The sequence below is a fragment of the Leucopleurus acutus genome, assembly GCF_964270905.1.
Source record: "Leucopleurus acutus genome assembly, chromosome: 2".
NCBI classification, from domain to species: domain Eukaryota; kingdom Metazoa; phylum Chordata; class Mammalia; order Artiodactyla; family Delphinidae; genus Leucopleurus; species Leucopleurus acutus.
In genome coordinates, this window is record NC_139143.1 from 78,254,413 (window position 1) to 78,326,501 (window position 72,089).

Consider the following 72,089-nt stretch of genomic DNA (forward strand, 5'->3'; position numbering starts at 1 on the left):
AGTTCAGTGGGGAAAGGAGGATTTGAACCCAGGCACTCTGGTTCAAAATCCACTTTCATTTGTGTTGCCTCTTGTATAACCACTTGTGTCTCTCTATACTTCTCATAACTCTAAACAGGTTTGCTATGGCTGTGAAATTTGTGTGTGCATGTGTGGTGAGTGTTTCCTGAAGAAGGTAGTTCTGTGTTGCAGCCTGGGACGTGAGGGGACCGGAATGCACAAGGCCTGGGGTGATGTAACCATGGGCCAGTGGAAAAGAATTCACCTTGGGATTAGAAGCCACTGTGTTCTCACTTATGGAGTTTTGGGAAATGTTACTCACCTCATTTGGTTATTAAAATTACATGTACTATGTATTTGAAAGGGCTTTATAAAGTATAAAAGGCTCCATCAGGGTGGGTACCTAAGAATATAAAACATTGGCACAGTGACCTTTAAGGAAAGCCAGATCTCAGAGGTAACACAGCTACAGGACTTAGTGGTTTGCCTAAGATTTGGAGAGAATTCTCACTTTTCTCTATCCTGCAGTTCAAGGGTTCATCCTCTTGGAGGGTGAAAGAGAGGTCTGAGGGCTTTCTTGCAGTTTCGGATTTTCTATGTCTTAGAGTTTCTTCAATCCCAGAACAACCTAACGTCTTGGAAATCACCCAGATCACAAGCAGGAAAGGGATTAAAGGATGAAGGGAAGTGGTGGTGGTGGTGGGGTGTGTGTGTGTGTGTGTGTGTGTGTGTGTGTATGACTAAAGGCCAATGCAGTCCCCTTGTAGCCCCTCCAGGAGACAAAATCTTCAAGCAGCCCATTTATATATACCTCTGCTCTCATGACTGGTAACACCTACAAAGAGTTACATGCATTCTTGGCTGGTTCCAGCTCCGACGCTTCAGTGAGTAGCACTCTGTCACCATGGTCTGTCTGCCTGAGAGTACCACTTGCAGTTCTGGTTGTGATCATACTTCAAGGAGGCACTAGTAGGCCATAGAAGTCAGAAAAAGTTTAGAGAGGTTGCCTTAGGAAGCCATAGTTTTAAAATGTCTCTTAGAACTGGAAAAGGAGACTGTGGGTAAGTAGCATCAAAAGCCATTAAAATTTTTTGAAATAAAAATAAATGGCAGTTTATTTATTAGATTCTAGATTATTATTTCCCTGATATACATGGCACAACTGACACTGATTAAGCTCATACCATGAATTAGCCATTGCAATAGGTCATACTGACATATTATCCTATTTCTCTTCACAGCATCCCTGCAAGGGGGACATTATATCTTTGGCAGATAGGACTCAGAGAGGCTAAGTAACATGCCCAAGGTCATTGGCTAGTGAATGAGAGAAACCAAGAAATGAAGATGTGAAAAAATTTTAAAGTTCCTGCCCTTTCCACTACACCAAGTTGCCTCTCTTAAATCTCAAATGAGAAGGTGTGGGTGGGCACTAAAGTTAAAAACTAGTTAAAGGAGGACCTTTTCAGCAAGTAGTAACACTGTGGATGGATATCATCACAGTTGTACATTAGTTTCAAAAGAAAGCTTATGTTGTATCAGGAACCAGCCCTCTTTCCTTTGGTAGAAGAGCCTTCTTAGAGCCCAGACCTACTCTACCAAGACACTTTACAATCTGGTTTATTGTAACGGGGGAGATTTTATAAAAGTGGGCTGGTGTGATATGATGGCTCAATTTTCTTGAGATTTAATAAATGAGATGCTAGTCCAATTCCATATGCTCTGCAAATTCTTCTCAATTTAGTCCCCTCCTATCATCATAATAGCTTTGACTTGAAAATGAACACCTATGGTCATCATTATAAAGTACAAATTGAAGCTGTAATGTTTTCCTTTTCAGTGTTCCTACCTCCTTCATAGGGAATGCTTGGTAGTATACAATGTACGATGTGCCAATTAAGTTATTTAAATTTTAAATGCTTCTAGCCATTATAGATTTCCAGGCATCCATTATGATATTTTAAGTGTAGCTCTTTCCACTTCAAAGCAAGCGTGGTACCTTAAAGATCTCAAGTTACATACACTTTCGATATTAGACAGAGTAAACTAGGTACCTTTCAACATAGGCTGTAAAGGAGGAAGACAAAGAAAGGTGCAGAATATAGTAGAGAGTATTCTAGAGAACTTAGCTGGGAAAATAGAGATCACCAAGGAAGCTGTCATGTAAACAAAGAAGCCCTGTAGGCTGCGATGGCAAACTCTGGGCGTGGGTGCTTCGTCCCTCTCTCTTCCCAAGCTCTTGGCACAGACGGAGTTCACTGCTCAGCTGCATTCTTAGAATCTAAGTGTCTCAAAACAGAGCTCACGCAACCGCCACCAACTGATCGGAGTTGACATTCTCCACCCAACCTCTTTGTTTTTTCCTGCCTTGAGGGAAGGATTGAATTATTTTATAAATCCCTTAGGATACAGAGGAAAAGAGAGAGGGCAGATTCAGAGTTTTCTGCTCTCTGATATAGATTGACTAAATGATGGTTTATTATAAAACATGTATAACAAAATACTACTCTTTCCATTTTTTTATTAGCTCATAGCCAGCAAGGAAATTGATCTGAAAGGATTTTCCCAGAAGTGTCAGGAGTGCTTGCCTCTATGGGGTTATGAGTATTGTTTTTCTTGTCTACTTTTGTTTGGCTATATTTTCTGATTTTCAGTAATGATTTAAATTGTTCTGTCACAGCAACAAAAAGAAAAAAAACCCGAGCTTAATGAAAGAAATAGTAAAATATATATTTTTTGATAGTCAGGTTGTTTTACCTTTTTTGCTAGCACAAGCAGGCTAGAACGAGAATAACACTGAAAATACATTAGACACACAAAATGAAAAGGTAGAACAAAATCCTCAATTTTGGAAAAGTTATTTTAAAAATGTAAACCATCATAAATAATTGTAAAAGAGCTTCATGGTATGCCAAGTTACCCATACTAAAAAAAGAAAAAAAAAAACCTCACTGAGAATATTTGATGTCTTAAAATTGTTAAGTACTGCATAGATATACAAAATAATATTTATAAGCACATGTTTAAGATGCAGACATATAAAAGCACAACAAATACCTGTGTACCCACCACCCAATTAATTTATGAAATAGAATATGATCATTAGCTCCAAAGCCCCATGTGCCTCTCCAGTCCCATTCACTTCCCACTCCCCTAAAGTAACTACTTTTCTGAATTTGGAGGTTTTATCCCTTTGCTTTTCTTTTAAGTTTTGTATCAGTAAACAATATATTGTTTAATTTGTACATTTTATACCTTAAATACATGAAATCATATTATGTATATTCTGCAACTTGCTAAGATTCATTCACGTTGTTGTTTTAACTGTAGTTCACTTTTGCAGTCGTGTAATTTTCCACTACATGAATATACCACAATTTATTTGTCCATTTTATTGTTGGTCACTTTATTATTTTTTAAAATAAATTTATTTATTTATTTTTGGCTGCATTGGGTCTTCATTGCTGCACGCGGACTTACTCTCGTTGCAGTGAGCTGGGGCTACTCTTCATTGTGGTACACGGACTTCTCATTGCAGTGGCTTCTCTTGTTGCAGAACACGGGCTCTAGGCACATGGGCTTCAGTAGTTGTGGCACATGGGCTCAGTAGTTGTGGCTCGCGGGCTCTAGAGCACAGGCTCAGTAGCTGTGGCGCATGGGCTTAGTTGCTCCACGGCATGTGGGATCTTCCTGGACCAGGGCTCGAACCTGTGTCCCCTGAATTGGCAGGCGGATTCTTAGCCACTGAGCCACCAGGGAAGCCCCTGGTTGGTCACTTTTTATTTCTTTATTTCTTTTTGCTTTAACAAACAGGGCTGCTAAGAAGTTTTTCTAGCATGGGGACTGCTGTATCATAGGATATGTGTATCTTCAAAATTACTTGATAATGCCACATTATGATCCAAACAATTTATACTTCCTTATACTTCTGCAGTGGATAAGACTACTTTCCGGGGGACTTTCCTGGCGGCCCAGTGGTTAAGACTCATGCTTCCAATGAAGGGGGCATGGGTTTGATCCCTGGTCGGGGGCTAAGAGCCCACATGCTGCGCAGCATGGCAAAAAAATTAAAAAAAAATTAAAAATTAATAAAAGACTAATTTCCATTTATCCATGTCCTCACCAATGTTTGGTTTGTCAAATTTTAATACTTGCTTTTCTGGTGGTGGTTAAGTGGCATCTCACTGTGGTTTAAATTTTCATTTCCCTGGTTACCATTGATGAGTTTAAGCGCCTTTTCACATATTAGTTTGCCAGTTGTGTTTCTTCACATGTAAAGTGCTGCTCTAATCTTCTGCTCATGTATCTATTGGGTTGTTTGTCTTTTTCTTATAGATTTATGGGACCTCTCTGTATATTCTGGATACTAAACCTCTGTCAGTTGTATGGACCTTCACATATCTTCTCCCAATTTTTAGATTGTTTTTCCACTTTCTCTGATGTTTTCGTCAACAGAAGGTCCCAATTTTAATATAATTTATCTGATCAACTTTTCCTTCATGATTTTCATTCTGTACCCTTTACAACTCCTCTGTCATGAATTTATTGTTATATGTGCTCTTCTAAAAGTGTTATGGTATTTTCTTTCTCAGTTAAGTTTTCGATCCACTTGAAGCTGATTTATGTGTAATGTTTTTTCATTTCATATGGAACTATGAGAATGACTATTAATATAGTTCTTTCCTGTCAATTATACATTTGATGTTTTCTTTCTATATTCCAAAACTTAAATTTATGAAAGTTGACTTTGCAAATTTAGTGTGCATATTTTTCTGGTCCTTTTAGGCTATTTGAGATATCTATTGTGTTTACCAATACATATAAGCTTTCCCTTGAATCTTTGTGTTTTCAGCAAATCTGGTGCCTGCTTCTGAGTGAATGATGAAAAAGCTCCATCGGAACAGAATCCTGTGGCAATGCCTCTCCAGATTGTTCTTCCAAGCTGAATTCTATTCACAGATCAAAACTCTAGGGCTTCCCTGGTGGCGCAGTGGTTGAGAGTCCGCCTGCCGATGCAGGGGACACGGGTTCGTGCCCCGGTCCGGGAGGATCCCACATGCCGCGGAGCGCCTGGGCCCGTGAGCCATGGCCGCTGGGCCTGCGCGTCCGGAGCTTGCGCTCCGCAACGGGAGAGGCCACAACAGTGAGGGGCCCGCGTACCGCAAAAAAAAAAAAAAAAACTCTAGAGATGTACCTTTTAGAGCAGCTACAAATCCACTAATCAATATCATCAACTTATTTTTTCTAGGTAATCTGTAGCAAATATTAAATGCATTCCCCAACTCCCCCCCACCGCCACTGCATAATCTAATGTGTCTGGCTACATCCCTCCACTGATCCTCAGGAAATTCAGATGCCTTTTAATATTGTATAGCCAGGGAGGTAAATCGAAATAATATGCTAGACCTTGTAGAATTATATATGCCATCACTAATACTCCCTTCCATTTGTAAATGTCATGGAGCTGTGTGTGTCTGTGTGTGTGTGTGTGTGTGTGTGTGTGTGTGTGTGTGAGTGTGTGTTAATGTCTTTCCAGTAATTTATTTATGCAGAAGCAGATTGGTATTTGGTTAAAATTTTAGGCTCTAGAGAATAATTACCTGGGATCACATTCTTACCCTCTACTTATACCTTTGTAACGTCAGGCAAGGAACCTATCCTCTTCACACTCTAGTGTCTCACTCTGAGCATAGACACTGTGATTGATCCTATCCTTAGGTTGTGGTTGGGCCTGGAGAATACAGGGACATGAGGATACACTCTCCCCCTCTCAGCTGCCTGCGTGGGGCAGTGTCCCCACCCCTCCTCCAGCTTCACTATGTTTTACCCCTCCCCCAGAAGATTAGAGCTTCACACTGCTTCAGTCTGATAACGTAAGGTGGGCAGAGAATGGGAGCCAGTCTCTAATCTGTATAATTGTGGGGCATGTTTGGTGGGGTTTAACTTATGCTCTGCCTAATTAGGGCTAAAAGTGTTATATGCCATCACAAACTCCAGCTGAACACATATGCATGAAATTTGGGACTTATCGTATATATTATGTGGTAACTTACTGTTTTCAGATAACGCAACATGGTGAACCATTTCCTGAGTCATATTCTTCAATACCATTCTTACTTTTGTTCAGAAAATATTTTCGTATTACTGTTAAAATTGCATTAGGATGAATAGCCATTTCTTTAAATCTGAGATCACATTTTTATTTCTTAAGGTAAATACCAGGAGGTGGATTGCTAGATGATAATTATTTGCTCTCTTTTGTGAAGAATCTTTAATTCACTATAAGATCCAGACTGACCTAAGGATTTCACTTTTTAGTCATTTCCTTCCTTAATTTGAATGAAAGAAATAGAGCTATTTTTAGGGTATGTGTCTGTGGACAAATCACCCTCATTGCTTCCTGTTACATTGCATAACTTCAGGAATGCCATTCGTTTTTTATTCTATGTGTCCTTGAAGCCCCTCCATGACAGAACACTTCTAGAGGTGACACCAGTTTAAATGGTCACCTCTTAAAGAGGACCTTTTTTAACGGAGAGGGACAAAGCCAGTTTTGCTTTGGCAATTACTGGCATTTGATGAACATACAAACACACACACCCCGATATACACACGCTTGCTTATCATTTATTGGTGCCTCTCTTATACTTCAGCCTCCTAAGTTATTTTCCAAATAAAGGGGCATCCGGAGAGGAAAACCTTAAACTGGCTGCTTTGGTTCTTGCCATCCAGATTGCTCCCAAAACAGAGATAATGAGGATATATGTAATGACTGTGTTTTGTTTTTTTTTTTCCATCTAAGATTGTGTCTTTATTGTTGTTCTTTCTTTTTTTTTAACATCTTTATTGGAGTATAATTGCTTTACAATGGTGTGTTAGTTTCTGCTGTATAATAAAGTGAATCAGCTATACATATACATATATCCCCATATCTTCTCCCTCTTGCATCTCCCTCCCACCCTCCCTATCCCACCCCTCTAAGTGGTCACAAAGCACTGAGCTGATCTCCCTGTGCTATGCCGCTGCTTCCCACTAGCTATCTATTTTACATTTGGTAGTGTATATATGTCCTTGCCACTCTCTCAGTTCGTCCCAGCTTATCCGTCCCCCTCTCCATGTCCCCTCAAGTCCATTCTCTACATCTGCATCTTTATTCCTGTCCTGCCCCTAGATTCTTCAGAACCCTTTTTTTTTTAGATTCCTATATATGTGTTAGCATACGGTATTTGTTTTTCTCTTTCTGACTTACTTCAGTCTGTATGATAGACTCTAGGTCCATCCACCTCACTACAAATAACTCAATTTTGTTTCTTTTTATGGCTGAGTAATATTCCATTGTATATACGTGCCACATCTTCTTTATCCATTCATCTGTCGATGGACACTTAGGTTGCTTCCATGACCTGGCTATTGTAAACAGAGCTGCAATGAACATTGTGGTACATGACTGTTTTTGAATTAGGTTTTCTCAGGGTATATGCCCAGTAGTGGGATTGCTGGGTCATATGGTAGTTCTAGTTTTAGCTTTTTAAGGAACCTCCGTACTGTTCTCCATAGTGGCTGTATCAATTTACATTCCCACCAACAGTGCAAGAGGGTTCCCTTTTCTCCACACCCTCTCCAGTATTTATTGTTTGTAGATTTTTTGATGATGGCCATTCTGACTGGTGGGAGGTGATACCTCACTGTAGTTTTGATTTGCATTTCTCTAATGATTAGTGATGTAACGATTGTGTTTTATAAGTATATAATTTTATTCATGGTGTCTACCCTCAGGCATGTAGGACGGTCTTGTAACTTGTGAATCTTTAAGGCTCACAGGAGTTCTTCCTCTTCTTCCTTGATGGGAATAATGAAAAGGGACCCAGCCTATAATATAAAAAAGGGAAGACAGAACCTGCCAAGTCATACCATGACAAAAGGGTCACTGTGGACGGATTCTGCCCTGGTTTTTTCAGGGGTCATAACAACACGTGATATTAATTTGATTGAAGAAAAACTTTTCTGTCCTCTACACTTGTGAGATCAAGAATGTCTGAATATAGAAACTTTAACCTCTATCCCATCATTCTTTTCTCTAGCTCTGCTATTTAAGTTACTTTATCTTGTATTAATTATTTTGTACTGTCTTCCTAAGTTCAACATTTCCTTAGGACCATGCAAACTAAGTTTTATAAGTTTAACATTGGGATTGAGTTTTCTCATGTAACAGTCATTCATCTTTCCTGATGACAGTCTATACCTTTATTCCCATGTCTCCATTCAAAGAAGAAACTAAAAGGGAAAGAAGGTCAATAGGAAGTTACTGAATAAGAGGGATTCCAGAAGGGATTTGAGCTTGAGTCTTTGAGAATGAGACACTTCATGCTAGTGTGGATAATTAGAGTGAGTTTCTTCCTAGCGAAAAATTTTAGCATCAACTTAAAAGAGAACTTTACCCCCAAGAGGAATCAACAATTACTGTCCCAAGGTTTCCTAGAGTTGAACCATGCCTTGCATATGTTTGATGCTGATACTGATGGAAAAGACCCGTATCCCTAATCACCATATCAAAACAGTAGATGGGGCTTCCCTGGTGGCGCAGTGGTTGAGAGTCCGCCTGCCGATGCAGGGGACACGGGTTCGTGCCCCTGTCCGGGAGGATCCCACATGCCGCGGAGCGGCTGGGCCCGTGAGCCATGGCCGCTGAGCCTGCGCGTCCGGAGCCTGTGCTCCGCAACGGGAGAGTCCACAACAGTGAGAGGCCCGCGTACCGCAAAAAAAAAAAAAAAAAAAAAAAACAGTAGATGAACAGCTCAAGGTCAAAACGAAAACAAACAAATAACCTTCAAACACAACCTTGTAGGAAAGATTGTAACAGTTGTCACTATGAAGTTTTAAGGTAAAGTTTTGGACTTGGTCTCAAGTGACCATAGAAAACATTTAATTACATCCTTTTATTTAGAGATTAAAAAACTGAAGGACAAGGAATTTAAGTGGCATGATGGCGATTACAAAGTTATGAAATGTGAAGTGGTCACATACTCTAGCAGCATATGAGGACTGATTGATTGATCCCCAATTCATATATGACTTTTACCTTCTGGTATGTTTCTGAACTTTATATCCATGTGCTTTTCTGATATATATCTTTACCCTGCACTCCTGCACCTTATTTAAAGTGACAGTATTTGTGAGTATGATTCAAGTTAAGAGTTGAGTATTATCTTAGGTTGGTTGTCTGAGAAACAGACTCCAAGATTTGCCTGTGGGAGGCTTATTAGAGGATGCTCTTGGAAACACTTGAAAGGAGAGAGGGAAGCAGCTTGGGCAGAGGAAGAAGTTGAACCACGGTGCAATTGCAATGGGGATGCAGCCAATCCCCCTGTTACTTTAGAGTTGGGATGGCTTCTAGTGGTCTCTCACTGAGGCAGGAGGGCTGGAACTTTGAACCTGTCCATACGAGAGTGTAACCTTGGGCAAGGCAGCTTCCTTCAGCCTTGAGCAATCCCAGGAGACAAACTCAGCTGTCAGCAGCCAATACTCCTGGAGGAATAAATGCTTTCCTTGTGGGGTTTGGGGATCTGGGTGGTGTTTTCCAGCCCCCAGTTCTGTTATTGTGATATTGTGATTCTGGCACCCAGGAAAATGCCCCTGAGTAGTCTTTTTTGGTCCAGGCTGGCACATAATTTAAAGAACTAAGCAGAGGGCCTTGTGTTTTGTTTTGCATTCAGCTACGCTGAGAGTAAAAGAATAGAACTAGGAAAAGAACTTCTTAAGGAAGAGCCAGATAGCAAGACTCAGTAAGGATGCCTGCATGTAGTGCAGCTGTACAAACAACCCCAAATTGCTACATCTTTAAGCAATACATATGCTATATATTTACCTCTGTTGAGCCACGTGGTTTTTATCCTGCTGGTCACTGAGCTGTACTTCTTCATATTGCCACGAGGGGGCAGTGTTTTATAATCTTTAAGAGCTTTGGCTCTGGCTTCACAAGGCTGAAGTTCAAACCCTATTACTGCTACTCATTAGTTGTATGATTTGGGGCCGGTCACAAAACACCTCTAAGCCTCTATTTTCTCATCTATAAAGTGGGGGTAATAGTCATGCTTACTTTGCACAGTTAGGATTATTAATTTAAACAATACTTGTATGTACCCAGGTCGGTGAGTGGCTCAGAGATAGCCCATCACCCAGGCCAGGAGTTTCTATGAAAACCTTGTCCTTCTCATATGTATGACAATCCTTAGCCAGGATACTGTGTTATGTTTCAAGAAAAGGCAAAGGAAGGAAGACGTAGTGAGTTGGATGATGGACTAAGATCAAGTGTGAGAATGGAGATAAGCTTAAAAATAGCTACTTTTAACCAACAATACGTGGGGAAAAAAGCTGCGGCTGATATTTGGACACTATAGTTTCATTGAGGTTGGGGCTTGGTGGAGGGACATCGTTGCCTTTTTGGAAGCATATGTTTGGGGATATAATTGGGAAAACCAGTGTGAAACTTTAGGTCATTTCCTCGACATCATGAAACAATAAACATCAGGCCCAACTGACTCATGAGGCTCCTAGTACCTGGTGTATCTTCATCCCATGATTCTAAGGCATGTACAATGGCCACATGGCCAGGAAGATGTAGGATCCAGGTGTCAGAGACACAACTTTTATGTCCCACATATACACACATCATTCCATTTTCCAGAGCCAATTCAATCACCCCAGAACCTCAGCTATGCCTGATAATGTCAAAGTAACCCTATGCTTTTTCTATCCCACCTCCCCTTCTTCCTGCCTACTTGATGTCCCAATTAGGGTCACTCTCCTGGCTTATCACCAGTTGCATTAATTTTTTCTATCATTTTGTAATTTTCCATCATCCACTGTGGTAAATGAGAAGTAGGAAAGGGACAAGAGTAAATTGGAACATTTCCGATTATGCAGGAAACCTCAGGGATCAAAGGACCACTTAGCACTGAAGAAATGTACCCAACTGTACTGCATGTCACTATTAAATTCAAAAACAGACTCTTGAGAATGAAGAGAAAGCCTGCAGTTGCTTTTCATAACACACAAATGGTTTGACAGGTTATTACCATTAAAAATTCATTAATAAATGATTAATATAAATGTTGGAATATAAATACCAAAATCACCATCCTGATCCCCCTGTTTTTGTCTTCAGGTGCCCTTCTGCAGTTCAGCACGAGGACGGTTCCTTCAGGCAGGCTTCCCATAGATATTGAAAGGTTAACTTACTATCAGGTATGGTGATCATTTTTATTTTTTTATCACAACCTCACCTGACTACCATCACCCCTGAATCAGCCTTGTCCCTAATATTGTCAGTATTTATGAAATTGACTAGATGTAGGGGTCAAGGAAGAGGGAAGAATTGGAGATGACTATGAGGTTTGGAGCCTAGGTCACTGGGAGGATTGTGGTTCCATTAACAGTAAAAGCAGAATCAGAAAGAGATGGTACTTAGGGGCCCAAGATAATCACTGATTTAGGATATGTGGAGTGTGAGTTTTTCATTATACATTTGGATAGAAATGACTTTTAGGGTGGCAGGTTTGTGGGGGATCTGGGTCCTTTGGGTTTGGAATTATTTTTTGCACAAGTGCCTGAGAATCCCATACTTAATGAATGTGCATTGAAGTCTTACTCGATTCCAGTCCCAGTGTTGATTTTTTTTTCTTTTGTTTTTAAACAAGACAGATTCAGTTTCTACCCCTACAGAGTTTATATCTCAGGGAAGAAGGCAGATATTAGGCCTTAAACAATATGATGAGAGTGATAATGTGGATGATATTAATAATAAGGCACAGTGTTTGCCAAGTGCTTTCTGTCTTTCAATTACTATGCTTAGTGCCTTAAGTATTTGAACTTTTTAAATTTTCACAGTACCGGCATGGATTAGACACTGTCGGTCTCCAGTGGGGTAAGAGACGTTCCCAAGCTCACACAGGCGGTGGAATGGGAATTCTAACTTCGTGCAGAGCCAGAGCCCGGGCACTTCTTCGCACAATGTCAATATATGGGAAGTCCTGGGTTTTATGGGGATGGACAGTTGGAGTACTTAACCCAAATTTAGGCTGGGAGGACTTGAAAATAATTTTGGAGAAAGTGAAATATAAAGAGAGATCTGGAGGTGAATAGGAATTAACCAAATGAAGGACGAGGGTGAAATGAAGGGCAGGTATGGTCAGGGTAGCCTGAGCTTAGTCTATCGGGACAGAGGGATGTGGGGAAAGGCCTGGCCACAGAGCATTATGGATAAGATGACCAGGAAGAGAACAGAAAGATGACCACACACCACGAACAAAGGGCCCGTGTTCACAAGGTAGGAAGAGAAGGAGGCCCTGAGAATATGATTTAGAAGCTGGAAGAGCCTCAGAATCGACTCTCAGGCTTTTATTATTGCCTCGCTTGTGTTACATTTTTGCCTACTGTCTGTTTCAGGTCATTGTGACTCAACGTAAACAGGCAAAACCAGACTAAAATTATGGAATGAGGGGTAAATGGAGGAAATGACTAATTACCTAATGACTGTTTCTAGAAGGGTTTGCTGGGTCTGAACCCCACCCTTCTTGAAACACTCTCTGTCTTGCCTTCCAGAACCGCGCCAGCTGTTGCTTCTTTTCCATCCTGCTCTGGCCTTTCTTTGTAAGTCTCCCTTGCTGACTCTTCCTCTTCCGCCCAGCCACTTCCTGTCTGAGCTCTCTGTGGCTCCAAGGCCCACACTGTCTTCACTCAGCATGACGATCTCATCCTGTTCTACAGCATCGATTGCCGTCTGTATTCTGATGCTGTCCATTTTATTATCTGGAGTTCTGACCTTTCATCTAAGCTCCAGGGTCATATATGCGATTAAATCTCCATTTACATCTCACAGGAACCTCAAACTCAACACTTCTAGCACTCAAGCCACGTCTCTTCACCTGTCCTGATGTACCCCACCTCCAGTGCTCTTATTCTCTGTAATGACTCCCCCGTCATTCACCCCATCATTCACCTATGCTCTTGAGCCAGAAATCCATGAGTGATGAATGACTCCTGTCTTTTGAATGGGTTTACAGCAGACATGTCATATTCATGGCTGCCCAACATCTTTTAAATAATTCGCATGTAACAATTCCCACCTCCCAACTCAGAATTCAGACTCTCAAGTTCTCTTGCAGCCCAGTTGGATACATGTGGCACAGGTTTGCCCTGTCACCTGCTTCCAAGGGAGGCTTGATTTGGAAGTCCTCAGCAGGAGAACCAGGATGCACATGGGGCTTCCCTCTTGCTGATACAGCTGTTTTCTAAGATGTGTGGGTTTTAGGCAAATGCAGCAACCTAAAAGTCAACTTCCTGATATGGAAGTGGCATTCGTACTGCAGATTTCGTGAATAAGGTGAAGTCAGGTCTTGACGTCTTGTGTGCAGTGGCAGAAGCACTGAGCTTGCTCATTCAGAGCAGTTTTGCTTCCTGGCTTGGAGTGTGTGGATATGGGCGGGGTAAGGAGGTGTGCAAAGCATGCGGCATTTTTTGTTTGCGTGAGTTTAGACTTGATTTTGCTCCTTCAGCCTTCCCAATGATCTGAGAGGTTACTATCCTTTACTAAAGCCCCTCCAATTCATTAAATCATCACATTGTACAACAAATTGAAAAAAAAAGTACAACTAGCCACAGTTGATTGTGTAATTTGCAGTAAGAATCTTGAACAGTCTGAGGTTGTTGCTTCCTCTCTGGTAGAACATTTATCTGTGTGTTGAGCTGTGTGAGAGCTGAGGGGAAGGATGTGGTGAGAAAGACCTAGAAACGGTGGTTGTGGGTGTGTGCAGAGCCTGCCCCTCTAGGGTTTCTTTATTTGATCTGTCTGTACTCCTAAAAAAACGCTTGCTGTATATTGGTGTGTCAAGTCTATAAATTATGTGCAGATATTCCATAAGGCAGGGCAGAGTGATAGAAAGGAAATGGGCATTTAACAGAAAATAACTGAGTTTAAATTCTGTCTCCACCACTGACTAGCTGGGTACCCTTGAACAAGAGCCTTAACGCCTTTCAGTTTCAGTTCCCTCATCGACTAATGTATTTACACATAGTGTGTTGTGAGGTTACATGAGATAACCTATGGAAGGCCCTACCACTTAAAGGCTAGTGATAAAGGTTAGCTCTCTGTGCCAGAGGCTATCAGGGACCCCAGGGAATAGATGACTTGTTGACTCTACATGGACAGTCCTGGAAATGGACTATTCCATTCTGCTGACCTGGGATTCTATTTTTTGTATTCCCACTTATTGAAATCTGATTCTTTCTGATAGGACCAGCCCAAATGCCCTTTTTCCCTAATGGAAACTTCCCAAATTCTCTTAGCTGGAAGTAGTTAATTCTACTTATAAAATACTATTATATCTTAATGTAGGTTGTGTTTGAAATTTTGTGTAAAATTAATAGATCCTTAGGATAAGCGAGTGGAAAGATTCTGATACTTTAATCAGCATCTAGTAGAGCCCCTTATGTTTTAATTTAATCTTTTAACTTTTTTTATTATTTATTAATTGAAGTATAGTTGATTTACAATGTTGTGTTAGTTTCAGGTGTACAGCACAGTGATTCAGAATATATATATATATATATATATGTACATGTATATATACACACACATACACACACACACACACACACATATATATATATATATATATATATATATATATATATATATTCTTTTTCAGATCCTTTTCCCTTATAGGTTATCACAAACTATTGAGCAGAATTCCCTGTGCTGTACAGTAGATCCTTTCTGGTTATCTATTTTATACATAGCAGTGTGTGTATGTTAATCCCAAACTCCTAAATTATCCCTCCCCGGGGATAATTGGTAACCACAAGTTTGTTTTATATGAAACACTTTTTCTTGTACATTGTGAGAGCCCCACATCTCACAAATACATGTGATTCCTTCCTTCCATTTCCCCAATACAGTCATTTCAAACTTTTTCAAAAAATTTTTGGCCAAATCAATGTTTGGTATTTTTGGCCAAATCAATGTTTGGTATTTTATATTACTATGACTATGTAAATAAAACTCACAGGTAAGCTATATACTGTATTGTGTTCCTTCCTTATGCGTCTTTAATGTTTTTCTGAAGTCAATGACATTTCTTTAATAGTTTGTTCAACTTTTTATGCCCTGGTCCCTAGGACTTTCTAAACTGCCAAAATTGTAAAATTCCCCTCAAAGCAAACTCACTTTATAAGGGCCACTCACCACCTGCAGCACAGGCAGACCCCCTCCTTCCCGCACCCCCTGCCACTCTTTCTTTGGTCAGGAGTCCTCCTTGAGTTCCGTGTCCAACCCTTCCATCTGGACAAGCTGCTCTGCTCTCCAGCTCTGCACGAGTCAAGGTTCAGGGACTTCTCTTCATCGTTGTCCTGGGGATTCCCTGAACAATTTTGTTCCTTCCTTATGCTTATGCTTATGCTTATCCTTATGCTTATGCTTATGCTTATGTGTAATTAATTGTCAGCTGGGTATAGAATACCAGGCTAAAAATTGTTTGCCTTCAAGTGGTAAAGTGATTGCGCCCCCCTCCCACCCGCCGTGTCTTCTAGCTTCTGGTGCTGCTGTCAAGAAGGCCATGCCATTATATACAATGGAATATTACTCAACCATAAACAGAAACAAAATTGAGTTATTTTTAGTGGGGTGGATGGACCTAGAGTCTGTCATACAGAGTGAAGTAAGTCAGAAAGAGAAAAGCAATACCATATGCTAACACATATATATGGAATCTAAAAAAAAAAAATGGTCATGAAGAACCTAGGAGCAAGACGGGAAGAAAGATTCAGACCTACTAGAGAATGGACTTGAGGATACAGGTAGGGGGAAGGGTAAGCTGGGACAAAGTGAGAGAGTGGCATGGACATATATACACTACCAAATGTCAAATAGATAGCTAGTGGGAAGCAGCGGCATAGCACAGGGAGATCAGCTCAGTGCTTTGTGTCCACCTAGACGGGTGGGATAGGGAGGGTGGGAGGGAGACACAAAAGGGAGGAGATATGGGGATATATGTATATGTATAGCTGATTCACTTTGTTATAAAGTGGAAGCTAACACACCATTGTAAAGCAATTATACTCCAAAAAAGATGTTAAAAAAAAAAAAAGGCCATACCATTCTTATTCCTAATCCTTGGATGTGATCTGGTTTTTTTTTTTCTTCTGGAAGCTTTAAGACTTGCTCTCTCCTTGGTGTTTTGTGATTTTAAAATAATGCGCTTTTATATATGTTGTCCCCCCACCCCGCACCACCATTCAGCAAGCTAGATGTTAGTTCTTTGATAACTTCCTTTTCTTTATTGTCTTGGTTCATTCTTGCTTGGGCATCTATTATATATAACCACCTTGAGCTGGTTAATATTCACCAAAGCATAAACCTCTACACTTCTTCTTTTCTCTCCCTTTTCTCCATCTCATTGTCTTCTAGGTATACACTGAAAAGGAATTCCTCAAATTTATCCTCCACCACTCTATTAAGTTTAAATTTTTTCTGCTATCACATTTAAAAGACACATCTCTAAAAACTCTTCTGTTAATTTCTTTATTTTTTCACATTTGTTAGCATGATCTTTTTATTTCATTGATGCAATGCCTTCTATCTCTGATGACTCCCTCTCTCCCTCTCTCTCTCTCTCTCTCTCTCTCTCTCTCTCTCTCTCTCTATATATATATATATATATATATATATATATATGTAGTTTTCTTCTCCCTCATCCTTTGTCTCTGTTTCTTTTAAGTTCCTTTCTCTGCATGTTTTGTTCTTTTTCACATTAGGGGTTTTTCTGAACGTGATTCATGTCTGTTTACTCATATTTAAGAGTAAAAAGAGCACACATACACAAACTTTAAAAGTTACCTTTTTTTGTAAAAATGCTTAAGATTTACTCCTTAGCAAATTTCAAGTATACAATACAGTATTATTAGCTATAGTCACCATGCTGTACATTAGATCCTTAAATCTTACTTATTGTTAAATATTTGTTGAATTAAAAAAAGTAGATAGAAGAATTTTCTTCCAAGCATGCAAAAACAAGAGAATGATTGGCTGTCTGTGCATGTGTGTGTACATGCATGTATGAGAGTGCATACATGTATGTGTATGTATACGTGTGTGTGTGTGTGTGTGTGTGTGTGTGTGTGTGTGTGTTTGGGTAATAAAAGCCAAACCTAAAGTTTGAGAAGAATATTATTCAGCTGAATTGCCAAAACCAGAGATTGATGTTAATCTGCACTCACGAGTCCCTTGGTTATTCTAATTTCCTCTAATGCTGAATCCCACTGAATTTCCAAGCCAGTCGTGACCATGGCATGAAGTAACTAGCTCACTCCTCAGAGGAGTCTAGAATTTGTCTTGCTGCCATAGAACCAGCAACACACATACTAACTGTGCTGACATTTCCTACTCCCTTCATATCTCGCCTCTCTAGCTGAACTGTCTTGGTTTGCACAACTGAGTGTCTGCCTCTATTTCCATGCCATACATTTCATCCTCCTGAGAGTGAAATTCTGTAAACCTTAACTAGGTCGGCAAAGTTAAGTTTTTTTAGCATTCCTTTGCTTCGTCTATTAAAATACCAACTGCACAATATGAATTATGGAGCATTGCTCTGAACTGTGTTCATTGATAACAGTAATCTGTGTGTTGTATACTGGAGTCTCTACTGAGAACATTACTCCACATGAATTGATTATAAGAAAAGGGGCAGGAAAATGTTCTGAATTATGGCCATTCCTTCCATGTGTCCACTGCCCTCTGATCTCTGGAGTGGAATCTCCTGACCTCCCTAAAGTTCCTCTTTACGCATTACCTTAACACCAGCTCCATGCATCCACATAACAGCAACCTAAAACCTGTGACAGGAAACAGTGAACACCCACAGGTGTTTCTGGACCTCACTCCAGATCCTCTTTGCTTTTTCCTGACTTACTCCTACTTTGGTGAAGTTATTCAGATGGTTTCATATCCAGACTTCAACTATCCCTTCCATCACTCTAGTTTGTATGAAAGTAATTGGCTTTCTTCTCTTTAGAAGACCTCGGATTATCTACGAACATTAGCTGTTTTAGGACCCATTTGCAGTCATGATCTCACTCTACTTGCAGATCAGCTGGTGAGTAACCACTATAAGGTCTGCTGGCTGGTGGCATTTATTTGACATCTCAGGGCGTACGGTACTCCGGAAGGCATCCACTGTCCTTCACAGAAGTAACACTGTAGACCGGAAGGTTTATCAGGCCCCTCTTATTCCAGAGGTTCAGTGTTCTTCCAGAATTTGCAAGGTTTCGAAGCTGTCATGATATAAGCCCACTAGCCACTTGTGTTTACCTTTGACTAATGCAGAAGGCATGATGAGTAAGCATGAGGTTAATCAGTGAAGTTAAGTAGCTAATCATAGTCAAGAGGGCCACTAATATCACATTCCTTTCTACATAATCTGAGGAAGGATTCACATATTTGTAATGACCTTCTACTTCTGTCAAGCTCCAGGTGTGTCAGTCATTAACTGGGTGAATGTTTTAGGTGCTATTTAAACCAACAGCTATTTTATAGAAAACTCACCCCCTTCCAGGAGTTTCAGTCAAAAAGAGTAGAGATAGAGGGTTCTTCCAAGATCTCTTCTTGCCACTGCTACTCTGAGAACAGGAAGTAAGGGATAAGTGGCCAGATGGCTTACCTTACTTCTTGTATATTTGAGAGTCATTCAAGGGAATATAGTTTTCTAATGACCCTCATGTAAGTCTGCTGGATAACAGAGTTCTAATGTTGGAACTCTTTTCATCTACTGACATTTATAATAAAAAAATTTTAAGTGTAACTTTGCCATAATTTTTCATTTTGATTAAGATATTTACAGGAAATAAACCATTTATTTTCTCTGACTAATGAAACTGAAAGCTAAGAACGTTGGTGGGAGGAGTCTCAATACTGTTTCCTAACTTCTCTCTCTCCCCGGGAAAGCACCGTATGAGGAAGCCAGCACTAAAACAAGTTTTTGTATAGCCAGTGCCCTTTTTCCTTGTTGTCTTTCAAAATACTTCTTTTTCCTCTGCCCTTCAGGAGATTATAAAATTCTGAAGTTCAGTCTCTGAGAGCTTTACTGATTTATCGTCCTACTTAAGTAAAATAAGCAGTGATTCTTGCATCTCTAAAGAAAACCTCAACATCTAGACTACTGTGGAGGACATTTTCACTGAGGTAAGACTGGTAGGGATTTCTTTAGAGAGCTGTGGGTACCTGGTTGGTAGCCTCAAGGTGAGAAGGGGAGCTTTAGTCATGAAGAATTTGGGGGGAAATGTTTTATATCAACTATACTCAGAAAAGTGAAAACAGCAGTAGCTTGATTCTAATCCTTTACTGCCTAGGCAAATAATAGACATTTTATTCCACTACAACTGAAGCCTGAACAAAGGGAGATGCATTTTGACTATAGAAGATATTATAATGTATTCCCCAGGCAACTATCGGCATGAGCTATATTTAGAGCAAAGGTTTGGTTTCCTTCCCTGGAAGATGCACAGGAAACTTGGTGGCTGTGGTGGGGGCCTCGGTGAAAGTCAAGATAGGGGCATGATAAAAGTATCATAAAATAGTATTGAGTAAAAAAATACATCTGGATATAAAAGTGTATTGTATGGCATTGTCCTAATTTTAGAAAACACACACACACAGAGAAGAGCAGACAAGTTTCAATTCCGCAAGTACAGTTATATAAAACATGGCTTCTTTACCTCTCTTAAGACAGTTTACTTTTTCTTTTAGACTCCATTTTACACCAGCTGCCAGTGTTGTTATTTCAGTTTCTTTTAGGATTCCTTTCTGCCTTCCTGAAAATTAATACTTTTTTTTTTCTGGTGGCAAGGCATAGGAGAGAGGCAGAGAGAGGCAATTACAAATAGATTTCTATTGTCTACTTTTAGAATTGTTTAAAGACTTTCTGTATGGCCTGATACAGTAATATTTTATATGTGCTTGACTAGAATATAAGATTTTTAATATTTATTTCAGAATCTTATGTATGTTAGATAAATGCTGTTAATTACACTTATTATATTTACTTTTAATAGGCAAATACACAATTAAAACTGTTGTATTTCCCTAGGAGGTGGACGTTTTATCATTGTGTTGTGCTCTGATGATACTTTTTATCTTCAGATCTATTTAAAACCACAGTAATATAGATAAACTGGTTTTCTTCTACTTACTCTTTGCATGATAAATATTTTACTTTTCCACCTTTAAGTGGTCTTTTGTTAACAATACATTGGCAGATTTCTTAAATCCAAGTTGACCAATTTGTCACTTAAGCTTAACCGGTTAGAACCTTTATGCTGATAATTAACATATATTGTCTTGTATCTGCTTTCTTCATTTCAATTTATGATACTTCTATATTCTCCTGTTTTGATTTGTTTTTTACTTATACCCCCATCTGACTTACCATTTAAGACAAATACATTAGTGAACTGTCATATTCTTTGTCCTCCCTGTCTCCCTCCACCATGTTGATATACTTCCTGCTTCTCTTCTCTTCAGTCAGGGCTTTATTTATTTTTAAGGCATAGACACACCTAATCAAGTTAAGTTTTCACCCTTACTTACCTTTCAGCTTACAGTTTTTCTTGACTTTATATATTAATTTTTACTGACTATTATTTCCAATAGATGTTTGCATGTGGGTCTTTGTCTGCCAAAACTACCAATGCCTCGAATACAATAGTGTTTGAGGCCCTCATATTTAAGTATCATTTAGACTAGATTAAAAATTCTACTCTAAAAATTATTTTCCCCTCAAGATAGATGGGGAGTACCTCTTCTCTTACCCCTGGGACCAGATATGTTGTGAAATTCACAATCTAGAAACTTCAGACAGGCTATTTAATGAATCTAAATTATTATCTGGGGAAAGGGAGCTAAGGTCTGCATTTTATATTTTTTTCTTCCAGTTTTATTGAGACATAATTGACATATGGCGCTGTATGAATTTAAGGTGTGCAGCATACTGATTTGATTTATATACATTATGAAACGATAAGCATAATAAGTTTCGGCAACATCCATCATCTCATATAGATACAAAATTAAAGAAGTACAAAAAATTTTCTTTTTCTTATGAAGAGAACTCTTAGGATATACTCTCATAATAACTTTCATATATAACATACAGCAGTGGTAATTATATTTATCATGTTGTACATTACATCCTTAGTACCTATTTATGTTATAAAAGAAAGTTCTCACCTTTTTCCTGACTTCATCCAATTCCCTTTCTCCTCACAGGTTACCACAAATCTAATTTCTTTTCTATGAGTTTGTTGTTTGTTTGTTTGTTTTTGCAGTATAACTGACCTACAACATTATGGTAGTTGCTGTTATGCAACATAGTGATTATTTCTTTCTTTTTTTTTTTTTTTACATCTTTATTGGAGTATAATTGCTTTACAATGGTGTGTTAGTTTCTGCTGTATAACAAAGTGAATCAGCTATACATATACATATATCCCCATATCTCCTCCCTCTTGCATCTCCCTCCCTCCCACCCTCCCTATCCCACCCCTCTAGGTGGTCACAAAGCACTGAGCTGATCTCCTTGTGCTGTGCGGCTGCTTCCCACTAGCTATCTATTTTACATTTGGTAGTGTATATATGTCCTTGCCACTCACTCAGTTCTTCCCAGTTTACCCTTCCCCCTCCCCGTGTCCTCAAGTCCATTCTCTACTTCTGCATCTTTATTCGTGTCCTGCCCCTAGGTTCATCAGAACCATTTTTTTTTTAGATTCCATATATATGTGTTAGCATACAGTATTTATTTTTCTCTTTCTGACTGACTTCACTCTGTATGACAGTCTCTAGGTCCATCCACATCACAACAAATAACTCAATTTCATTTCTTTTTATGGCTGAGTAATACTCCATTGTATATATGTGCCACATCTTCTTTATCCATTCATCTCTCGATGGACACTTAGGTTGCTTCCATGTCCTGGCTATTGTAAATAGAACTGCAATGAACATTGTGGTACATGACTCTTTCTGAATTATGTTTTTCTCAGGGTATATGCCCAGTAGTGGGATTGCTGGGTCATATGGTAGTTCTATTTTTAGTTTTTTAAGGAACTCCACACTGGGCTCCATAGTGGCTGTATCAACTTACATTCCCACCAACAGTGCAAGAGGGTTCCCTTTTCTCCACAACCTCTCCAGCATTTATTATTTGTAGATTTTTTAACAACTTTATTGGAGAATAATTGCTTTACAATGGTGTGTTCATTTCTGCTTTATAACAAAGTGAATCAGTTATGCATATACATATGTTCCCATATCTCTTCCCTCTTGCGTCTCCCTCCCTCCCACCCTCCCTATCCCACCCCTCTATGTGGTCACAAACCAGTGAGCTGATCTGCCTGTGCTATGAGGCTGCTTCCCACTAGCTATCTATTTTACATTTGGTAGTGTATATATGTCCATGCCACTCTCTCACTTTGTCACAGCTTACCCTTCCCCCTCCCCATATCCTCAAGTCCATTCTCTAGTAGGACTGTGTCTTTATTCCCGTTTTACCCCTAGGTTCTTCATGACCTTTCTTTTTTTATTATTTGTAGATTTTTGATGATGGCCATTCATTTCTCTAATGATTAATGATGTTGAGCATTCTTTCATGTGTTTGTTGGCAATCTGTATATCTTCTTTGGAGAAAAGTCTATTTAGGTCTTCTGCCCATTTTTGGATTAGGTTGTTTGTTTTTTTGATATTGAGCTGCATGAGCTGCTTGTAACTTTTGGAGATTAATCCTTTGTCAGTTGCTTCATCTGCAAATATCTTCTCCCATTCTGAGTGTTGTCTTTTCTTCTTGTTTATGGTTTCCTTTGCTGTGCAAAATTTTAAGTTTCATTAGGTCCCATTTGTTTATTTTTGTTTTTATATCCATTTCTCTGGGAGGTGGGTCAAAAGGATCTTGCTGTGATCTATGTCATAGAGTGTTCTGCCTATGTTTTCCTCTAAGAGTTTTATAGTGTCTGGCCTTACATTTAGGTCTTTAATCCATTTTGAGTTTATTTTTGTGTATGGTGTTAGGTAGTGTTCTAATTTCATTCTTTTACATGTAGCTGTCCAGTTTTCCCACCACTACTTATTGAGGAAACTCTCTTTTCTCCATTGTATATTCTTGCACCTTTATCAAAAATAAGGTGACCATATGTGTATGGGTTTATCTCTGGGCTTTCTATCTAGTTCCATTTACCTATATTTCTGTTTTAATTCCAGTACCATAATGTCTTTTTTTTTTTTTTTTTTGCGGTACGCGGGCCTCTCACTGTTGTGGCCTCTCCCGTTGTGGAGCACAGGCTCTGGACGCACAGGCTCAGCGGCCATGGCTCACGGGCCCAGCCGCTCCGCGACATGTGGGATCTTCCCGTACTGGGGCACGAACCCGTGTCCCCTGCATCGGCAGACGGACTGTCAACCACTGCACCACCAGGGAAGCCCCATAGTGTCTTGATTACTGTAGCTTTGTAGTATAGTCTGAAATCAGGGATCATGGTACCTCCAGCTTTGTTCTTCTTTCTCAAAATTGTTTTGGCTGTTTGAAGTCTTTTGTGTTTCCATACAAATTTTAGATTTTTTGTTCTAGTTCTGTGAAAACTGCCATTGATAGTTTGATAGGAATTGCATTGTATCTGTAGAGTGCTTTGGGTAGTTTAGTCATTTTAATTATATTAATTCGTTCAATCCATGAACATTATATCTTTCCATTTTTTTGTGTTGTCTTCAATTTCTTTCATCTGTGTCTTATAGTTTTCCAAATACAGTTCTTCTACCTCCTTAGTAGATTTATTCTTAAGCATTTTGTTCTTTTTGATGTGTTTATAAATGGGATTGTTTTCTTAATTTCTGTTTTTGATAGTTCATTGTTAGTGTATAGAAATGCAACAGATTTCTATATATTAACTTCATATCCTGCAACTTAAGTGAATTCATTGGTGAGTTTTAGTAGGTTTTTTGTGGTGTCTTTAGGATTTTCTATGTATAATATAATTTCATCTGCAAACAGTAACAGTTTTAATTTTTCCTTTACAATTTGGATTCCTTTTATTTTTCTTTGTTTCTAATTTGGTTGCTATGACTAGGACTTCTAATACTATGTTAAATAAAAGTGGTGGGAGTGGGCATCCTTGTCTTGTTCATGTATATATGATTATTTTAACTTGCTGACCTCTTAAGTTTAAACACATTTTAACAACACTGCATTTCCTCCCCCCTTTCCACATTTATAATATTGACATCATATTCACATCTTTTTGTTTCCCTTAACTTATTGCTGATGTAGATGATTTTACAACTTTTGTCTTTTAACCTTCCTACTAGCTTTATACATGGCTAATATATTACCTTTACTGTATATTTGCATTTACGAATGAGATTTTTTTCCTTTTATGTTTCATGTTTCTTTTCTTTTTACTTGGAAAAGTCCCTTTAACATTTCTTTTAAAGCCAGTTTGCTGGTGCTGAACTCTTTTAGCTTTGCTTGCCTGTAAAACTTTTAATCTCTCCATAAAATCTGAATGAAAGACTTGCTGGCAAGAGTATTCTTGGTTGTAGATTATTCTTTTTCATCACTTTAAACATATCGTGCCACTCCCTTCTGGTCTGCAGAGTTTCTGCCGAAAAGTCAGCTGATAGCCTTATGGGAATTCCCTTGTATGAAACCTGTTGCTTTTCCCTTGCTGATTTTAATGTTTTCTCCTTATCTTTAATTTTTGCCATCTTAATTACAGTATGTCTTGGTGTGGTCCTCTTTGGGTTGATCCTGTTTGGGACTCTCTAGGCTTCCTGTCTGTTTCCTTACACAGGTTAAGGAAGTTTTCAGCTATTAATGTCTTCAAATATGTTCTCTGCCCCTTTTTCTCTCTCTTCTCCTTCTGGGACCCTCCTATGATATGATGAATGATAACATGTTTGATGTTGTCCCAGAGTTCTCTTAAACTGTCCTCATTTCTTTCTTTCTTTTTTTTAATTTTTGTTCAGCTTCAGTGATTTCCATTATTCTGTCTTCCAGCTCACTGATCTGTTCTACTGTATCATTAGCTCTACTGTTGTTTCTTTCTGGTTTATTTTTCATTTCAGTTACTTTATTCTTCATCTCTGTTTGATTCTTCTTTATATTTTCTAATTTTTTGTTAAAAACATCTAACTTTCCACTCTGTTCATCCAATCTTCTCCCAAGTTCTTTGAGCATCTTTATGGTCACCTCTGTGAACTACTTATTGGGTAGGTTGCCTATGTCCACTTCACTTAGTTGTTCTTCTGAGGTTTTATCTTGTTCCTTCATTTGGAACATATTCCTCTATAGCTTCATTTTACCTAATTTCTTCTTTTATTTCTGTGTATTTGGTACGTTGGTTATGTTTCCTGACCTTGGAGAAGTAGTCTTCTGTAAAAGATGTCCTATTTGTCCCAGCAGTGCACTCCCTTCTGGTCACCAGAGCTATATGCTCTAGGGCTGCAGTCCCCAACTTTTTGGCACCAGAGACCAGTTTCATGGAAGACAATTATTCCACAGACTGAGGTGGGGGGAATGGTTTTGGGATGATTCAAGCGCATTACATTTATTATGCTCTTTATTTCTATTATTATTACAATGTGATATATAATGAAATAATTATACAACTCACCGTAATGCAGAATCAATGGGAGCCCTGAGCGGTTTTCCTGCGACTGGATGGTCCCATCTGGGGATGATGGGAGACAGTGACAGCTGAAGTGTGTTGCTCATGTCCAGTCTACTCTGTAATCTTGTTTTGGTTGCTGACACTGCAGAAAACCCTGCTTCACAAAGATAGGATGTTGGAAATGGAAGCAGGCTTTTCAGTGCTTTTGTGGCAATTTAAGGATATTCCACCTTGACTTTAATCCAGACTGCATGAAGATTTGAAGTTGTCTCAAACATACTTTTAAGGCCACTGTCATTTGCAGTCTCAAGCAGTCGATCGTCTTCTAGCATGAACAAAATCGATTCACCTGGCTTACTCACAAATGAGTTGTAGATCCATTCCTTCCCAGTTTGGGGGTCTTTTGTGGTTGGGAAGTAATGCCCAAACTCTCTAGAAAGCTGAGATAGGTGATCATGCACCAGCTGGGAGAAAGAAGGCCCTGGCTCAGTCTCTCAAAATCTCTGCTAATGTTTGACACATATCAAATATCCCAAAGTTCACTCATCACCCCCCTAATTCCAGTTTGGCTTTGAATGAAGTCACTTTATCTGCTGACTTGAACAACAGTTGTAGCTCTCCCCTGAAGTGACAGATCGAGTTTGTTGAGCAGGTTGAAAACATCACACAAGTAAGCAAGTTTGAGACCCATTTTGTGTCACTGAAATTTGCCGCCAATGGTGACTGTTTTTCTAAAAGAAATCTCTGAGGCAGCTCTCATAACTCAAAAACTCTCACCAGTGATCTACTTTTAGAAAGCCATCTCACTTCTGTGTATAAGAGAAGATGTGTGTACTCTGTGTCCATCTCCTCACAGAGCTACGTGAACAAATGTGAGTTAAGGGCATGTACTTTAATGTGGCTGATAATTTTAATCACATCCTGCAAAACGTTGTTACGTTCAGGTGACATTTTTCGGCTAACCAGCATTTCTCTATGGATGACACAGTGCGTAGACTCACATTCAGAAGCGACCCAGTTGACCTGAGTAGTGAAACCAGAAAGCTGTCCAGTCATGGCAGCCACTGTCTGTGCATATACCGACACAAAATGACCAGTTCAGTTTTCCTGATATGTAATCATTCAAAGACTTGAATAGTTCTGCAGCTGTGGTGTTGGTTGGCAACAAAAGTGCACATAACATATCCTCATGCAAATCCTCCTGAAAAATATATCACACAGAAACAAGCATTGTTGCTTTGTTGTCAACATCGGTAGACTCATCAACCTGGATTGTATACCACGGTGACTCGTTAATCCTCTCTAACAATTGTGACTCAATATCCTCTGCTATTTCATCAATTCATCTAGTTATGGTGCTGCCGAAAAAGGAACACGTGCCACCTTTGAACTGCAGCCTCTCCTAAAATTTCACAACAAATGTCCTTAGCAGCAGGCAGGATCAACTGTTCACCAATAGTAAAGGGCTTCTTAGCTTTAGCAATGCAATTAGCCATTCAGAATGATGCTCTCAGTGCAGACACATGTGATGAAGTGGTGGCCTTCGATAATTGCTTCTGTTCTTTGTGTTCACGTTTTTTTGTTTTGAAAAAATCCAAAGGCTTGTCTTTTCATGCAGGGTGCTTTGTCTCCATGTGGTGAAACAGTTTTGAAGGTTTCGTGGCTTCGTTGGATAGCTGGTCACCGCATATTATGCAAAGTGGGCTTGGAGAATGTGAATCACCTGTTGCAATGAACCCGTAATTTAAGTAGGACTCTTGGTATTTTCTTTTAAATGCAGCTTTCATTTTGTTGGCAGTCTTAAGAGTCTTCTGCTGTCTCATCATTGGGTCTTTCCCCATTTTCAAAGAAGCTCTCCAGTGACTTTTGTTTTTTACTCATTTTGGCTAGGGTTAGCTTGCGGGCTTGCCAAAACTGTGACTGAGACAAGTGCGCAATGCGGGAAAGAGGCATGGACAGAAGTAGTAAATAAAATAATGGGCCAGCCATGTGCAGACTAAAATAAGTGTCGGATTCTGGCTTAAGCTCTGCCACCAGATGCAGCTGTACAATTGAAGTACATCAACTCACTTGCCACTATAAAGCCTACCACCAGATGCAGCTTGTCACTTGCCACTCACTGATAGGGTTTTGATATAAGTCTGCAAGCAATTGATTTATTATGGTCTCTGTGCAGTCAAACCTCTCTGCTAATGATAATCTATATTTGCAGCTACTCCCCAGTGCTAGCAACACTGCCTCAGCTCCACCTCAGATCATCAGGCATTAGATTCTCATAAGGAGTGCACAACCTAAATCCTTCACATGCGCAGTCACAGTAGGGTTCGCGCTCCTATGAGACTCTAATGCGGTCGCTGATCTGACAGGAGGTGGAGCTCAGGCAATAATGCAAGCAATGGGGAGCAGTTATAAATACAGATGAAGCTTTGCTTGCTTGCCCGCTGCTCATCTCCTGCTGTGAAGCCCTGTTCCTAATAGGCCATGGACTGGTACCGGTCTGTAGCCCAGGGTTCGGGGGCCCCTGCTCTAGGGGTTCACCCTATGAGAGCTATGCAAGTCTTCTTTTGTGGTCGGCTGACTATCGTGTATAGTCTGGTAGGTGTGGCTGACCCCAGTTGGTTGCCAGGCCCTGCCTTGTGCTAAGGACAATGGTTGGTGAGTCTGGGTCACAAGGTGACCGGCTGTGCAACCTTGGGGGTCCCAGGGACAGTGCTGGCCCATTGGTGGGCAGGCCAGCAGGCTACAGGTTCTGGCGTGTCCCAAAACTGGTGCTGGCCACTAGTGAGTGGGGTTTGGTCATGGGGCAGCTGGCTGAGGGGTCCAGTGTGTCTCAGAACTGGTGTTGGCCTGTTGGTGGTTGGGTCTGGGGCCCAGTGGCCCCAGAGCTGGAGTCAGCCTGCTAAAGGACAGGACCAGGGACCAGGGCTTACTGGGACTAGTGCCAGCTCACTGGTGGGTCGGCCACTGGCTACAGGACCCTAGAGGTCCTGAAGCTGGTATAAGCCTGTTGGTCACTGGGGCCAAAGCCTAGGGCCACTGGCTAAGGGGTCCAAGGTGTCCCAGAATTGGTTTCGACCTACTGGCAGGCAGGTCAATGGCCCAGGAGATTCTTGGGCTGTTTCAGGCCTGCTGGTAGATTGGCTGGTTTCTGATAAGGCAGGCTGCAGCACTGTGGTGGTCCTGGGCCAGTGTGGGCTCATCACTCTATGGGCCTGATCTCACTGAGGATGCTCCTGATCTCTCAAGAAGGAATAATTCACAACCCTGGGAATTTGAACATTCCAATTATAGAAAAGGTACACAAACACATGTTTCCTAACTAAAAGAATTCATGACTTGAAACAGAAAACTGGAATGCACACCATACATTGAGTGCCATCAAGGAGGTGCACAGGGCGGTGCTAAAGAGGCCCAGAGAGTGACACTCCCTCCCAAGTCAGGCCCCTGGTAGCTTTCAGAAGACAAAGCCTCAGTTGAGTCTTGAATGCTCTAAGGAGGTATTCAGAGGAAGAGAGATGGGAATGGCCTTCTAGGCCTTGGGAAGGGAATTAACAAAGTCATGAAATGTGAAAAGGTAAGGTGTGGTGTATATTTCTAGAGCAAAAATTACAATAAATAAATAATAAAAATTACAGAGGTAAAGAAAGGCAGATTATTCAAGGCATTTTAAGCCAGGCTATGGAGCAAGAACTTTTTCAAAGAGAAAATGGGAAACTGTTGAAGGATGTCAAGTGAGCTAGAACTGTGGCTTTATAGAGAGATATCTGGCTCTATGAAAAGAACTGATTAGAGAAATTAAGCCTGGAAGGAGAAAAATCAAGCAGCCATCGAAATAATTCCAGCCAATAAATGCTGTGATCCTGTCTAAGAGAGAAGGGAGAAGTCCAACAAAGGGACACTGATATGGGCACATAGGACACAGAGAACATGGTCCACGCCCCAGGGAGAGATGATGCTAATAAGAACTGACTAGGGAAGTGCCAAGTGGATGGACTAGGGTTGGTACCCAGCGTGGAGCTGTAGTGCTATGGCAGAAGGATATTTGTATAAGGTGAGAGGTTGCAGCCCGTTTTGTTCATAGGCCACTTCAGACATGGTGGAAAGAGTCATGAACCAACAAGGCAGACATTCAAGAAGTAGGCTGCAGCTCCAATAAAGGATGGGAGGAGGAATCAGGGACTTTGACACTGCATAGTCCATACTTGACACACTGCAACCATTGCTTATTTCTGGACCTCCTTCCACCATACCCACCCTTAAACCAACTCAAGATCATCATTAAAATGGGAGAATTTCTTAGAAGTTTCTCATACAGCAGTTTTCAACCCATTTTCTGCAGTAACACATCTGGTAATAGTCTCTTTTTGTCACACACACCCATGGATAATACTTTGACATATGCCGTTAACTCACATAGATATAACCAGTCTTTTAAATTGTCTGTATAAAGGTGTAACACTGTATGTTATTTTTCTCTTGCAGGCACATCCCTAACTTGAGAGATGGGGAGTGAATTCAAAAGAATTGTTCTGCTGAAAGGATTTCAGCACATCAGTGATTATCAGTTTAGCATGATTAAGAGTTTACTGGCCAAGGATTTAAAACTGACTAGTAAAATGCAAGATGACTATGACAGAATTAAGATTGCTGACTTGATGGAAGTAAAGTACCCTGGGGCTGCCTGTGTTGAAAAATTAATAGACTTGATCAAAGATATAGAAGAAATTAAAGACCTTGCTAAAACTCTTCGAAAGGAGAGGTTAAAAGGTACTTGGAAGAACCTCTTTCACACTCTCTCTGTACTGACCTCAACCTTAAATAGAACCCTGATTGGTCAAAGTTTAGACCTCTGTTTCCCAACTTAGGACTCAGTAGCCATGACAATGGTAGTACTTCAGATGCCAACAAATTGACAACTTAGAGGATGCCTTTCCTACAAAGAGATCTGATATGTTTTAGAGGGTGTATTTTGGGGGTGTGGGCAAAGAAAATATTAGAAGGAGCTGATGAGAAAGGCTGAGGCTTCCATACATTAGAAAGGTTAGACAATGATGAAACAAAATTAGAAAATGTAGGTTCTTGAAATATTTAAATCAGTTAATATGCATGCTCTATTATCATATTTACTCTATCATTTTTATACTTTCTAGAAAAACTCTGAGGCAGTACTTAAATAAAAACCTACCTCTGAGAGATGTGAAGAACTTGCCTCTTATAAAACCACTGGATTAGGAAAACATATTTTAAAAAGTCAAAGTCTAGTATCACCACTTTGTCCCATCACAAATTAGATTATATTCATTTTCTCTGGTTTCAGTAATTCAAATAGATCTGTAGAAATTGACCCACCACTAGCATCATGAAAACTTTAGATTCTTAAAAGGAAGATATAGAATAAGTGGATTGTAAAAGTGTTCAACTGAGCTAGATAGGAGTCCAGAGGACAGGAAGAATATGCTTGTGGTACAGGGGACAAGAAAGGAAACCACTGAGGAAGTCTGAGCCAGTACCTATACCTATGCTGCTACTGCTGGCCACCTATGGCCAAGCTAGGCTAATGCAGTAGAGGCAGATACAAGCTTACCCAGATCCACAAGCAGGAAGTGACAGGAAATAGTATTGAAGGTGCTTCAGGTATCTTAGACCATCTCCTCTGGATTTATCATGTTCTTTTTTACCACATCAGTTATTAGGAGAAGCAGAGCAAAAGAAGCAACTCCAGTGAAAAAAAGCAAGCTGAATAAACCCAGTCCTGACCAATCTACATCCACCACTGATAAAGCTTTGGGACCTGAATCAATCAAGGATACACCTGTGAAGGTAGGATGGCTAAGGTCCCACAAAAGGAGATTTTACTGTGGCTTTTCTACTTGTTACCTTCTTATGAACACTTAGTTCTTTATTCATTTCTCAACATGCAAATAAACGAATCAGAGAAAAAGGGATCCAGGGCCAGAGTGAAAATTAATCTTAGAGCCAGTGAATTAATAGGTACTGATCACCCATCATGTTTCTGAACTACTGTGCACTTTAAATTGTGTAATATAATTCCCTATGGTGGAAATATGAAATCATTACCCCTCTTTTAGATGTATATTAAAATAGCAAGCAGATTAGGAAAACAGCTTGCCAAAGCCTACTCAAAGAGACTAAATTCAAACTTAGATCTTCTAAATCCAAGTCCACTGCTCCTCTCATCAACACAGAAGTGAGTACAGGAATGACATGTATAAAATTTTCCTTACTATTTGTATGAAGCCAACATACATGTGCACTGCTTACCTTCTGGCCATCTCTTCAGACGATGGACTATATGTAGTTCCCTGGAGTTCCCAAGGACATAAATTTTAGTATAATTAGAATCTAATAATAAAAATTTGATTTTCTCAGTAGTAAAGATGTGTTTCTTTTATTATTGAAAAGTATTAACCGGGGGAAAAAACCCTACTTTCAGGGAAAGAAAACCACAAAAACTAATGAATCTAAGAGGATGAATCTAAAGAAGGATCAGAGTCAGCTTCCAGGATTGTTAGTAACCAGTACAGAGTCAACTGAGAGCCTTCCCCAGACCCCTCAAATGCTTCCACCAAACCCATCCAGCAGCTCTTCAACCAAGGTACCGTTTTCCTGTTCCTAATATGTTCACCACCCTACATCATATTATAAGGATCCTCATGACCTTGAAAGAGTTTCTCAGTAATCCCTTACTATATAAAATTTCCTTATATAATAAAATCACCCATTAATTTATCAAATGCAGATATTGAGACCTCAATGTATTCTAAGTCCTGTGGCTTTTGGCAAGGTATGCATTTATGAAATAATTCCTGACCTCAAGAATGTGACTGTCTTATGTTTGGTCCTGAAATAAGGAATGGTAGTGGCCAGACAATTAGACATGACTATAAGGGTATGTTTCTCCCCTACATTTCAGTCTCCTTTCACCCCTTTCCCCTTAACCACGGGCCTAGACTAGTTCTCAGCATTATATGCTCTTTCCCATGTCAGGTGTTTGCACATAGGCTCTTTCCTTGATTGGGAATTCATTATCCCTATCTCTTCTCTGGCTCAAATGCTTTCAACCTTCAGGTACCAACCTGAATTCCTTCCCCAGGCAAGTCCTCACTGAAACAACCCCTTTCAAGAAAGGATCAGATACTCTCATTGTTTGGACACTTTACTATTCCTTTATAGTACTTATCACAACTGTGATAACTACATTTTTCTTTCCTTCTAGACAAGGAGCTCAGATTATAGGTAACCTGTCCCAGAGGAAGACAAGACAGGGGTGGGAAAGTGATTTCACACCTGTAGACATTGACTCCTATTCCAACCTGCTTTTTGTTTTGCCCTGTGGTTATATGCAACCCAGGACTATGGAGCCTGTATTTGAGATGAATGGGCACTAAAAGATGGCCCCAAGGCAACATGAAGGGTAGGCAAGAGCAGGATTTAAACCACTATTCTCTAACATAGTTTCTCACCTATGAACCAAGCTGCCCTCTGACTCAGGCTGCATACCCACCCCCCCCCGCCACACACACACACATGCCCCTTGAAGACAGACCTCCCATATAAAGGGACTCTCTATTTGGGGTGTAGTTTCCTTGTTGTCATTTTTATTAGTTCCAAGAGTCCATATTTCGTCCAGTAATCTTTCCCAAAATATCAGTAGGTTTCTAGGAGCCTGAAGAGCAGATATCAGAAACCCACTTGTGTATTTTCTTGATCAGAAAGTCATAGTTAATAAACATCCTTAAATGCAGCCAATTCTGGACTGAGATTTGCTTCCCTTATAACCAGGGAAGTTTACCTTCCTGCTTTGGCCAGTTTTCATCAGATGTAGGACCTGGATTCCATCCCAAACCAATGAAATTTCATCTGAGCTTTTAATATTTGGAGAGTGAAATTTGTAATCCTAGTTGAGATAGGAGAAGGATAGGTAATACAGGTATCTGTATATGTGCTATTATTTCAGAAAAAAATTGAAAACTTAAGACTCTACATTAAAAAAGAGAAAAGAAAAAAAAGAGAGAAAAGAAATGATGTTGTGTTCTATGTGATTTTGAATATCATTATCAAGAACTAAGGAAAAAATCTTTTTTTCTCAAGAAAAAAAATGACATAGCCACCAAAATTAATGACTTAAAAAGGAAGACCGTATCTCAGAAACAGAGTCAACTTCCAGGAACTTCAGCAACCAGCAAATGCCCAACTGGGAGCAGTTGTCCAGTGAAATCTATACCTCCACCAACACCATCCAGCAGTTTCTCAGTCAAGGTACCTGCTCCCTATTCCCATTCCTTGTACCTCCTACAACATAAGTACAAGAATTATCATAATCTCATTTCCCACAATTTACCATTTATTTATTTAATATAATCACTCATTCATTTTTCCGTGTATGTTTTGTGATCCCACTCTATTCTAACTCCTTGGCTATTTACAAAGCATGTATTTATGAAATAATCTCTAATTTTGAGAGGGTTACACTCTTGTGTTGAATAGAAAGAGGAGGGGAAGGTGACCAGACAAGTCAAGATGAATGTGTGTTCACCCTTACATTCCACTTTCCCTGGCCCTACTCCCCTTTGTTCACCCACCACATGATAGGGTTTATTTTCAAAGTTCTGTGCTCCTTCCCATGTCAGATGTTTTGACATAGACTGCTTTCTTTGTTTGGAATCACTTGTCCTGATTCACCACTGGTTCAGGTGTCTACACCTTTCAGGTGCAAACCTGAATCTCTTCCTCATACAAGTCCTCACTGATACCCCCCGTCCCAGAATACATTAGGTATTCCTCTTTTTTCTTTTTTTTAATAAATTTATTTATTTATCTACATTTTATTTTTGGCTGCGTTGGGTCTTTGTTGTGGTGAGTGGGGGCTACTCTTCATTGTGGTGTGTGGGCTTCTCATTGCGGTGGCTTCTCTTGTTGCAGAGCATGGGCTCTAGGCATGCAGACTTCAGTAGTTGTGACTCGCGGGCTCAGTAGTTGTGGTTCGCTGGCTCTAGAGCACAGGCTCAGTAGTTGTGGTGCATGGACTTAGTTGCTCCGTGGCATGTGAGATCTTCCCGGACCAGGGCTCGAACCCTTGTCCCCTGCATTGGCAGGCAGATTCTTAACGGCTGTGCCACCAGGGAAGTCCTAGGTATTCCTTTTGTTTGCTTTCAAAGATCTGTTTCCTTTTCCTTTTTAGCACTTATCGCAACTGTAATAAATGTACATTTTTCTTTGTTACTATACTATAACATCAGTTATAAGGTGCAGGTCAACTGAAGAAAAATGCACAACCTAAAAGTTGAGAGTTATGTTTTATTCAGCAGACAATATGAGGACTTAAGCGGGGGACACAGAATCTCAGACAGCTCTGAGATACTGCTCTGAAGAAGCAAGTGGGGAGCCAGGATGTATAGGAGGTTTTGCAACAAAGACCAGGTAGTTGGAACATCAAAAGATTACTGTTAATAAAGACAGCCAGATATCTCAAGTTAAGGAATTTGGCACTTTTCTATGTATAGGAAGATGCAAGAGTCTGAACTCACTGAAATCATTCCTTTGCTATGAACCTCAGCTATCTGGGGCCAGTCTCCTGTGCTTTCTCATGCTGAGTTTCCTCAAGGTGTGCCATCAGGGTTGGCTGCAGCAGTTGACTGCTAGATGGCGGGCATCCTGTTTCTACCTTGAGTTCCCTCAGGGCTTACCGTTGGGGCAGCTGTAATGTGATGGCTTGATGGCTGCAGCATCCTCAGTTTATGGATGTGGCAGGCCATAGTTTTCATTCACAGTGCTCTTTCCCAGCAAAGACCAGATGAGAATGGAAAAGTGAGTACACACACGTGTGTATCAGCTCCTATCCTAGCCTGCCTTTGTTCTGCCCTGATTTGACCCCTGTGCTTATCATCACACTGGGGTACAATGCCTATTTCTGCGGTAAATACGCAAGTGACTGAGGAATAGGCAAAAGGAGTATTTAAATCACTATTCTCTAAAATAGTTTGTCACCCAAGTTCCAAGCTGCTGAGGCTGAAGCCCCCTACGCAAATCCATGTATACCAGTTGAAGACAGATTTCTTCTGACAAGATTTTTCAAGTTTTGTTATTGTTTTTATTACTGTTACCTCCAATGATTAATAATTCCTCACATAGTCTCTCTTTGTTTTATTTATGGGATGGAGCTAGTAATCTGTGCCTGTTTGCCTCTAGGTCCAGCTGGCCTTGGTCTAGTCATTGAAACCCCAGGCTCACTGTCTCTCTGCTACGACAATGACTTATGTGGACATCTCTAGACAACCCTATTTTTCTTCTTTATTTTTTTAACATCTTTATTGGAGTATAATTGCTTTACAATGTGTGTTAGTTTCTGCTGTGTAACAAAGTGAGTCAGCTATACATATACATATATCCCCATATCCCCTCCCTCTTGCAAGACAACCCTATTTTTCTATGCATACAGTCTTAGAATTGACACTTTCTAAGGTCCTATCTGCCTAAACTTGTGACATAGTCATTTCTACTTTCATAAGAATCATTCTGCTGCCCCTAAAACTCCTTGGAGCACAGGAATCCCAGGGAGGCTCATCTGTCCTTTTGGCCTCATACACCTAAACACACCATTCAGTCATTTCTTCTTTAGGGTCCAGCCACCTCTGTAGGAGACCTGGCACAAAGACGATCTGACCCACTCTGTCTTTGATTCATCAGTGGAAAGAGCAGGAAAGCCTTGCTCTTCTTCATCATGGGGTCTCCCAACTGTTTTCTTTGTAATATAGGCTCTGTTTGGGATTCAAAGACAGAAGCAGACCAATATTTTCTTTTATTCCTGCTGCTATGTCTCCCCAGTAGCAAACAGCACACATTGGCATGCTTCAAGAACAGGGTAGAGTGGTGAAGGAAATAAGCCAAGGGAAAAAATTCAATTATTATTTTTAAGTATTATCCAGCCATATAGTATGTTTTAGGGACCTAAATCCTACTGTTATGATGGGAGTTTTTGGTTTAACCAAATGTAAAAATGATCAAGATGCTCTTGTCAATGAGATTGAATTACTAAATGTAGCAGAAGTGAATAGAGAAGCTTCTTTAATAAAGTGCTTCCCATACCACCTCTATATTGGGTTTCCATCAAGAAAGCCAACATTAAGCATGAAACATCTGTGGATCAGAGCAAAAATAGAAAGCCCTGTGTCTACTGTAAAATAATAATGTAGTGATATTTCTAGGTAATGAGCATTTAATGATGCTAGACTCTAAAACCTGTGTTCTTTGTGTACACTATCTCATTTGTTCTTTATAATGTCACACGAGGATGCTATTGTTAATCCCATTTTACATATGAGAAAACTGAAGTTCTTAGAGGTTAGAAATCTTCTCCAAGTTCATGCAGAAAGTGAATGTGAGAGCCAGGATTCAAATGTAGCCTAACTGAATTCTAAAACTTGAGCTTTTAGTTGCATATATTGTTGTATAGATGCTACAATATCTGAAATTTATTTGTAAAAATTTATGTCGGATAGTGTTATATCTCAGATTTGTTTCCATTGCCCAGACTCTTAAGCCTTCTAATGAGGAATGAAGTGACAAGGAAGGTCAGAGGGTGTTCTAATCAAGTAGCTGCATGCCAGAGACAGGCATTTTAAGCAGCTCCCTCAACTACAATTTTATCAACAACTGATACTTTATGGATTGGTTAAATGAATGCTAGAAGTGGTAAGAACTGTGGCAATTCTATACTGCAGAACGTTAGAAATGGTCTTTCATCAGTGAAACCAAAGGTAGTCAAAATAATTGATTTTACAGACACTTCCTGCCCTGGCTTAAACAATTATAAAAATCCATGTACTGAGAATGCCCTGGGTGAAACTGTGAATGGGTCTGTTTATTGCTGAGAACTACCAAAGGTTTGGTTGCTTGATAGAGACTAGGTAGATAACAGAATCCTGCCTCTGGAATTATGAATTTGAAACAGTGTCTCTGGTATGCTGATAAACAAAGCATTCAAATGAATGCAGACCTGGGTTTCCTGGATTTGAAGAGTAGATGATAGAACCGACTTGCTTATTTGGTAAATATATAAGGTAATGAAGACTTAGTTAATAAAATGTCCATAAGTACAGCCAACATTGTTCAGAGATGTGCTTCCATTATAACCTGGTAGAGTTTTCTACTAATAAATTACTCCAAGTGTTGTCTTGGTGAAGTTGATACAGGCCAGTTTGCAGCAGAGGTAGAGCCAGAATTCCAAAACAGATCGATGAAATTTTGATCACCTGAGTTTTTAACATTTGCAGAGAGAAGTTTGAAATCCTGGTTGGACTCCAAGCTGGGGAGGTGTTGAGGGTATCTGAAGATGTACTATTATTCCAGAGCAAATTGGCAGAGTGAAGATCCTGTGGTGTGTGTGTGAGAGAGAGAGACAGAGAGAGATAGAGACAGAGAGAGAGAGAGAGAGAGAGAGAGAGAGAGAGAGAGAGAAAGAGAGAAATGTTATGGTTCATCTGATATTGAAAACCATTAACCAGGAAGAAGAAAATACATATTTTTGGATTCAAAGAATAGAAGACACAACCAATAAAACGCTTGACTCCAAGAAAAAGAAACTATGCCCGGAGCAGAGTCAGCTTCCACAATGTGCAAACTTCAGCGTAATCCCAAATGAGGGCTGCCTTCAGACTCCTCAGATGCTGCCACCAACCTCATCCAGCAGTTCCTCAACCAAGGTACCAGATTCCTGTTTTCAGTACTTTCCCTCCCTACAACATAATGACAGCATTCTCTAGAACCATAAAGGAACTTCACACTAATCCCCTACAACATACAATTCTTTATTAATTAGATCACACGTATTGTTATTGAGTGTGTATTTTGAGATCCTACCTACATTCAAATTCGGACTCTTATTATGCTGCCCTTTGTATTAGGATATTCTATGACCTAGTGTGCACATAAATCATTCCTCTTCAGTCATGGGTATAACTAGTAATTTGTTTGTTTAATTTTATTTCTGTGTTTCTCTCAATACATCATGAGTGAGAGAGCTTAGGGTGCAATAAGGTGGAGAAATACAGAAACAAACAAAGCACTATCACCAATTCTTCCTCTTTTTTTAATTATGGAAGTAATATCATCTAAGAAATTTAGGAAATGCAGATACATAGACAAAAATAATTAACTTTAACTATCTGAAATCTCCCTTCTATCAAATGCCATATTTTGGTAAACAGTCTTTCTGATTTTACCTTTTGCTATGTATATACAAAGAATATCAATTTATCCCAGGTTGATCACATTACACATATTTTTCTATAATTCAGGTTTTTACTTTCACCTGCTATATCTTGAAGTGCTACTTAATTCAAGAAGTATAGATTTAAATTATTATTTTAATGTAAGAGAATAACTGCATTTTTAAATTTTTATAAATTTAAAAATAATCCTTTACTCTTTGACTTTAGGCTATTTTCAGTATTCCCTATACACACAATGAACATAATAAGAACATGTGTCCATCAAGTCTTCTTTCATGACCCTGAGTATAGATACATAATTTCTTCCTTAGGTCCTGTGCACTTCTTGTCAAGGTGCTGCTGTTGTTACTAGTATGAGATTTGTTGTTCCTGATTAACTTGGCCTGGGAATGAGCATCGGATGTAGGGAGAATTGGCCACAGTGATGAGAAATCAGAGTTAAGCCCCATGACCCCCAGGCTGTGGCCTGTATAACGGTACAAGTCAGACCACATGGAGCACTGCTGGTCTGTGGAGGCAGCTGGCCTGTCTCCATGAACTGGTCCCTAGAACTCCCATGGCCCCCTCTTGCCTTCACACTTCTTACAGATCAGTAACCTCCCCTCCAATTCAAAGTGCTCTCCTGAAACTCAGAAATGGTGCAGGCACTGGGTAGACAGGGGGGCATAGAAAAGTCCCCTGACACCTGACTTCTCCTTTGGCATTCTTCTCCTAAGGGTCCTGCCATTATTCTAACAGGGGTGTGTAGAGGAGGAAAAGCAATTTCCCCTCTACCGTTCTGAGTTCTTGGCTGAGACCCCTGTATTAAAGCAAAGATTGTCAAGAAAAAGCTAGCAGAAGTTTATTAACAGGTATACCTCATCTATACATAGACGAGACCCAAGAAGAATGAGTAACTCCCTGAGGTGGCCTAAGCCCCCAGCTTAAATACCATCTTTAGTGAAGACAGAAGAAAGAAAAGTGTGGGGAGGCCCGTTTTGTGGAGGTTACCAGGAAAAGCAGGAAAAACAAGGGTGATGTTTGTTATGCAAATTTAAGTCAGTTTCTCCTCTGGTGATAGTATTCTCTTGAGATTTAGAGTCCTCCTTCTCTTCCTAGTACACAGGGGGAGGCACCCTTAGAAATGGAGATTTAATTTATAAATACACATTTCCCTTACAAAAGGGCAACTTTCTTTCTGGTTTTAGAGCTTCCTCTATGTATGTTGTTTTTCAAAATAATCAGCTTAAGATAATCCTATGCCAAAGAAACATATTTTGGGGTGGCTGATTCTGCTACTCTTCAAAACATCCCTTATCCAGGACATTTCCAAATTTAGAAAGTTCATGGGATTTTTTTCCAGTGACTGTCTACTAACCCTTTTTCAACATAACACTGCTTTCCTGAAAAGAGACTTTCAAATTTGGGTCTTTAAATTGCCACATCTACTGGGATGAGATCAATGGATTCTGACTGGAGCCATTCCCTACTCTCAGTGCTATCAAGGGCAATTTATGTTCATCCAAATTTGTATCTTGCACACTGAAATGAGTTGATGGGATAATTTAAGTTGATTTTTTCATCCTCATCTCTACTAGAAATCACTACACAGCAGCATTGCTATTGCCCACTGCCTCTGTACTCTACATAGCTCTTCCTGGGAGAAATAGTTCTTCCCTTGAGTTAATACCTTTTAAAGAAAAGTATTCTTCCTACCACACTCATAAAACAATGAAAAAGAAGAAAATTCACTGTTTAAATCATCTCCATACATTCCATTAGATTATATATACCACGTCAGTGATCTTTGTCTAGGTTTTTTTTTTTCCAACTCCACCTAATTATGTTCTTAATATGTTAATTATGTTTTTTTCCCAACTCCACCTAATTATGTTCTTAATATGTTAATTATGTTCTTAATTATGTTCTTTGTTGAGGTCAACATTTAGCCGTAGATGATTCTCATTAGAGAGTGAATCCTGTTCTTAATTGTGCCTGTTTTTGTTGTATACTTCTATGTAGAAACCAAGATTGAAGGCTGTACCTAAAGAAGCTTCCAGAGAGGAGGGCTTCCAGAGGGGGCCCAAAGAAGTGATGGTGCTGAAAGCAACGGAACCATTTACATATGATGTCAGAGAAGGCGAGAGGAAGATGTTTCATGCCACAGTGGCTACTGAGAGCCAGTTCTTCCAAGTGAAGGTTTATCATGTTGACCTGAAGGAGAAGTTCATCCCAAAGAAAATCATTGCCATATCAGATTATTTTGGCCGCAGTGGGTTCCTGGAGGTGTTCAATGCCTCATCTGTGTCTGATGTTAACCCTGACCGAAAGATGGAGATCTCTAAAAGCCTGATTCAAAAGGCAAATGCAACTCCTAAAATCAGTCATCTTTACTCGCAAGCTCTAGGAACATTTGTGAATGGGGTGTTTCTGGTGCATGAGGTAAGCCCACACCATTGTTCTGCAATATTTCTTCTGCAACCCTGGAACGTAAAAGTCTTAGCTGCCGAATGAATTTGGTTAACTTCATAAACACAGGAACTCAAAGCCCCCCTGACCAGGGATACCTGGGTGCCATCTTCCCACTTCAGAATATAACATAGACAATCTCTTAACATTCTTCTTCCCAAGGTAACAGCATGCAAGTCCTCCAGAAATCATGGGATTTTAACAGCTGTGCTAATCCATTCATAGCCACCCTGAGCCAGTAAGTGGCAGAGTTTATATCTGTATATATATATATAGATACATACAAATCTATATCCATCTATATATGTTTATATATATAGATATATAGAGAGAGGTGGGGGGGCGAAGAGAGAGAGCTCTCCTTCTGGTTTTGTTTCTTTGAGTTCTGCCTCCTGTTTCAGTGACAGCTTAACTTAATTGTGAATAAAGAATTGCCCTTCCAAGCTAGGATTTCAACTATGACAACCAGAGTCAGAAATCAATAGACTACTTTGCCCTAGAATCAGCTCTTATCCACAGTTAGCTAAGATTCTGATCATCTGACCTCTAAAGTTCTCTCACTTCTTCACATTCATTCATCAAAAAATTGTTGAGCAAAAAACCTTGGCATTAACAAATAAGAGAAATATGGATGTTGAAAACGCTAGAAAAATCAAGTTGTTTCATTCCACAATATATTAATATGGGCAATAAAATGCAGAATTTTGCTGAATTCTTAGAATTAGGGTAGGTATTTCAGTCCCAACACATCATAGAAATACTAAGGTTAGCTGACCTAACCGTTATGTGAAGTATTGTTTCATAATCCATTATATATGTCTTCTAGGGTGGCTGTTTACCTATCCCCCTGTTGTTTTCCATACACTCTGTTTAAGTGACTGTGCACACATGTGCATTTGTAGAATTCATGAGTAAAGTAAGTGATATAGAAATTAGAACAATGGAAGTAGATGATCTAGATTCAAGATTGGGCAGATTAGGGAAGAATGAATAAATAGAGAAGATAGAGGAAAGAATTACATATTGAAATAATAATCTGCTTAAGGAGGACTTGCAACCATCTTTTTGAGACTCATAATAAGACATGAATGGCCTTTGTTCTCAGGGAGATCCAAAGAAACCTGTGAAGCTTATCAGACCACACTATATCCAATTTTCTTAAGAAATCTCAGCTATTCTGAGATGGGAGCAGGAAAAATTAGGAAAGTAATCCAGTTTTCTAGAAGAACCCAGCACACAAAGACTTAAAGGAAGGAAAGACAGAAAGAGAATTTAAATGGGGGGATAAACTGAACAAGATATCTTACACTATTTGGTACCTGTAATTCTGGACCTCCAGCTCATATTAACTGGTCTGAGACAACAGTTTCCACTAACACCTTATATTTTTCAAAGTTGTGGAAATTCCTGATCCAGTTCTCAGAAGATGGATGCTAATTTTCTTTTGCAGAAATTGGTACGTAATGAATGCATATATTATGACATACAAGATAATACAGGAGTGATGGAAGTCCTGGTTTATGGAGAACGACTGACCAGAATCAGCTGTGAGAAAGGCGATAGACTTACACTCATCTGCTTTGAATTGGCATTAAGTGGGGATAAGAGGCAGCTGAGATCCATAATTCACAGTTTCATCAAGGTGAGATTTTCTGGGGGGTCATTATTGTTCCAAAGTAGAAGTCTTTAAGAAAACTAGACTGCTGTTACTACAGAGAGTCCAGCAGGTGGAACGAGAACTAATTTTTGCCATTTAGTGGGTGTAAAGTTTCTTTTCATTATTCTTTTTTTTAATGATATTTTTAAATTTATTTTTTTTGTATTGAAGTATAGTTTACAATGTTTTCTTAGTTTCAAGTGTACAGCAAATGGGATCAGTTACACACACACACACACACACACACACACACACACATATATATATATTCATTTTCAGATTCTTTTCCCTTATAGGTTATTACAAGATACTGAGTATAGTTCTCTGTGCTATACAGTAGGTCCTCAGTTACGTATTTTATAGATAATAATGTGCATATGTTAATCCAAAACTCCTAATTTACTCCCGCTTCTCCCACTGCTATCCTCTTTGGTAACCATAAGTTTGCTTTCTATGTCTGTCAATCTATTCCTGTTTTGTAAATAAGTTCATTTGTATCATTTTTCTAGATTCCACATATAAATAATAACATATGATAATTGTCTTTCTCTGACTACTTCACTTAGTATGATAATCTCTAGGTCCGTCCATGTTGCTGCTAATGACATTATTTCATTCTTTTTATGGCTGAGTAGTATTCCATTGTATATATGTACCACATCTTCTTTATCCATTCATTTGTCGATGGACATTTAGGTTGGTTCCATGTACTGGTTATTGTAGTGCTGCAGTGAACATTGTGGTACATGTCTCTTTTTGAATTATGGTTTTCTCAGGGCATATGCCCAGTAGTGGGATTGCTGGGTCATGTGGTAACTCTATTTTTAGCTTTTTAAGGAACCTCCATACTGTTCTCCATAGTGGCTGCACCAATTTACATTCCCAACAACAGTGTAAGGAAGGTTTCTTTTTCTCCACACCCTCTCCAGCATTTGTTACTTGTAACTATTTTTTTCTTTACATTATCTCATTTAATCCACATAGTATCTTTTTCTTAATATATTTTTATTGGAGTATAATTGCTTTACAATACTGTGTTAGTTTCTATTGTATACCATAGTGAATCAGTCATATGCATATATGTCCTTCCCTCTTGAGCCTCCCTCCCATCCACCCTATCCCACCCCTCTAGGTCATCATCCTCTTTTCCATAGTGGTTGTAACAATTTACATTCTCACCAACAGTGCAGCAGGTTTCCTTTTCCCCACACCCTTTCCAGCATTTATTGTTTCTAGATTTTTTGATAACGGCCGTTCTGACCGGCGTGAGGTGCTACCTCATTGTAGTTTTGATTTGCATTTCTCTAATAATTAGTGATGTTGAGCATCTTTTCATGTGCCTCTTGACCATCTGTATGTCTCACTTGGTGAAATGTCAATTTAGGTATTCCACCCAACTTTTAATTAGATTGTTGTTGTTTTTTTTGATATTGAGCTCCATGAACTGTTTGCATATTTTGGAGATTAATCCTTTGTCTGTTGTTTCACTTGCAAATATTTTCTCCCATTCTGAGGGTTGTCTTTTTGTCTTGCTTATGGTTTCCTTTGCTGTGCAAAAGCTTTTAAGTTTAATTAAGTCCCATTTGTTTATTTTTGTTTTTTTTCTATTACGCTAGGAGGTGGGACAAAAAAGATCTTGCTGTGGTTTATGTCAAAGAGTGTTTTTCCTCTAAGAGTTTTATAGTGTCTGGTCTTACATTTATGTCTTTAATCCATTTGGAGTTTATTTTTGTGTATGGTGTTAGGTAGTTGCTCTAATTTCATTCTTTTACATGTAGTTGTCCAGTTTTCCCAGCACCACTTATTGAAGAAGTTGTCTTCTCTCCATTGTATGTTCTTGTTTCCTTTGTTGTAAATTAGGTGACCGTATGTGTGTGAGTTTATCTCTGGGCATTCTATCCTGTACCATTGATCTGTATTTCTGTTTTTGTGCCAGTACCATACTGTCTTGATTACTGTAGCTTTGTGGTATAGTTTGAATTTGGGGAGCCTGATTTCTCCAACCCCATTTTTCTTTCTCAAGATCGCTTTGGCAACTCAGGGTCTTTTGTGTTCCTTACAACTTGTAAAACGTTTTGTTCTAATTCTGTGAAGAATGTCATTGGTAGTTTGATAGGGATTGCATTGAATCTGTAGATTGCTTTTGATTCTTCCAGTCCAAGGACATGGTATATTTCTCCATCTGTTTATGTCATCTCTGATTTCTTTCATCAGTGTTTTATAGTTTTCTGAGTACAAGTCTTTCACCTCTTTAGGCAGGTTTATTCCTAGATACTTTATTCTTTCTGTTGCAATTGTAAATGGGAGTGTTTCCTTAATTTCTCTTTCTGATTTTTCGTTATTGGTGTATAGGAACGCCAGAGGTTTCTGTGCATTAATTTTGTATCCTGCAACCTTACCAAATTCATTGATTAGTTCTATTAGTTTTCTGGTGGCATCTTTAGGATTTTCTATGTATAGTATCATGTCATCTGCAGTGACAGTTTTACTTCTTCTTTTCCAATTTGTATTCTTTTTCTTTCTTTTTCTTCTCTGATTGCCATGGCTAGAACTTCCAAAAATATGTTGAATAAGAGTGGCAAGAGTGGACATCCTTGTGTTGTTCCTGATCTTAGTGGAAATGCTTTCAGTTTTTTGCCGTTGAGTATGATGCTTGCTGTGGGTTTGTCATATATGGCCTTTATTATGTTGAGGTAGGTTCCCTCTATACCCATTTTCTGGAGGGTTTTTATCATAAATAGGTGCTGAGTTTTGTCAAAAGCTTTTTCTGCATCTATTGAGATGTTCATATGGTTTTTATTCCTTAATTTGTTAATGTGGTGTATCACATTGATTGATTTGCATATATTAAAGAATCCTTACATCCCTGGGATGAATCCCACTTTACTGTGGTGTATGATCCATTTAATGTGTTGTTGTATTCTGTTTTCTAGTACTTTGTTCAGGATTTTTGCATCTATGTTCATCAGAGATATTGATCTATAATTTTCTTTTTTTAGGATATCTTTTTCTGGTTTTGGTATCAGGGTGGTGGCTTTCTAGAATGAATTTGGGAGTGTTTCTCCCTCTGCAATTTTTAGAAGAGTATGAGAAGGGTCAGTGTTAGCTCTTCTCTAAATGTGTGATAGAATTCGCCTGTGAAGCCATCTGGTCCTGGACTTTTGTTTTTTTGAAGATTTTTAATTACGGTTTCAATTTCATTGCTTGTGATAGGTCTGTTTATATTTTCTAATTCTTCCTGGTTCAGTCTTGGAAAATTGTACCCTTCCAAGAATTTGTCCATTTCTTCGTGGCTGTCCATTATATTGGCATAAAGTTGTTGGTAGTAGTCTCTTATATTCCTTTGTATTTCTGCAGTGTCAGTTGTGATTTCTCCTTTTTCATTTCTAATTTTATTGATTTGCGTACTCTCCCTTTTTTTTCTTGATGAGTCTGGCTAAGGGTTTATCAATTTTGCCTATCTTCTCAGAGAACCAAGTTTTAGTTTTATTGATCCTTGCTATTGTTTTCTTCATTTCTATTTCATTTATTTCTGCTCTGATCTTTATGATTTCTTTCCCTCTACTGACTTTGGGTTTTCTTTGTTCTTTCTCTAGTTGTTTTAAGTCTACGGTTAGATTGTGTATTTGAGATTTTTCTTGTTTCTTGAGGTGATATTGAATTGCTATAAACTTCCCTCTTAGAACTGCTTTTGCTGCATCAAAAGCTTTTGTCAAAAGCTTTTTCTGCATCTATTGAGATGTTCATATGGTTTTTATTCCTTTTATTCCTATAGGTTTTGGGTCGATGTGTTTTCATTGTTATTTGTTTCTATGTACTTTTTTATTGCTTCTTTGATTTCTTCAGTGGTCTCTTGGTTATTTAGTAGTGCACTGTTTAGCCTCCATGTATTTGTGTTTTTTCAGTATTTTTTCCTGTAATTGATTTCCAATCTCATAGTGTTGTGGTCAGAAAAGATGCTTGATATGATTTCAATTTTCTTAAATTTTCTGAGGCTTGATTTGTGTCCAAAGATGTGATGTATCCTGGAGAATGTTTCGTGTGCACTTGAGAAGAAAGTGTATTCTGCCACTTTTGGGTGGAATGGTCTATAAATATCAATTAAATCTATCTGGTCTATTGTGTCATTTAAAGCTTGTGTTTCCTTATATATTTTCTGTTTGGATGATATGTCCATTGGTGTAAGTGTGGTGTTAAAGTCCCCTACTATTATTGTGTTACTGTTGATTTCTTCTTTCATGGTTGTTAGCATTTGCCTTATATATTGAGGTGCTCCTATGTTGGGTGCATGAACATTTATAATTGTTATATCTTCTTCTTGGATTGATCCTTTGATCATTATGTAGTGTCCTTCCTTATCTCATGTAACAGTCTTTATTTTAAAGTCTATTTTATCTGATATGAGTATTGCTAATCCAGCATTATTTTGATTTCCATTTTCATGGAATATCTTTTTCCATCCCTTCACTTTCAGTCTGTATGTGTCCCTAGTCTTAAGTGGGTCTCTTGAAGACAGCATATATATGTGTCATATTGCTGTATCCATTCAGCCAGTCTGTGCCTTTTGGTTGGGGAATTTAATACATTTACATTGAAAGTTATTATTGATATGTATGCTCCTATTACCACTTTTTAAATTGTTTTGGCTTTGTTTTTGTGGGTCTTTTTCTTCTCTTGTTTTTCCCACCTAGAGAAGTTTCTTTAGCATTTGTTGTAAGGCTGGTTTGGTGGTGCTGAAGTCTCTTAGCTTTTGCTTGTCTGGAAAGCTTTTGATTTCTTGTTAAATCTGAATGAGATCCCTGCTGGGGAGAGTAATATTGGTTGTAGGTTTTTCTCTTTCATCACTTTAAGTATATCCTGCCACTCCCTTCAGGCCAGCAGAGTTTCTGCTGAAAAATCTGTGTATGGGGATTCCTTTGTATATTGTCTTTGCTTTTCCCTTGCTGCTTTTAATATTTTTTCTTTGAATTGAATTTTTGTTAGTTTGATTAATATGTGTCTTGGTGTGTTTTTCCTAGGGTTTATCCTGTATGGGACTCTCTGTGCTTCCTGGACTTGGGTGACTATTTCCCTTCCCATGTTAGGCAAGTTTTTGACTAGAATCTCTTCAAATATTTTCTCAGACCCTTTCTTTTCTTCTTCTTCTTCTGGGACCCCTATAATGTGAATGTTCGTCCATTTAGTGTTGTCCCAGAGGTCTCTGAGATAGTCTTCAATTTTTTTCTTTTTTTTTTCCTTTATTATGCTCCTCAGCAGTTATTTCCACCATTTTGTCTTCCAGCTCACTTATTTGTTCTTCTGCCTCAGTTATTCTGTTATTGATTCCTTCTAGTATATTTTTCATTTCAGTTATTGTGTTGTTCATCTCTTTGTTTGTTCTTTATTTCTTCTAGATCTTTGCTAAACATTTCTTGTATTTTCTCAATCCGTGCCTCCATTCTATTTCCACAATTCTGGATCATCTTTGCTATCATTACTCTGAATTCTTTTTCAGGTAAATTGTGTATTTCCTCTTCATTTATTTGGTGTTTTACGTTTTTTACCTTGCTTCTTCATCTGTGACATATTTTTTTGCCCTCTCATTTTTTTTTTTTTTAATTAGTGGGATGGTGTTCCTGTCTTACTTGCTGTTTGGTGTGAGGCTTCCAAAACTGGAGTTTGTAGGCTGTTGGGTAGAGCTGGGTCTTGGTGCTGAGATGACGACCTCTGTGAGACCTCAGTTTGATGAATATTCCCTGGGGTCTGAGATTCTCTGTTAGTCCAGTGGTTTGGACTTGGAGGTTCCACTGCAGGAGCTTCTGCCCAACCTGGCTCATAAATGAAGATCCTGCAAACCGTGGGGGTGGCAAAAAAAAAAAGAGAGAGAGAGGGAACAATAACAATGTAGAAAATAAAATTGGACTAGGAAACTAACAGATACGTTAGAAAGAATATAAAAATATAAATGAATTATCAACTGGAAGGTACCACAATAGTAAAAAAGAGGAGGAGGGAAAAGAAAAAAAAATGGTGGAAAAGGCCTTGATTGTGGAGGGTAGGGCCTAAGCAAGGTCAAGGTTTGGGCAGTGGACAGGGCCTATGCTTAGGACCCACAGTGCTGGAAAAGGCTCTGGGAGCAGTGGGGCGTGGGGCCTAGGCTCAACTGAACAGAGGTCCCAGAGGGTAGGAGACCTCAACTGGGAGCCCAGCGGGCTTCCTGGGCTTGAGTGGGTGAGGCAAACACCCTCCTCTCCTCTCCTGCTCCTCCCTCCTAAAGGGCCCTTCCTGCCTGCCTCTCCTGATCTCCCCGACCTCCCTCCTATGCTCCCAAGGACCCACGCGGCCTGGAGGGGCCTTTGGAAGGCAGGGCATTGGCCTGGGAGCTCAGCAGGCTCCCTGGGCCCGAGTGGGTGGGGCAGTCACCCTCCACTCCTCTCCAGCTCCTCCTCCCAGAGGGCCCCTCCTACCTGCGTCTCCTGATCTCCCTGTCCTCAGGGGTGCCAATCCTGTCTGGCCTCCCCCTTCAGTCCCCCCACATCTTACCCATTCACTTCAGGGTTCCTCCATCTCCTTGGGCATCAGGGTCCTCCACTGGCAGGCTGGGTTCTCCAACTAGGCAGGCTCCCTAGTTGTGGGGAGATGGTAACTCGGTGTCTTCCCATACCGCTATCTTTTTTTTTTTTTTTTGGCGGTACATGGGCCTCTCACCGTTGTGACCTTTCCCATTGCAGAGCACAGGCTACAGACGCACAGGCTCAGTGGCCTTGGCTCACGGACCCAGCCGCTCCGTGGCATGTGGGATCCTCCCGGACCAGGGCACGAACCCGTGTTCCCTGCATCGGCAGGCAGACTGTCAACCACTGTGCCACCAGGGAAGCCCATACTGCCATCTTGACTCTGCCCCCTTGTAGTCTTTTTAATGATTGCCATTCTGACTGGTATGAGGTTACACTTCATTGTAGTTCTGATTTGCATTTCTCTAATAATTAGCAATATTGAGCATCTTTTTATGAGTTTGTTGGCTGTTATATGTCTTCTTTAGAGAAATGTATATTTAGGTCCTCTGCCCATTTTTTGATTGGGTTTGTTATTTTGATATTAAGCTGTATGAGCTGTTTGTATATTTTGGAAGTTAATCCCTTGTTGGTAGCATCATTTGCAAATATTTTCTCCCAGGCTATAGGTTGTCTTTTCGTTTTGTTTATGGTTTCCTTTGCTATGCAAAAGCTTTAAGTTTAATTAGGTCCCATTTGGTCATTTTTGTTTTCATTTCCATTACTCTAGGAGACTGATCCAAAAAAATATTGCTGCAACTTATTTCAAAGAGTGTTCTGCCTATGTTTGTGATAGGTGTTTTATAGTATCGGGTCTTACATTTAGGTCCTTAATCCATTCTGAGTTTATTTTTGTATATGGTGTTAGGGAATGTTCTAACTTGATTCTTTTAGATGTAGCTGTCCAGTTTTCCCAGCACCACTTATTGAACAGACTGTCTTTTCTCCATTGTATATTCTTGCCTCCTTTGTCATTGATTAATTGACCATAAGTGTGTGGGTTTATTTCTGGGCTTTCTATCCTGTTCCGTTGATCTATATGTTTGTTTTTATGGCAGTACCATACTGTTTTGATTACTGTAGTTTTGTAGTAGTCTGAAGTCAGGGAGCATGATTCCTCCAGCTCCATTCTTCTTTCTCAATATTGTTTTGGCTATTTGGAGTCTTTTGTGTTTCTATACAAAATAAAAAAAAATTTTTTCCAGTCCTTTGAAAAATGCTATTGGTAATTTTATAGGGATTGCATTGAATCTGTTGATTGCCTTAGGTAGTATGGTCATTTTAACAATATTGATTCTTCCAATCCAAGAACATGATATACTTTTCCATCTGTTTGTGCCATCTTCAATTTCTTTCATCAGCATCTTATAGTTTTCATTTAAGGGTACTTTTAATCATATTGAAGAGAGAAACTTCAGAGAGGCTATTAAAGGATATGATATCTAAGCTAAATATTGTAGAATTGTTTGAATTTTCAGACCAGGTAGATTATTTAGTAAATTTGGACTTCCTTAAGGCAGATTTGTTTCAAATACTGGTTCTGTCATTTGCTAGGTGACTAATAACTTAAATACTAGGAACCTCTGATTCATCATGTATAGAATAGAAGAAATACCTTTTATCCCAGAGGATAGTTAACAGAGCTCATTTCAATCTAAATGATCAAGGATGCCCCTGAGCATTTCAGAACACAAAGTTACCTGCCTTTAGTGAGATACACATACTGGTCTACAACAGAGGTGTTTGGTCCTACAGGGAAAATTCCATGGTCTTTGTCAAACTCACATATACACATTCATGTGGGATGGATTCCTGGAACACTAACAAAAGTTAACACAGCCATACCTTGTTTTATTGCACTTCATTTTCTTGTGCTTTCCAGATATTGCTTTTTTTTTCTTTTTTTTTCTTTTTTTTGACAAATTGAGAAATTGAGGGTTTGTAGCAATCCTGTGTAGAGCAAGTCTCCTGGTGCCATTTTTCCAAAACATTTGTCACTTTGACTCTGTGTCATGTTTGGCAAGTCTCATAATATTTCAGCCTTTTTCATTATTCTTATATTTGTCATGGTGATCTGTGATCAGTGATGTTGCTATTGAAATCATTTGGAGTGCCATGAACCGCACACCCATATAAAATGGCAAATTTCTTTCATAAATGTTATGTGTGTTCTCACTGCTCCACTGATGGGCCATTCCCCCATCTCTCTCCCTCTCCTTGGGCCTCCCTATTCCCTGAGACAAAACAATATTGAAATTAGGCTAATTAATAACCCCACAGAGGCCTCTAAGTGTTCAAGTGAAAGGAAGACTCACATATCTCTCAGGTTAAATCAAAAACTAGACATATTTAAGCTTAGTGAGGAAGGCAAAAAAGAGGTCAAAAGCTAGATATCTTGCATTAAATAGACAAGTTGTGAATGTACAGAAAAACGTTTTAAAGGAATTTTAAAATGTTATGCCAGTGAACCTATGAATAACAAATCAAAACAGCCTTATTTTTTATATGGAAAAAGTTTTAGTGGTCTGGATAGAAGGTCAAACCAGCTACAATAGTCCCAGAGTAAGGTCCTAACACTTTTCAATTCTGTGAAGGCTGAGAGATGTGAGAAATCTGCAGAAGAAAAGTTTGAAGTTAGCAGAAGTTGGTTCATGAGGTTTAAGAAGCCATCTCTATAACATAAAAGTACAAGGTGAAGCAGCGTGTGCTGCTGATGTAGAAGCTGCAGCTAAGTTATACAGAAGATCTAGCAGAGATGACTGATAAAGGTTGCTACACTCAACAACAGATTTTCAATGAAGATGAAACAGCCTGATATTGGAAGAAGATGCCATCTAGGACTTCCATAGCTAGAGAGGAGAAGTCAGTGCATGGTTTTAAAGCTTTGAAGGATGGACTGACTCTCCTGTTATGGACTAACGCAGCTGGTGACTAAGTTGAAATCAGTGCTCACTGACCACTCTGAAATTCTGAGGGCCCTTAAGATTGCTAAGTCTACTCTGCCTCTGCTCTTGTAAATGGCACAATAAAGCCTGGATGACAGTGCATCTGTTTACAACATGGTTTACTGAATATTTTAAGCCCACTGTTGAGACCTACTGCTCAGAAAAAAAAGATTCCTTTTAAAATATTACTGCTCATTGACAATGCACCTGATCACCTAAGAGCACTGATGGAGATGTACAACGAGATTAATGTTGTTATCATGCTAACACAACATCCATTCTGCAGCCCAGGGATTATTATTTAAGCAATACATTTCACAAGGCTATATAGCTGCAGTAGATATGATTCTTCTGATGGATCAGGGCAAAGTCAAATAAAAATCTTCTGGAAAGGATTCACCATTCTAGATGTCATTAAGAACATTCCTATTTCATGGGAAGAGGTCAACATACCAACATGAATGAGAGTTTGAAGGAAATTTGAAGGAAGTTTGATTCCAACCCTCATGGATGATTTTGAAAGGTTCATGACTTCAGTGGAGGAAGTAACTGTAGATGTGGTAGATATAGCAAATGAACTAGAATTAGAAGTGGAGCCTGAAGATGTTACTGAATTGCTGCTATCTCATGATGAAACTTCAGCGTATAATGAGTTGCTTCTTATGGGTGAATTAAACAAATGGCTTCTTAAGATGGAATCTACTCCTGATGCTGCTGCTGTGAATACCGTTGAAATGACAACAAAGGATTTAGAATATTACACAAACTTAGTTGATATAGCTTTGGCAGGGTTTGAGAAGTTTGGTTCCAATTCTGAAAGAAGTTCTACTGTGTGTAAAATGCTATTCTCGGTGAGGAAAAAAATTTCTTTTACCCTCCTGGATTCTTCGGCTGGTCTAAGAATTAAATTGACGTGAGACAGATAAACAGAAGTAGAGCAAACAAAAGTTTAATAGCATGTATACATGGGAGAGACCCAGAAAAAGTGAGTAACTCACCAAGATGACTGAAACCCTCACCTTAAATACCATCTTCAGTTAATGACAAAAGAGTATGTTGGGGGTAGTTGTTTGGGACTTCCACTGGGGAGAAAGACAATTCACATGAAGATGGAAAAACAAATGTTTTGGTAAACAAATGGTTTCTGGGCATGCAGAGAGGATGGGACACAGACTGGACTCTGATCTCTGGGCCCTGCCAAGTTTTCCTCCACTACACCTAGCCCATATTCTTTGCAGATACCTCTGATGAGGCCTTTATTCTGGGAACAGCCCCTTTATCTAAATTCTTTACACAGCTAAAGGGGAGGTGAAAAGAAAGACTTACAGACTCTTCTCTTTCTTAAAGATAATCAACATAAATTAATCCTCATGCCAGAAAGACATATTTTGGGGTGGTAAACGTGGCAAACTTTGTTCCCCTACACTATCAAACAGCAATGCATGCTATAGAGAGATTTTCCATGAAAAGGAAGAGTCAATCAATCCAGCAGACTTCCTCATTGTCTTATTTAAGAAATTGCCACCACCACCCCAACCTTCAGCAACCATCACCTTCATCAGTCGGCAGCCATCCACATCCAGGCAAGATCCTCCTCCATAAAAAAAAGATTATGACTCACTGAAGATTCAGATGATGGTTAATGTCTTTTTAGCAATAAAGTATTTTTGATTCAGGTATGTACATTAATACATTGATTAATACATTAATTAATGCTACTGCATTAATAGACTACAGTATGGTGTAAACATAAGTTTTCTATGCGCTGAGAAAGCAAATAAATTGTGTGTCATTTTATTGCAATATTCGCTTTATCACAGTGGTCTGGAACTGAGCCCATAATATCTTCAATGTATGCCTGCACTGGAATGCAAACAGATCAAATACAAAAGCTGACATATCAGGCACTCAGAAATGCACATGCTCTTTTTTTTTTTTTTTACTTATTACAAACTTTAATTAAAGCCTATTCTCTAATCTGACATTTAAGTGAAATAGTAGATATAAAAAATGTCTTTACGATTAAGTGTTCTCCCCAAAATCTCTTTTGTGACTGAGGTTGTAAAAAACTCTCAAACTATAATTTTGCTCCCTGCCATTCATCATGATGGTGCTTTTAGTGCTCTCTGGATTTCTAGTCTGTGTATAGATGCCTATGTAGGAATAAAGGACATCAAACTTGGAGTACTTAATTGCAGTTAATCCCATAGGACCCAATCATTGCACAAAACATGTGGAATCAGCTAATGTCGAATTTGCTTATTACTGAAGATAGTCAATGTGGAACAGAGCTTGCTTGAGTGGATGATATTGATAATTCTGGACATGTGCTAAATATCGTACATAGATCTTCTCATTTAATTTTCAGAATAACCCTATGCAGTAGCTACTCTGATGATCCTTTTTTTTTTTTTTTGCGGTACGCGGGCCTCTCACTGCCGTGGCCTCTCCCGCCGCGGAGCACAGGCTGCGGACGCGCACGCCCAGCAGCCATGACTCACGGGCCCAGCCGCTCCGCGGCATGTGGGATCCTCCTGGACCGGGGCACGAACCCGCGTCCCCTGCATCAGCAGGCGGACTCTCAACCACTGCGCCACCAGGGAAGACCCCCCCCCTTTTTTTTTTTAACATCTTTATTGGAGTATAATTGCTTTACAACGGTGTGTTAGTTTCTGCTTTACAACAAAATGAATCAGCTATACATATGTATATATCCCCATATCCCCTCCCTCTTGCATCTCCCCTCCTCCCATCCTCCCTATCCCACCCCTCTAGGTGGTCACAAAGCAGCGGGTTGATCTCCCTGTGCTATGCGGCTGCTTCCCACTAGCTACCTATTTTACATTTGGTAGTATATATAAGTCCATGCCATTCTCGCACTTCTTCCCAGCTTACCCTTCCCCCTCCCCGTGTCCTCAAGTCCTTTCTCTATGTCTGCGTCTTTATTCCTGTCCTGTCCCTAGGTTCTTCAGAACCATTTTTTTTTTCCAAGATTCCATATATATGTGTTAGCATACGGTATTTGTTTTTCTCTTTCTGACTTAATTCACTCTGTATGACAGTCTCTAGGTCCATCCACCTCACTACAAATGACTCAGTTTCATTTCTTTTTATGGCTGAGTAATATTCCATTGTATATATGTGTCACATCTTCTTTATCCATTCATCTGTCGATGGACACTTAGGTTGCTTCCATGTCCTGGCTATTTTAGTGTAAACAGAGCTGCAATGAGCATTGTGGTACATGACTCTTTTTGAATTATGGTTTTCTCAGGGTATATGCCCAGTAGTGGGATTGCTGGGTCATATGGTAGTTCTATTTTTAGTTTTTTAAGTAACCTCCATACTGTTCTCCATAGTGCATCAATTACATTCCCACCAACATGCACATGCTCTTTGATCTTGCCATTACTCAGACTCTCAATGATATATCCCAATCCTTCCTTCACAGCATGGCGCCAGGAATAACTTTTGCCCCTTTCTTCCACCTTTCTTTCCAGTAAGAACTTTCCCTTCAACTCTTGGCTTTGAGTACACCTGCTCCTTCCTCTCTCTTGTTCTCCAACAACTCCTGCCTGTCCACATGCACTCACGCTGGGTGTGAGTGCATATCTCATTTCAGGGTTCCAGCCAAGAATTGGGGGTGGTGACTCAAAAGACAGGAATTCACTAAAGAAGATAGGTGAGAGTGGGAGAAGAGCCCCTCAGACGGGAAGAGAAAAAGGGATGCAGCCCATAGCAAGGTGACACAGTGTGAGTGAAGGGGGAAATGTATAATCAGGGTCATCTCATTGTTTACCTTATCTCTTTCTTCTTCAAGGTCACCAAGGCCAGGAAAAGCAAGGAACAGCCATTCAATCCTGAATCATATATGGAAACCTGATTATAGCTGTTCTTCTAAAAACCTGGATGTTATTAATATTGATGTTTATGGAGCTAAGATCTAAGTACAGAAAAAAAGTATATATGTATACATATGGTTGAAATACCACAATATATATACTAGCCATTAATTCTTAGGGATGGGGTGCTTTGCATTTTTTTATACTTCTCTGTATCATCTCAATTCCTAATTTTGCATCTATAACTTTTATAATTTGGAAATAATAATAAACATGATTTTTCCTAAAGACATGCCTCCCTAGGAGTCTAGTTCATTGCTTAAAAGCAAATAGTCTGTGGGCTGCAAATCAGATAGGGATACTTAAGACCCAAGCAATATTTGGATTTATACTTTGGTTGTGATCTTTACAGAATATAACTCTGGTAAAGAATGAACAGGTTGAACAAGCTGTGCCCTGCTCAAAGAAACCCAAGAAGAAGGCAGAGCAGCTGAAACTAGTCTGTGCTTCAATTGCCAACCCCTATCGTAGGGTGGAGTTGCTTTAGTCCAAAACAATGATATCTTTTCAGAATTGATCTCCTGGAGGGGCCATAATTGGGTAATTTGTGTACCAAATAAGGCAGCTTCTGATGATTTGCATGAAGTCACTAGTATATGTTGGAAGTAATTCTAGCCCTGTCTGATGTGAAATAACTGGTTCCACTTACTTATTCAGGTACTAACGGGTAAGTAGCTCTGCAGCTATACTTCCTGGTTCTCACATGTGTGGATCCTATGAGGAAGTTGCTCCAGGCAAAGACTTGCATTAGGCAAACACTGACGAATAATTAATTTAGTTTAGAGTACAATGGCGGAAAGTAGATAGCTAACACTGAAATTTACAATGTAGTTTTTTACATGTATTTTATTGAAGTAGAGTTGATTTATAGTGTGTGTTAATTTCTGCTGTACAGCAAACTGATTCAGCTATACATATGAATGTATTCTTTTTTGTATTCTTTTCCATTATGGTTTATTACAGGATATTGAATATAGTTTCCTTACAGTGTATTTCTTGATCACATATTTGGTACCTGGTGTTTTGCAATTATTTTGTGTCATTAATCTTATATTAGCTCTAGAGGGTTGATAGTGTTCTTCTTTTCATTCCCCTAGTAAGAAAAATAAGGGACAGAAGGTAAGATCATGTTCCTAATGATTAGAACAGTCCATCATAACAAGAATTTCCCTCATGACACTTTATTGTCAAGGCTTCCTCCAATCCAAGCTCCTGGTAACCACTGACATAGTTTCTTAACTTAAACTTTTCCCTTTTCCAGAGTTTCCTAAAATGGAAGTTAAAATGTATATAGCATTTTGAGTCTGACTTCTTTCACTTAGTATAGTATGTTTAAGATTCATCCATGTAGTTGTGTATATCAGTTTATTCCTGTTTATTGCTGCGTAGAATTCAATGTGTGGACCCACCAAAGTTTGTTTATCCATTCCCCAAGTGAGGAGCAATTGGATTGTTGACACTTTGACATATTTACAAATAAAATTGCTGCAGATATTCGCACGCAGATTTTTGTGTGAACCTGTGTTATCATTTTCAATGAATAAAAATCTTGGGGTGAGACTGTTGGTTCATATGATAAATGTATTTCAAATATATAAGAAATTGCCGGGCTTCCCTGGTGGCGCAGTGGTTGAGAGTCCGCCTGCCGAGGCAGGGGACACGGGTTCGTGCCCCGGTCCGGGAAGATCCCACATGCCGCAGAGCGGCTGGGCCCGTGAGCCACGGCCGCTGAGCCTGTGCTCCGCAATGGAAGAGGCCACAACAGTAAGAGGCCCGCATACCGCAAAAAAAAAAAAAAAAAGAAAAAAGAAATTGCCAAACTGTTTTCTAAGGTGGCTGTAGCATTTTTCATTCCCCTGAGCAATGTGTGAGAATATCAGTTGCTCTGCATCCACCTCAGAGTTTAGCATTGTAAGTGCATGTTAATTTTAAAAAACAAACAAAGAAACTATCCAACTTTTTTGCCAAGTTCTGTACCACTTAACATTCTTGCCACCATTGCATGACAGTTCTACTTCCTCCTCATCTTCATCAGCCTCTGGTATGGTCAATCTTTTTAAATTTTAATCATTCTAATTGGTGCATAGTGGTATCTCACTGTAGTTTTATTCTGCATTTCCCTGAAGATAAATAAGGTTGAGCATCTTTTTATGTCCTTATTTGCCACCTATGTATTTTTTTTTGCCCATCTTAAAAATTCAGCTGTTTGTTTGCATAATACTGAGTTTTGAGAATCCTTTATAAATTCTGGGTACAGGGTCTTTAGTGGCTATGTGACTAGCAAATACTATGTCTCAATCTTTGGCTTGCCTTTTCATGATTTAAAGGTAACTTTTGAAAAGACATGTTCATTTTGGTGAAGTTTAAATTATCAAAAATTTTTCTTATGTATATTTTTTAATGCTTGGGGAAAAAAATCAAAAGAAGAATGTAGCACATGAAAATTATATCAAATTCAAATTTCAATGTCCACCATACAGTTTTATTGGACACAAACATGCTCATTCATCTATGGATTGTCTATGGCTCCTTTGGTAGCCAGTGCAAGGTTAAGCATCCGTAACAGAGACTCTAGGGCCCACATAGTTTAAAATATATGCTATTTGGTGCTTTACAGAAAAATTTTGCCAAGCCCTCTTTTGGAACCTTAGTGGTCTTCTAGTACACTTAAACATAAGAAAAAAGTAAATTTTATATTAACTTCATTTTTCAGATTATCAGTGAGGTTGACAATCTTGTCATGCTATAAATCTTTGATATTTGATTTCCTGTGAATTTGGTTATTTTTACTTATCTGTATGGAATTGTTTATCCAGGAATTATCCCATTCTGACTAGCCTGGGTTTGGGAAGGAACCTGTGTACTGCTGCTCTCCAGTAACTCACAGTCTGATTGAAGAGGCTGTCTGTATTAGGTATTCTTCAATTAAATGCTGTTTAGACCAGTTGATCTGAATTGATCCATTTCATTTCAATTTTTGACCTTAATAACCTGGATGGAGAAAACATATACATAGTCTGAGATGAAGTTGATCAATTACCCCTTCAATGCTCCACTGTCCTCCTAAAGTGCATCTTTCTTTTCTTCTCATAAAATTATCTTCTTTCCTTCCTCCTAGTACATTGTTCACTCTTGAATCACTCTTCTGAAGTTAAATCTGGCTCGAGATATACACTCCTACTTAACAAGGTCACATATGCCAGTGTCTCAAGTCTCCACCCCACTCTTAAAAAGGGAGACAGCAGCCAGTGCAAACAAAGCTAAGAAATGGGGAAGAGGACCAAGTAGTGGCAGCAAGATGTACTGGTATGAGGGAGAGATGAAAAGTCAGCAGTACGGGTTTATCCTGATTCAATTTCCCTGGACTATGATAGGTGCAAGGAATTGACTTTGAGAAATGTGTCCTCAAGGTATACCTGGTCTGTATCTACTTTTATATACCTCTTTCAGAATAATTTGTCCAACTTTGGGCAAACCGCCTGCATTAGACTTAGTGTTGAACACTAAGTATTCAACAGTCTGTAGGGTTGTGTGGGTACCACAGCATGTGTCTCTGCTTTATGAAGTCCATGTCCTCTTAACTGTGTGTCTAGGATGTGTATTTCCTAAAAGGAAGCTCCTAAGTTCTGTGAGCTGTAAGTGTACTAAATATCAGGGTCTTCCACACCATATCCTCTTCAATAGCACCTGTCCAGTTTGCTGAAAGCAAACACAAAACATTATCCTTTTGGAGAGTTGCCTTTCCTCCGTGAAGTTCTCACCTTAATGAAACTATGAACTCCAGATTTTAGCTGTAGTTTTTCTCCAGCTTTTGACAGCTTGAAGAATGTAAGTTGAAGTTTATCCCCTTCTTTACACTGGATTTTGTTCTCTTTTCCAAACACCAAATACTTTCATCCTTCCTGTGTTGTCATTTAGGTCATATTATATATATATATATATATATATATATATATATATATATATATATATATATATATATAAATTCCTCTGTTCTGCTTTCTGCAAAAATAAAATCAACACCCAACTTTCGGTAATCTGATTAAGGAACACCACGTCAATCACACATCAGAAGTGCCAGCAACAGCCTCCAGAAAGAGATATAAGGGAAAAATTACAGGTTGAATCTGGCACGTATACAGCTAGTAGATGTTAGCAACTTCAAGTAGAGAAGATAGTTATGTTTTTCTTAGATCCTATTGCCTCTTACATCCATCTTTCCAGTCCCAAGCTCCCTTTCCTTAGGAGGCTAGGAGGGCCATGTGAGCCAATAATTGGTAGGGCCAGTAGTCAGAATAGACAGGGGAAAGAAATCCCAGAGTTGGAGGCCAATTGCTTAAAGCAACAAATCCAAGAGACACATGAGCAAATGATGAAAAACCTACTGAAGAGTCTAAATAAGAGTTAGGAATGAGGAGGAGTACAATGTCACCCCCAAATATCTCACTTTGACATGTGGATTTTGAGCTAAAGGCAATTAAGAACGAGCAGACTCAGGAAAACCTTTTTACATCTCCCTAAACCTACGTAAAAGCATTTAGATAGGGGGCCTCTACCAGAAAGAGAGGTATTACCAAAGGTAACTTTTTACATCAGAAAGACTTATCTGCATGGTAGGGCAAACATCTATTTACCAAACATCTGTTCTTCTTATCTTCCTGTGAATTTTCTTCCTCCCCTTTGAAGCCCCAGACCTCTACCCGCTTCTGCTTAGCTCAGGATGGTAATATAAGCCTCAGTTGCCTGGCCTTCTTTGAGTCTCATATTTTTTTATGGGGCTCCCATAAGGTTTAAATCAGGGGTCCCCAAGCCCTGGGCTAGGGACCGGTGGCGGCCCCTGGCCTGTTAGGAACCTGGCTGCACAACAGGAAGTGAGCGGCAGGTGAGCAAGTGAAGCTTCATCTGTATTTACAGCCGCTCCCCATCGCTCTCATTACTGCCTGAGTTCCGCCTCCTGTCAGATCAGCCACGGAATAGTAAGTGTAATGTGCTTGAATCATCCTGAAACTATCTCCCACCCACGCCCGTGGAAAAATTGTCTTCTATCAAACCGGTCCCTGATGCTGAAAAGGCTGGGAACCGCTGGTTTAAATTACAGACACTTCCTGCCACATTGGATTGTTCCAGTCACTGATATATCCTGAGCCAATCTCTGTTTTGCCTTGTCTCTTTGGATGTAGTTCCACGGAATGCTGATGCCTCCAGCAGAATAAGCCCTCCTACTGAGTCAGCACCCCAGCTTCATCTCCACTCTTCTCACCTTGCTCTCCCCTCTACTTCAGTCTGCATTGCTCAAAATTTTAAGCCACTTTATTTCAGCCAAATTGTTATGAAGCTAAATCAGAACTAATGACATGATGAAGGAAACAGGAAAATTCATAACCAGGGATATAGGACAGGTAATCAAAATGAGAAGCACATTACATGAGTTGGGCCGTGAACCAGTTGGATACTCAAATATCTTGGCCCTAAAATTCTAAAGTCCTAAAGACGTATCAAAACTTCTCCCATGCATACCTTTCTGTCTATGGTAAATGAATTCCTCCTGTCTTATTTTTGTTTACCACCCAATTTTCCAAACTAGAAACTTGAGATAATTGCCTCTTTCTCTCTCTCTTTTACCTTTAATTGTTGGTGAGTGCCTGTGGATCAACCTCCCTAAGCGCCAATCCCTCCTCTTCTACACTGTTGTTTCTGTTTTGCACTTCCTTAAGGCCCTAGTATATATCCTGGAAACTCAAGATCTAAACATAAAAATATAAGCCATGTTGAGAGCGATTTAGATCCATCATGGGGAATACAATTCTTTGGCCAGAAGGGAATTTAAGAGGGCACAAAATCCACACATCTACATCTGTGTTGGACCGGACACCAACCATGAACCATTTTCTCCTTAAACGCAGCATGGCACAGTAGAAAGAGCATGACTTTTGTAATCAAATAGATGGAGATTAATCCAGGCTCTGCCACTGACTGTCTGTGTATTCTTGGACAAATTATACAGTCTCTCTGATTTGCAATTTCCCTTTTTATAAGATGGAGATAATAAAATTATCTATATCAGGGTACTGTTCTGTAGATTAAATTAGTAAATTAATTTATACAAAAATAATCACTGAGCGCAGGCTCTGTGCCAGTCACCCTTCCATATGCTGGAAATAAAACAGGAAACAAAATAGAAAAAGATCTTTACCATTATGGAGTGTACATTCTAGTGGGTAGAGACATGAATAAAATGAGTAAAATGAATAAAACATATAGAATAGAAAGTGATAAGTACAAACCAAATACACTCAGAAAAATATCTTTTAGGCAGACAAAAACCCAACAGTTACAAATGTCTTTGAAATATGAGTGTTCCTGGAAGCTTGAGGAACTCTGAGGAGGCCACTGTGCCTGGAGTGGAATGAGGGAGAAAATTGTGGAAGATAAGGTCAGTGAAGTGATAATTGTCTTGTATGACTATACTGGCCATTTACAGTGGACACTTGTTCTAGTTGGTCAATCCTTGCACCATGCAGTTTGTTAAATATTTCTTAGTATCGCCTGTGCTTATAGGTTGGTTAGGAGATAAAGTGTGGAAACTGTCTAGCCCGGGTCCAGAACATGGTGAAGTGAATGAACTGCCAGGAGAGAGCAAGTGGATATTTCTGGAAAATAAATTTTAATTGAAAATCAGGAGTAGAACATTATGGTGATTAGGAAATAAGATAGATTAAGAATTCAGAAAACAAAAACCAAAATGCAGTGACAAGCAGTTATGTGCAAAATTTAGGGTGAAAGGTATATCTGAGGAGGGCTAGGGTTAGAAAGGTTAGGCATGAGAGGGAAGTTGGAACACTTGCACCAAGTGGGAATTTAGTTAAATTATAAGGTGGAATTCTTTTCTTTCCAACTTGAATGCTTCTCGCATATAGTCTCTCTTCTCTCTCATTCTGCAATCTGCATCTCAAATTTATTTTCTTTTATTTTTTCTTTTTCCCAAACTAATACCGTAAACCTTGGATAATTCTGGTGGCAGAAAAGGCATCAGTGGCTCTGTGATGATCTCCCCATTTTAAGTAGAATAAAGATGAGACTCAGTGCTGGAGCAGGAAAGGAGACTGAACCTCTATGAAAACATCAGGGGTGATGTAGCTCAGTTGTGTCCTACTGTACACACCTAGAACTGGCGCCATTAATCTCGTCTGCATTGCACGGCACAGGGAAAGTATATGAATAGATGCAGTTCCTGGTTCATCATAGCTATTGTTCTCTGACACTTAAAATAGTGGACAAGGCATACTTTCCCACCTCTCTGACTTTTCTGCTATTTTCATCCCCTATTTGATCATTTTGTCTGAGACAGACCAATCTCCAGGAGGGCTTCTCTGATGATCCTTGCTAGAACAAGAATTCCTTTACTCTGCTTTATTTCAGAATTTCCTCTTTTTACTCTCAAGATTTTCTCAGATATTACTTTACACTAAAATTGGTGATGAGATGTTTTACTATTGAAAACACTGAGCTCTCCACCCTAATGTCTAATTTTGAGACTGTCCCATTACTAAAATATATAATTTACTAAGATTTACTCAGCAAAGGGGGCAAAATGAATTAACTTAAATTTCATAGTTTTTTTTTTTTTTTTTTTTGCGGTACGCGGGCCTCTCACTGTTGTGGCCTCTCCCGTTGCAGAGCACAGGCTCTGGACGCGCAGGCTCAGCGGCCATGGCTCACGGGCCCAGCCGCTCCGCGGCATGTGGGATCTTCCCGGACCCGGGCACGAACCCATGTCCCCTGCATCGGCAGGCGGACTCTCAACCACTGCGCCACCAAGGAAGCCCTCATAGTATTTTTTTTTACTTGATATATATTGACTTACTGAGATGAGGGAAATAATTTAAAGGTACTGGAGTAGTGGTGTTTGGATTCAGAATTTTCTTTCCTTTTAGTTTCATTTTGGGGCTTAAGAATTTTGGCCCAAGGAAAGAAGTTCTTATGCACCCATATAAATGTTCCTGTATTCTTAAATTGGTTAAGCCATCACCTCATGAGTGTCAGAAGAAAAAAAAAAGGAATTATTGACATGCAAGTGGTAGAAAGTTATTGGAGGAAATGCTTACTGACTTGGCCAGTCTTGTTCCCCGGCCATGGCAAATGACAGACCGCTTCTCAGGCTTATAAAGCCAAATACTGATGTAAGCACTTCACTCTGGGACTCTAGTCTTGGGATGACTAATTAACAAAGTAAAGAACAGGATGACTTTGGGAACAGGGATATAACTCCTCCAGGGGTTTGAATTATGGCAAGTTATTGCTTCTTAGTGTTATGACAGTAATTTAGGGCTTGTGTAATTTTGTAATTTCAAAATATATTGATATATCCAGAATAAAAATACGACTGTGGTGTCAATTATTACTGTATTCACCAGTGAAAATATGGTTTAAAATAACTAATAGCAGAAATGCATTCAGATAAACTCCATGATTGATTTGGTATCAGCTTACAAGTTTACACAAACTGAATTACTTTAAATTTCCCTGTACTATACAATGGTTTACTTCTTTCTTAGACTCTAGGTTAGCTGGTATAATGGTACAATAGAAAGTTGGATTATTTTCTTTGGGATAGAAGTTTCCAAGTCACTTACCTTGAATATATTTTGACGTAAGACTTAGATTTTAACAAGCTTCTCAACCATTGTTCCTTTTGAAATCATTCTACAAGGAGACATATGAGTTGACAACTGTGATTTATTCTGGCTTTCATCTACACTATTGGCTTAGAAAGCCCAGGTAGAGAATATACACTGAGGAGATAAATGTAAATGATGTAAATGATGAATGTAAATGATGATATAAGCACATGATGCTACACTGATATAAATTGTTATCTAGTTTCTAAGGCACTTTACAGAAGGGACTGATTGTGTCTTGCATTGTACTTTCCTCTGTTCAGCGAAGTTAGAAGATGTAGGTTTTAGAGATGCCCTCAAGGTGGCAGTAACTACACGTAATTGCCCCAAGTAACCCAAAGCTCTGTGGTTTTCTGAGGGTGAGCCAGGAATCTAGAAGTGTTGGTGAACATAGGCTGAAGATATTTAGGAATGTCTTTTGTTTTTTCTCTAAACTGAAGAATTCATTCCTCTCTGTCCAGGATAGCACCAAATTTCCCCTACTGCAATCTTTCCTCCTTTTGCTGTTGTAATGATCCTAGAATTTTATTATCCTGACTAGGTAAAAATGATCCAGTATGGGACAAGATTTCAGTAAAAGAAATCTGGTTGGAAAGTTATGAATGACTGGTAGCTCAGTACTCCATATAAGAAGTCAGTTAGGTTCCTATTTTGTTTAAATATTCCATCCTGGAGTATTCTTAGGTCTACTTTGTATGTAGCAAATTTATTTGTGCTCCACGCCACTCCTAACTATTCTGGTAGGAAACCAGTTTTTGTTTTGTTTCCTGTAGGGTTCATCTTCCATCCTTTGTTGAAGGTTCTTTCTGCATAACCAGGCATGTCTGCACACAGACTGCTGTATAAGGTTCTTCTCACAACTTCTCCTCATGTGCCACAGAGCAGAGCAGAGCAGAGCAGAGGGAACTATACTCAATATCTTGTAATAACCTATAATGGAAAAAAAATCTGAAAAAAAATAAAACTGAATCACTTTGCTGTATGCTTGAAACTAACACAACATTGTAAATTATACTTAAATACAAAAAAAAAACAGAGAATGCTGTTCCCTCTACCTCAACCCCTCCACCACCCCCCACCAAATAATTGGAAAAGGATATCTTGAGACATGGTATTTTAAAAATCAAGGCTAGAAGTTGGCTTTTCATTAAAGAAAAGCCAACTTCTAGGCCATAGACCTAGGGCACCCAAGGCAGATGATACAGCTGCACTGTGGTGCCACCGGTGAGCAGCCAGCATGTCATCCACCCATCCATCCACTTACACATTCAGTAAATATCCCTTGAGTCATCTAATAGGTGACAGGAACTCTTTTAGGTTCTGGTGATAAAACAGGGAGTTATAAACAAATCCAAGTTTTACAGAGCTTACATTCTAATGAGAGAGGTAGATCTTTTTCTTGAGCACAAATTAATGAATTAATAATTAATTAATAATAATGATTAATAATAATTATTATTTTATGATTATTAATTAATAATGAACTAATAAGAGTTCCAACTGAAAGGACATTAGTCGTTGCAGAGCATGTGTCAAAGAAACCTAACAACAGCCGGGAGCCAGAGTGGGAGTTGGTCAGCTGAGGCTTCGCTTGAGAAGTGACTTTTGTGCTAAACTCTGAAAATGAACAGGAATGAAAAGTATCTTCAGTCAGAGGAAACACAGTGTGAAAAAGGCCTGTGGCAGGAGTTTGACTTGCTTGAGGGCTTAAAAGAAAACCAGTGTGGCTGAAGTACAGAGAATCTCTGAAGGGTGGTATGATGCCCTTTGAGAGAAGACGGTGTAAGTCCTGTGGAACATGATTAGAATTCTTTGTTTTTATCAGATGTGATTGATCAAAAGTTTTGGGGCCATAGAGTGCTACTAGATTTCATTTTATAGTGAAAGTTCTGGATACTATTTGGAAAAAAATGAGTAGCCAGTTTGACTTTGGGGAGAACAACTATTACTATAGGTCTGGAAGAGATATTAGTAACTTTGATTTGCTTATAAAATGGAAATGGAGGAAAATATACTGAATTTAGAGAAGTATTAAGATTTGGTGATAGGTTGGAAATGAAAGGTTAGTGAATAGGCATTGTCAAGGAGGATACTTTAGTTTTATTCAAATAATTTAAGTTACTAGGTGAAATATACATTTATATATAAATATCTATACACCTTATACATGTAAATATATATATATATACATTTCAGTATATATGCGTCTATATGTACTACTTTTTACTGTATTGTATCACAAATATAGAAGATACACAGATCTTAAGAATACAGCTCAATAAATTATCAAAAAGTAAATGCAAGATGATATACCATCTTGGTCAGTAAATTTTATTAGCACCCCTGAAGTCTATTTTGTACTCCCTCTAAGACTCACACTTAAAGATAGCCATTATCTTGAATTCTAACACCAGAGACTAGTTTTGCCTGTTTTTGAACATAAAAGGAATTTTACACTGCAAATTATTTTGTGCCTTTCTTTTTTCAAATGACGTTAGTATAATTTCATTCATGATGTAGTTTGTAGCAGTAGTTTGTTCATTTTAATTTCTGTATAACATTTCATACTTTAGTTTTATACATATATATATATAGTTTTATACATATACATGAGAGAGAGAGTCTACTGCTGATTGTTATTTGGGGCCATTATGAATAGTGCTGCTATGATCACTTAGGTTCATTATAAATATTATGAACATTAAGTATGTCTTTTCATTTATATATACGCATATGTATGCAATTATATAAGTATATATATAATATTGTGTATGTGTGTGAATCTTTCTCTTGGCTGTACACCTGTGAATGCAATTACTGGATAGTAAGGCTAGTATATATTGAATTTTAGCAAACAGTGCCCAACTATTTTCTGAAGTTGTGTAGCAATTTGAGAATTCTACTTAGTTCACAGGTTTTTAAAGAAATCTTATTTACTTAAAAAATATTTGCCATTTTTTAAAGAGTATTTTAATATGCATTTCTCTGATAACTTTTGAGGTTGAGCGCTGTTTATGTTTATATGGTTATTGACCATTTGTGTATCTTATTTAGCAAAGCGACAATACATTTTTTTTTTGCCTACTTATCTGGTGGTGTGTCTACCTTTTAAACATGTGTGGATGAGAGTTATTTATATTCTGGATACCAGTACTTTGTTTTATATATACACATAAAGTATCAAAAAGTGAACCCCCTGGGTACACTACTATCTCAGTCAATAAATGGAAATGTATTTGTTCTCTCACTTTGTGGCTTGGTTTTCACACTCTTAATGGTACCTTTTGGGGAATTGGATGAATTGATGCTGTGGTAAGCTATAAACACGCTATCACCCCTTGCATTGTGATCATGCAGATACTCATCAGGAGGTGAAGACTCCATATCTTTTTTTTTTTTTTTGTGGTACGCGGGCCTCTCACTGCTGTGGCCTCTCCTGTTGTGGAGCACAGGCTCCGGACGCGCAGGCTCAGCGGCCATGGCTCACGGGCCCAGCCTCTCCGCGGCATGTGGGATCTTCCCGGGCCGGGACACGAACCCGTGTCCCCTGCATCTGTTGGCGGACTCTCAACCACCGTGCCACCAGGGAAGCCCAAGTCTCCGTATCTTAACCTCTGAATCTGGGTGTAGGCATGTGACTTGCTTTAGCCAATGGGGCATTAAGAAACATGAAGAACAGATGTGAAAACCATATGTACATTGGAGCTTGCCTTCTCTTGTTTCTGGGAACCCTTCTGCCTTACTGTGAACAAACCTTGCTTAGCATTTAGGTGATGAGACACCACAAGGGATGAAGCCTCAGTTATCACAGTCTTCCCAGCGTCTCAGCTAAAGTCCCAGACGTGTGTGTATGAGAAGTCATCTGCCAGCCAAGATTAGAAGAACTGCTCAGACAATCTACAGAATTATAAGAGATAGTAATGTTTGGTTTTTTTAAGCCACTAAGCTTTGGGGTGGTTTATTATGCAGTAAAAGTTAACTTATGTGCCCCCCATCTTTTGTGCTAATATTATGATTATTAATATTGCATATTTTACCTCTACATGTTATAATCACATACAGTGTCATCATTATTATCACCATCACTGTCACGGTCCTCATCATTGTTGTGGTATTAAACTGTCAGTACTCTTCATATTTACCCATGTATTTGCCTTTTAAAGTATTCTTCATTATTTCAGTAAGTTCTTCTTTCTGTGTGACATTTCTTTCTTCTAGCCTGAAAAATTTCCATTGTTATTTCTTACAGTAGATTTCTGGTCAATATATTCTCCTGGATTTGGTCTGACAACATCTATGTCAGAGGCAGAATGTTTTTGTGTATCATTATATTCCTGTACCTATATCTCTGAAGGTATTTACCTACTGCTACAATATGCTGAAGCAGCTGCAGGTGTGTGTGATCCCAGCGCAAGTTTTGACTCAAGATAATTTTCTTGTATTCCTGAGAGGAAATATTTACATTTTCTCAGCTACCTATGTTTATCTCTTCTGGGTTAATGTGTATTTATTTACTTTTAACCCATTGATAAGAAATACAAATGGAAAAAAGGAGCAAAGCTAATGAAAGAGAGAAGTCAAGTTGAAGTGATTCCTGATGTTTCTGCAGCTCCCAGAAATGATGTCATGAACATGCCCCACTGGAAGTCTCTCATATTAGTTGTGATGAGCAAGTGGAGGGGCCTCAGTCCTTGTAAGAGCATCCTCCAGTCACTGTCCTTGTCATGTCCCACATTGGAGCCCTCTGTTCTTTATCGCACAGCATGCAAGTAAAGAGAACAAGGTTATAATATGAAAGGTATGTCTGGGTAACAAAAAGGGAAATTGCTTCAGATTCATCAGATTAAACACCTACTGAGCTCCTAATCTCTGCCAGGCTCTGGGCATCTTAACACATTGTTACAGGGTGGATTCTATAAGAAGAAAACTCTGGAATAGACAGTTGTTTTCAGGCAGTATATGTGAGAGTGTTCTCAGGATTAATACCTGCAAGGGAATGACATAGAAGAAGAGGCAAAATTTCATCTCCAATGCATTGCAGCAAATACCCCAGCAAATCCCACAGGGAGCTCAGGAGATGGGAATACCTTTCAGAGTTGTCATAATTTGGATACAGGAAGGAAGACGTTTATGCACCTGCATTAAGATGAGGTAGCTCTCTTCAGGCAAGAGCGATACCTGGAGAGGGTCTTGGCTTCTGTAAGAATGATTACCTTCCCTAAAGAGGGGCAGCAGACAACATATGGGAGACTCACCACAGAATTCACCACAAGCATGCAATGTCATTCCCTGTGAGGCAGGTATCATATCATTTTACAGATGCATGAACTCTGGAAACTGATTATACATACTCTCTTCCTTTTGTCTAGAACAACCACTTTCTCTGAACAGGGAGACAAGATTCAGGTGTAAGTGGTGCCTTCCAGTCATCAGTAATGGAAATATACATTGTCCAGCTATAGGTAAGTGGTACAAACAGAAGAAATCTTGGAGTGACCTAAGTGAAGCTGACACTTTCCTGAATTGGTTCAAATAGAGTCTGTTTCATGGTCCATCAGTGTCCTCTAATGGATAGACATTTCCTGCACTCCAGGTCCTACTGGAGATTCCACTCAGGAGGTCCTACACTTGGCCTTATATGCCTCTGTTTTTCTCTATTCCCCTTTGAGTTTGGACAGCAACTTGCTTTTCAAAAGTAGCATTTGCCTCTAAAACAACACCCCGATCTCCTATCTCTGTCAATTTGGAAAAGCACAAAGAAAATAATTACCTATAATCTTATCACCTAGAGAAAACCATATTTGATATTGGTAAATATCTCTCTAGTGTGATTGTGTGTGTGACTTAATGTTTATTAATCTAATAAGAAACACATTGTATATTTTGTTTGGGACCTTTACCCTTTTTGAATCAATTTATCATACTATTCCTGTAAAGCAGTTTTAATATTTATATAGTATTATCTCGTCTGACTATCACATATTTAATTTAATCAAATCCCTGTTTTTTAATATTTAAATTATTTCAATTTTTTAGAATTACAGATAACAAGATATAATTCTTTTATATAAACCTTAGCAGTAGTTCATTATTTCTAAGGGTAAATTCATAAAAGTAGAGTTGATTCTTCTTTTAAATTCTCTCTTTAACTCATTTGTAGGATCTCAGATCTAGGTCATTCCCTTTACTCACATCTAACTTAATCTGTCATTTTATCAAGCACAGGAGCATCTCTAAAAATTTGGGAAGGTTTGTGCAGATAATTGAACTCCCTTGCTTTTTTTTTTTTAACCAAGAATTTCATTTTTATTTTGATCTCATTTCCTGGAAAAGGCGCATAATTTGGGAAGACTGGTTAGGCAAGGGCGTGAACAATTCATTGCAGCTAGCCTGTTTCTAAAGTCTCCTCTGAAGCTCAGGTTTTGAAACCTTTGCAATTATGAACTGGAAACCCATGTGTTACATAATGCATTTCTGGAAAGATGCCCATGACACATATGTGCTCTACAAAGCTCTAATACTAACATTAATCTAATGAATGGTATGTTACAAAAGTGATTTGTGTACATCCTAATGGAAAGCATATTTTCTGAGCAAAGCTTGTGGACTGAAATGGCCAAAAAGAATCCATCCCCTAAACAGAGCTTCCAGCTATCACATCAACCAATAAGATAAGTTGGTGCACCTTCACAGAATGCTGAATGATCACGCTGCTTTCTGTTGTCCAGGGGAAAGCATTTTCTAAATCTTGTGCAGGTGTCTGAGAGAGACTACCTAAAAGGAAAGAAACTGAATTCTCCTTTTTGAGCCTCTGGATGACTCTTCTCATATAGAAGCTTGTTTTTTTTAATATCAGTTCAGTTTTCAAATGCAGCAAACTCCAAACCCCTGTTTATCCCAGGGGGTTAATTGAGTTAAACTTGATCCATCACATTGTGACTGCCCTCATATTTTACTCCAAAAGGCATAGCATCT

At 39.1% G+C, this 72,089-nt stretch overlaps 1 protein-coding gene across 1 annotated transcript; it reads left to right on the plus strand.

Annotated features, from left to right (window-relative positions):
* The first annotated feature begins 19,007 nt into the window (after nucleotides 1-19,007).
* LOC309957769 (interferon-activable protein 203-like) lies at nucleotides 19,008-58,463 on the plus strand. The gene is made up of 9 exons (XM_082833211.1): nucleotides 19,008-19,231; nucleotides 30,184-30,468; nucleotides 31,388-31,521; nucleotides 32,156-32,317; nucleotides 33,814-33,981; nucleotides 38,226-38,423; nucleotides 40,953-41,372; nucleotides 42,850-43,041; nucleotides 56,355-58,463. Exons 2-9 carry the CDS (start codon nucleotides 30,204-30,206, stop codon nucleotides 56,415-56,417), a joined length of 1,602 nt encoding a protein of 533 aa, XP_082689337.1. The 5' UTR covers nucleotides 19,008-19,231; nucleotides 30,184-30,203; the 3' UTR covers nucleotides 56,418-58,463.
* The last annotated feature ends 13,626 nt before the right edge of the window (nucleotides 58,464-72,089 follow it).

Coding starts and splice junctions, on each gene's coding strand:
- LOC309957769 (XM_082833211.1), top strand. CDS start 30,204: ATGGGGAGTGAATTCAAAAGAATTGTTCTGCTGAAAGGATTTCAGCAC. Junction 30,469..31,387: donor TCGAAAGGAGAGGTTAAAAG/GTACTTGGAAGA, acceptor TTACCACATCAG/TTATTAGGAGAAGCAGAGCA. Junction 32,318..33,813: donor CCAGCAGCTCTTCAACCAAG/GTACCGTTTTCC, acceptor TTTTTTCTCAAG/AAAAAAAATGACATAGCCAC.